This window comes from Musa acuminata, chromosome BXJ3-9 (genome assembly GCF_036884655.1).
Source record: "Musa acuminata AAA Group cultivar baxijiao chromosome BXJ3-9, Cavendish_Baxijiao_AAA, whole genome shotgun sequence".
NCBI lineage: Eukaryota > Viridiplantae > Streptophyta > Magnoliopsida > Zingiberales > Musaceae > Musa > Musa acuminata.
The window spans coordinates 41,303,078-41,371,680 of NC_088357.1; the positions used below are offsets into that span (position 1 = coordinate 41,303,078).

Sequence of the window (68,603 nt, forward strand, 5' to 3'; positions counted from 1 at the left end):
GAACAAAACTACTTGAAGCTATATATGTACATATGTACATATATACATATGTACATATATACATATATATATATATGTATATATGTACATATATACATATATGTATATATATGTATATATATATATGTATATATATATATATATATGTATATATGTATATATGTATATACATATGTATATATATATGTATATATATATATATGTATATATGTATATATATATATATATATGTATATATATGTATATATATATATATGTATATATATGTATATATATATATGTATATATATGTATATATATATATATGTATATATATGTACATATATATATACATATATATATATATATATGTATATATATGTACATATATATATATACATATATATATATATATGTATGTATGTATGTATATATATATATATATAAATATGTATATATGTATACATATATATATATATATGTATATATGTATATATGTATATATGCATGATGTATACATATACATATATATATACATATACATATATATATATATACATATATACATACATGTATATATATATATTTATATATATGTATGTATATACATAAATGTATATATAGAACTTTAAGAACTTGACAAATTGTTAAAACGAAACGAAAAAAAATTCACACTGAACTTAAAAGGCAAAATTAAAATAAAATAATAAGACAATCTTGAATAAACATGAAAAAAAATCATAGAATATGAGCTCTTTGATTCGTACAATTAATGAACATTCTTCGGTACAATCACACCGATAAAGAAAAGGTCAACAGATATAGGGATACGCGTACACATCATTTAACGCCATCAGCGCAGTAAATATGGAAGGTCAACTAAAAGCTTGCGTCCTCGGTGGTAGGCCGCCTCAAGAAATAAAGCAAGCTATTAGAGAGAACCTACAGAGGACATGCACATCAATGCATCTGGTGGGGATACACTAAAATGACCCAACAAAATCAACAACCATGAAAAGTAAGCATAAACCGTGATTAGGCAGTCATTTGTCTGCAAGGTGTGTCTAGATAAATACATAATCAGAAAATTGTACCTGTTGCAAAGCCTTCATGATTGGTTCATTCCTATAGCTGACGTGGAATTTTGCTTTGGCCAACAGTCCCTGTATGCAGCCAGAGTTCAATTTGAGAGATCCATTACATGTAACGAACATGAACCCCACATGAACAGATTTTTTACCTCCGTGTCAAACTCTCGAGACTGAACTGTTATATTTATGTCAGTGATGATCTTAACAAGATCGACTAGCAATCCCGGGCGGTCTGCTGTTTCTACCACAAGTAAGCTGGAGAAAAGTTCATGTTGTGTAAGCTGAGAAGCAAGGAGTAGTCATGACTAAGAGGACAGAGTATTCATGGTACCATGGATTCACTGGTCTTTAGTATTCAGAGAACAATTTAGAGTCACGGAAAAGATAATAGTAATAGCATCTACAATAAACATGCTTTCTTTCTCATCCCCGTAACACGAGTCCGCACCTTTACTCTGGTGACGAAAAGTTTGAAATTAATCCTAACATACATACCTTCTGTCAGGTCCATCATCATAAATATTTATACGAGTTGCAATATCAATGTCAACCTGAAACATAGGAATGAGGATGACAATCATTTTCATCAGCTTCAACAACAAATTAAAGAGGTTGAGACAACCAAGAACAAATATCCATCCTCGTTTTATTTGTTTTACAAACATATACTATCCACAACATAGACCAGATAAATCTATCTTAACCTCTCTCTGAATGAATCGGCCACAATTATTGAACAATTGTTCATAGCTGATTGAGTTACACAGAGGGTCCATGTGCCCGTGCCATTGGATTTGGAATGGCTCAAACTGGACAAAAGTTTTTTAAGCAATCCTCGAGAAGGGAAGAAGGAAAAGAACTAGAGGCACAATTTGTAATATCAGGAGGCCCAAAACAGGACCAAAGCAGGATGATAAAATAGCAAGTACAACAACAAGCCATAATGATCAAATAGAAGTCCATGATGAAAACCAAGAATCAGTTGAATGGGGCAAACATTTTTTGAAATGAAGAGGTATAACCCAAGCAAGTATATCATTAGGGCTGCATTTTTTTAACGAAAGCTAGACATTCTCAGTAGGGCATTTCGCAATTTGGTCCTAACTATATTTCCGTACAAGTGGTAGGCACACCGCAGAATATATTGTCAGGTCATCTTTAAACCACATATGAGGTGCAATCAGGATAGATCTGATGACAGACTGCAGATTATGCATGTGCAGATAAAAGAAATTTTCCTTCAGATTATCTTTATGCAAGAATTAAGGATGGAATGAACCTAATATTGGTTTTAAAAAAATGGTAGAAGGACGAAACTCATATTCCCTGGTTCATGTGAAATTCCATTCTGTTAAAAGCACATAGATATTCTTGATGTTTCATAGGCCCTTCTCAGATGAAAAAATGACAAGACTGAAGTACCTTCTGCTCGGGTGGTTCCACTCCAAAAGTTGCTCCCATAGCCAATTGGCTGCTAGATTCCTGTCAGTGACTCAAAGTATCAACAACAGAATCAAATCGGAAAGTTCTTTTCAGCAAGTTTCACCAAAGTTATCCATGGGAGAAAAACACTCCACAAAACTCTAATCAGGATAATTAGAATTACCGGGTGATATTGGAGCATATTATTGATAATTGTCAAACGTATTGTTTCTAGCAATTCTGGGTCCTCAATTTTACGGCCAGTAGACCTACAAATAATTCCCCTAGCTATTGTCAGCATTTATTGTTCTACAAAAGATTCTGTGACAAGCAAATTTATCATTGATATGCAAGGAATAACAGTCAAACTTTATACACAAAGCTGCGGCAGTTTGATAAACTATTCTAATTTAAGCCCGACAGAAAAATCTTATAATACTAACCTTTTGGATAATAAGATAAGAGAGAGTTCACCTGTTAGTTATTGCAAACTTATTGTGCTTCCCAGAAGAATCCATGTACACATTAGCCTTGACAACATGTAGTCCTAGGTTCTTCAGGGAATTCATCTTCCAAATACAAAAATAGAAATTTGTCAGAAAAAAGCAATTATAATCCAGAAGACCAACAGATGTACCCCCAGCCCCAATACACACACACACACACACACACACACACGAGAGAGAGAGAGAGAGAGAGAGAGAGAGAGAGAGAGTTAACACTAGTCAATACAGTGTCAAGAAGAGCTCCAAGACGATCACCAAAGGTTATCTCAACAATAGTTGCATCTGGACTCGAGTCCTGGTCAATTATGACTTTGGGGGTAGGAATTGCATCAGTCTCATTAGAACTCCCATCCTGTCACAGCAAAGTACAGAAAATAAGGATGCATTTCCAGATAAATGCCCTGAACAGGTGATTCAATACCTCAACAGCAGTTGGGTATGCAGCTCTAGGGGTGCGTACGGCTACATAAGATGGCAGTCTGACAATATTCCACAATAAAAGATCAGAGGAAAACAATCACACGTGCAAGAACAAGTATTCAATTCAGAAGTTTAGCCTTCTTCTCCTTTTATGGCGTTTCTTATATCCTTCATGTGCACATACTCCAAACCGATCGTTATTGGGCTTATCGATTATCAAGTATAGAACAACAAATCAACATAACATTTCATTAGCATAAAAGCCCTCGACTGATCCATTCAAATCTCCCAGATCAACCCAAATCTTCCAAATCCACCGGTATTATTATGTGCCTCTTTTGCTGAGCATGTCATGGAGGTTAACTCAAACATCTCACCGGATCATCCAACAAGTTATGACGTAAGAAATATATATGGCACATATAATGAACAATGAATTACACACTAACCGCCCAAAAATACTCATTTTGACATCAAATTAGAAAACGAGGGGGTGAAGACTGCACAAATTGCAGCAAAGATTCAAAACAAAAGCTAAATATCGCATCATATTCCCAGAAATAATCCCCAAATCAAAACAGATACCATATGAAGCAAGAACCACAAGGGAAATAAGAGCAAAACCTGGCCTTTAAAGGTTTGGAAACCCCAGATCCGAGGCCACGAAGCGAGTAGCACCGCAGCGACGGCAAGCCGGACCCTCCCCGCTTCGCACCAGCGCTCGACCAGAGGCTCCCCGAAGCCGCTGCAAGCGCTTCCATGCTTCTTGCTTGGATGGAGAGGAAGAGATGGAGCAGGATGGAAGAAGAACCCTAGTTTTGGTCAAGTGATCGCCTCTTCCGGTCCTTACTAGGGCGGCGGCGGCAGCGAAAGCAGCATTTGTTGGTGGGGGGTGGGGGTGGGTGGGGGGTTTGAGGAGCCGTGCCTCGGCCTGTCATCCAATACAACCTGTCATTGTGTCTAAAATGATGAATACAAGCGGTACGCATTGAATTAAGTAAATAATTAAAATGAAAAATGACAAATGACAAATGAAATAAAAGGGTCTTTACCAATAAAACCAAACGAATTTCCCGAAAACCCTTTTTTTCAAAAGTATTTTTTTATATTTCCCAGCGAGGCTCGTATTTGACATAATTTCTGAAGTGTCCTCTTGACAGGATAGTTAAATGATACTTGGTTACACCCATATAATATTCGATGCATAAGGATTAGGATGAGTTTTCAGAAAAATACTATATTTTTTAGTATTTTCTAATTGATATCTTCTATTTTATTTTTTTTAACAGTGTACCTCTTAATTTCAAAAAAATAATCTAAATTATTCAAAGACTTCGTCTGTAATAATGTTTTGACCATCATAACAAAAAAATTATGAAGCCTATTTGAAAACATCATAAACCATCTAAATAAATTTTTTAACTTTAAACAACTAATTATAACCCTTAAAATATGATATTATAATGATATGTGTGAACAATGATAACAAAAAAAAAAGACATGATATGATAATATCGCTCATAGTATTTTTTAATAATGTTTATAATATTTTTAGTATATCAATAAAATACTATAAGCAAATGAAATAAAAATAATATAATAATTGAAACAAATAATAAATAAATAAATAATTTTAGAAAAAACTTTTAAGAGATATTTTAGATTTTTTAATTAAAATATTATTTGGAAATAACAGAAGATATTTTTTTGACAAATATTTAAAATATAAATATTTTCTAAGGAAATCGTCCTTAGATTTACACTATTACTTATAGCGCTTTTTATTATACTTATATAGTATTTTTGACGCCTTTAATAAAGTACTATAAGTCATTGAGATAAATAGACTTATAAAATTCATCTGATATATAAAAATATAATTTTAAATAATTATCTTTTTAGTTTAGGAGTATATAATTTAAAATAATTATATGGTTGTTTGGGAATATAACGTTGGGCTCACAGCCTAGCCCACTTTAGCCTTACCCATTTCTCATTTTAACCTAAAATTCTAATCCTTTTAACTAAGAGTTCGGGCAATTAAGGAAGAAAAAAAAGGAGGTATCATGGCTGTAATGGTTGTGAAAAAAAGAAAAGCAATAGTAGTAGGAAAGGATAAAAAAATAAGAGAAGGAAAGGAATGGAGATAGTGGCAACATAGAGAGATTGTTTCTAATCATCCATATAGTGTTCTCGTCTCAGGTTAGATCAAATCTACAGTAGATCTTATTGTGATTATTTAGGAAAATTTTAGATATTATGCACAGTGACATAACTCTTATATCTTAATTATTCTCTTATGATTTTTGCTTGGGTTTTGGGCAAGGAACTCTGAGATTTGTATATTCATTATTCTTACAGTGGATTTTCTCTAGTTTGTCCTATGGTTTTTACTCATCAAGTTGGAGGGATTTTTTACGTAAATCTTGATGTCCTATTTGATTATGATTTCTGTTTAATTTTGATGTATTATGGTCAGCTTGTATTTATTCATATACAACATCCTTTTGTTTATCTCATCGTATAAATAATTAAATATATAAATAGTATACAATATTCTATTGATCTAAATCGGTGGATCAATTCAAAATTATGTGTGAGTTGTTATTGTGTGTTGTTAAGGATATTATAGGAAATATGACTAAAAAAGTTTTTTCTAAGAAATTCACTATAAAATTTATATTTTATGTTTGGAAAATTTAGGGTTTTTATTTTCTATTCTTCCGTTGTGGATATGATGTCACCCCCAAACTTCCCTACAAAATTTAATTTTAATTGGAAGATTAGATGATAAAGACTATGATAGCATATTTCACAAAGGGTTATAGAAGCTCAATAAGGATTCTCTTATTATGGCTAGTGAGAAGAAATGTCATACTTTGTACAGGTTGTAAGCTAAAGCTTATGATGAATAGTTAAATGTTATAAAAAAAGACTTCAGCATAGAGTTATGATATAGGCGATTGAAACACATGAGCGAGAATGAGCTACAAGCTCTTTCCAAGAGAAAAGTATTACCGGACCTTAAAGGTACATGTTTGAACTCTTGTATTGATTATTTGGCTGGTAAATAACATAAAATTTTATTTGCTAGTATTGCTTTATCTATAAAAATATATGTCTTAAACCGTGTTTATATATATGTATGTAGTCATTTAAGGATAAAACTCTTGGTGGATCTATTAATGTTTCTAGTATCAGTTGTACACTTTATTTTATCACTTTTATATATGACTTTTCTATGAAAGTTTGGGCTTATGCTATGAAGACCAAAAATTATGTTATTAATATTTTCAAATAGTTCATGCTAGAGTTGAAAGAGAGACAAAAAGATAATTGAAATGCATAAGATCAGATAATGAAGATGAGTATATATAATTGTTTAATGATTATTATAAGATGACAGTTCTTGATACACCTCAGCATAATGCAATTACTGAGAGGATAAATCGCGCTATAATGAAAAATATAAGATGTATGCTTTCACAAGCTAAGCTACCCAAAAAGTTTTAGGATGAGGCTTTGAGGACTGCATTTGATGTGATCAACTTATCACCATGTACAACCCTAGATGGTGATATTGCAGAGCATGTATAGTAAACGAAAGATGTTTCCTATATGCATTTGAAAGTGTTTAATTGTTGTGCATTTGTACACGTTCCAAATACTGAGAGGTCCAAGTTCAATGATAAGACTAAAGAATTTATTTTTCTTAGCTACTCACATGATCAATTTGGTTATAGGCTTTGAGATCCAGAAAAGCATAAGGTGTTTAGAAACAAAGATGTGGTCTTCGAGGATCAAACCCTTGAGGATTTGAAGAAGGAGGCACCAACCAATACTTCTACAGAAAGATTAGTAGATTGTGACCCAATTACTCCTCTAATACATCATGGTGATAGGGGAAATGTATAGGAAGATGGTGTAGAGTCCGATGTTGATCTGCCTATAGGACATGTTGAGCATGAAGTTGGGGTGCAACTTCCCGCAGAACTTTAGTTAAGAAGATCTTTTAGATAACGTTAACCTTCTAGAAGATACTCTACATATGAGTATGTGATGTTGAAAGTGAGCAGAAAAAAAAGTGATTAGTTGCTATGTAGAAAGAGATGGATGCTCTACAAAAGAATAACACTTATGATTTGGTGCAACTATTAAAGGAAATGAAAGCCTTGAAGAACAAGTGGGTTTTCAGGTCGAAGACTCAAGAACATTGTTCTCAACCAAAGTATAAAGCTAGATTGGTTGTGAAAGACTTTGGTCAAAGGAAAGGTATTGATTTTGAAGAGATTTTTTCTCCTGTTGTTAAAATATCTTCTATTCATATTGCTCTTGGTATTGCTACTAGTCTAGACTGTTGAATCTCGTATTTTGATGATGAAACTACTTGATATATGTTTATGATTTAATCTGCATTTTGAGTGACACAGGATGCTTCGATCAGAATGAGACAATTAAAGTAGGAAAATCATGTTGTGCCGGAGGAACATGTCAGAAGATTGGACGTCGGGCCGGTGGATCGGTCGACATATCGATAGAAAGCTTCGGGCCATGGACTCGGGCATCGGGCCAAGAAGAGCGGGTATTGTGCCAAGGATATCGGAGTTGTGGAGTCAACTGGCCGATTGGGCAATAGGCTGCAGGAGAGGACGATGCGCCGAAGAATCGGACGAAGCGTCGAGGGACCAATGACATGCCGGACAACTTGGTTAATTGCTTAGGATTAATTGTCTCGATCGAAGTTTTGTTTTAAGTGTGCAGGATTAACTACGATGGAAGAAAGACATGCAGCAGGAGTTACGCCGGAGTTAAGACAATGATCACGTTGGGAGTTCGAGAGTTCGATGGAAGTTCGGACAGTCATCGGAGGTTCTGCGGGAACAAATCCGAGAAGTCCATGAGCTTGCCAAAGAAGCTCGTCGGAATTCGCCAAGTGGATCGTCGCAAGTCCAGGAGTTTGCCAGAAGTCCGCAGGAGCATCACCGAGGGTTCATCGGATGATCGACGGAAGTTCGCCGGAAGCTCGCTAGAAGAAGCGATTGACGCACCGGAGCAAGTTACAGTAAATGTCTTAGGAAAAATCGTAGTTAGCACAATGATTAAGTTGGAAATGGGAGGTGATCCCATTAACTTAATCTTGGGGCAATTGGGCCCTTGAAAAACCCAAATTGGGCCGAATGGATCAACCCATTCGGACCATGATTTCTGGCGGGAGGTGCAACCGCCCAAGCCAGGAGGTAGCACTGCCTGGGCTCAGTCTCCGAGCGAGACTGGGAGGTGCAACCGCTCCAGCCAGGCGGTGGCACCACCTGGGCTCAGTCTCTGAGCGAGACTGGGTGGTGCAACCTCCCCTGACAAGAGGTGGCACCGCCTGAGCTCGATCTTCGAGCTCTGCCAGGCGGTGCAACCGCCTCAGTCAGGAGGTGCAACCGCCTGAGCTCGGTCTTCGAGCTCTGGCAGGAGGTGCAACCGCCCCTGACAGGAGGTGGCACCACCCAGAGGCTCAGTCTTCGAGCTCTACCAGGCGGTACAACCGCTCCAGTCAGGAGGTACAACCGCCTGATCCCGGAATTTTGGGAATTAACAGTTTTGAGCTCCAAATTTAAACTGGGTTGGGGCCTATAAATACCCCACCCATTCAGCACTGAAAGGGCATGAACTTACACCGAAATCTTGATCTTTTTCTATGATTCTTAGAGCTCAAAATTGTTGTAAAGGCCAAAAGTTCTTCTCCCTCTTTTCTTCCAAGTTCTGAGTTGTAAAGAGAGGAGAGAAAATTCTGTAAGGGTTATCTCCTAAGCCCGTCAAAAGGAGTGAAAATGTAAAAGGGTGGTTGGCCTTCGCCTATTGAAGGAAGGCCTCTAGTTGACGTCGGTGACCTCATCGGTGGAGGAAGCCAAAAGTGGAGTAGGTCAAGATTGACCGAACCACTCTAAATCTCGGTTTGCATTTACTTTGAGCATATTATCTTTACTGCAAACCTCCTCTAAAGCTTACTGCTTTCTGCGCATATACGATCGGGTTTCAAGCTTTGCACTTTCCGAATCAGCGTTTAGACGTAAATATGTTTTTTCGTACGATATCATATTTCAATTTGCGTTTACATTTTGATTTCTATCTTAACTGCAAACTGCCTTTATATCCTTGCTTAAGCTGCATCTCGCCTAATCAAGTGATTTACGAATCAGCATTTAGACGTAAATCAGTTTCTTCGTACGAACGTCATATTTCAGTTTGCGCTTATATTCTGGTTTTCATCATAACTACAAACTGCCTTCATAGATTGACTTTAACGTCATCTCGCTTGATCTTAAGTTAAAGTAATCTTAGAATCGGCTTTCATACCGAAATCGTTTTTTATCGTTCGAACGTTTTTGTATCGTTGAAAGATTTCCGCTGCACTAATTCACCCCCCCCCCCCCCCCCCCCCCCCTCTTAGTGATCTTGATCCTAACATAGACTTGGAGGTTGACTAATTGGATGTGATGATAACTTTTCTTCATGGTAATTTGGAGAAGAAAATTTATATGGAGCAACTAGAAGGTTTCAAAGTCAAAGGTGAAGAAAATTTTGTCGGTAAGTTGAGGAAGAGCTTGTATGGGTTGAAGCAAGCTCCAAGACAATGGTATAGAAAGTTTAATTCATTTATGATCAAAAATAAATATAAAAGAATGGCTTCATTTCATTATGTATACATCAAATTATTTGGTAAGGATTTTATTATTCTCTTACTTTATGTTAATGACATGCTTATCCTTGAGAAAGATATGTCTATAATTCATAGATTGAAGAAAGAACTAAGTGAGTCTTTTGCGATAAAAGATATGGGACTAGCAAAGCAAATACTGGGCATGTAGATTTTCTATGATAGAAAAAATTAAAAAGATTTGGTTGTCACAAGAGAAATACATCAAGAAGGTATTGAAAAGGTTCAGTATGAGCAATGCAAAGCTAGTTAGTTCTCATCTTGTAGGTCACTTCAAGTTGAACTCAAAGCAAAGTCCATCAAATGATGGGGAGAAGGAGAAAATACAAAAGGTTTCTTATACTTCAGTTGTTGGAAGTTTAATATACATAATAATATGTATGAGGCTGGACATCACATATGTAATGGGTGTTATTAGCAGATTTCTTATAAATCCAAGCAAATAACACTAGGCAGCAATGAAGTGGATTCTTAGATATCTTAGAGGGATCTCTAAAGTTTGTCTAAGCTTTGAAGGTGGACCACCTATGTTGACATGTTATACAGATGCAAATATGACAAGAGATATAGATACAAGAAAATCTATATTAGGTTTTATACTTACTTTTGCAGGGGAGCTATGTCATGACAATCCAAATTGCAAAGGTGTATTTCTTTCCTTACCATAAAGGCAGAATATATTGCTATTATAGATGTTTACAAAGAAATATTATGGATGAAAGAATTTTTACAAGAATTGGGACTGAAACAAGAAAACTATATGGTGCATTGCGATAGCTAGAGTGTCATCCATTTATGTAAGAATCCAACTTTTTATTCCAAGTCAAAGCATATAGATGTCAGATACCACTGTATTTGAAATGCACTTGAAGAGAAGTAGTTGCAACTTTAAAAAATCCACACTAATGATAATAGAGTAGACATGTTGACAAAGATCTTATCGAAAGAAAGATAGGAGATATGCCGACAGTTGATCGACACAACTTAGGAGTTATGGGATAATTTCCTTTATCGATTGAAGAAGGAGGTTGTTGGGTTGACAGCCCATGACTTTAATTACTCATAACTCACTTTAACCTTAACCCTTTCTTATTTAATTTAAAATCCTACCCCTTTTAACTAAGAGTTATGGTGGCTAGGGAAGAAAAAAGTGGGTAGTGATGGTTGTGAAAAAGAAAGAAGTTGTAGTAGTTGGAAAGGGTAAAAAAATAAGAGTAAGAAAGGGAAGAAGCTAAGGATAATACAAAGAGACTGTTCTCGATCATCCATACAGTATTCTCGGTTAAATCAAATCTATAGTAGATTCTTGCTGTGATTACTTGGGAAGATTTTGGATATTATGCACAGTGATATAATCCAAATTATTCTCTTATGATTATTGCTTAGGTTTTGAGCAAGAGATTCTAAGATTTATATATTCATTATTCTTATAGTGGATTTTCTCTAGTTTGCCTCGTGAGTTTTACCCTTGGAGAGGTTTTCCACGTAAATATTGATGTTCTATATGATTGTGATTTCTGTTTAATTATGTTTTGTTACGATTTGCTTGTATTTATTCGTGTACAACGTTTTTCTATTTATCCTATCATATAAACAACCAAATATATAAACATTGTACAATATTTTATCGATCTAAATATGTAGACCAGTTAAATATTACGTGTGAGTTACTTTTGTGAATTGTTAAGGATATTATAGGAAATATGACAAAAAAAGGTTTTTCTAAGAAATTTACTATAAAATTTGTATTTTTATGTCAATAGTGATAATAAATTAAAGGAAGATAAGTTTAAGATGATTAAATTTATAGCTTTTATAATTTTAGACTTATCGTACTTTTTTTAATATAGTTTTGATAAATCATTCCTTCAAATATTAATATTCATCGCATATATTATATTCATTTATGTCCTACTCATTATCATTTATCCAAGAAAATTATTGGGTTTATATATATATATATATATATATATATATATATATATATATATATAATTAATGATCATTATAATAGGTTTTAAATGATATTACTATTATTATTTAAAATTAAAATTAATTATTTAATTAACAAAAAAATAATTATATATGCTAGATTTTGATTAGAGAGGTAAGTATGGAAAATTACTTATTTTCGAGGGGTATATGTCTGATTTTGCCTTGAATCTGTTATCGACTAGCATTAAAATTACTACATATGATATATCAATAATGTCCGAGTTTCAACCTCATGTTGAGCCACACGATGAAATGTTGACATGAGAAGAGTGTGAGCTGTGTTGCGATTAGGTCTGTGAATACACGCACAAAAAATATGGCATGTCCCAATGACACACGTTAATGCAATAAATATGCCCCATTAGTAAATTTAGTGTCGATGATATTTATAAGATTAAATTGCCTATAACAATAACCTAAATCAAACCCAGGGATGTTAGCTTAATTGATTATATAATATTGGAAAAAGTTAGGAATACAATCAATTCATTAAAGATGACTAATAATATGATGGTTAGCTTAGCTAATAAAATTATTCCTAATTTTATTATATATGTACGAAATAGAAGATGATCGAACTCTATATACATATAGTTCGATCATCTTCTATTTCGTACATAAATAATAAAATTATTCTTAGGTTTATCAACTAATAATATATATTCTTGTTGGTGGTTTCAGACCCGTAGATGTGGCTATGAAATGTGGATTCTCGTTCGTCCTTAAACATGGTGTTAGCCGTGATGATCGACCTATGATCGAATGAGCGGTCATGATTGGTTTTCGGAAGAAGCTGAATCGGTCACGTTCATCATGTGAGATGTGAGGCTCACGATCCGCCATCAGCGTTCGTTTATTGGACAGTCCAGATTGATCCCATGATTATGAATGATCGAGATCGACTTAAAAGATCATCGTTACCATCCCCGAGCCTGATAGGCGACGAAGACTGCATCAAAATTAGTGTTGATGGTCATGATCATGTCACACTTAGGAGCAGCGTACACATTCTCGGGCGTTTTTGATGGTCTTGTGTTCTCTGCCTAGGCGACCACCGACGTCGAGAGCTTAGGGCTTGAATTGGATCCCGTCATGGACGCAACCCAAGCGAAGCAGGTGAGGGATACAACTCAAATGCCAGATCTCTCTTCGCTCGCTCAATGTTCATTTTGTTAGTATGTTTCGTTCTTTTGGGGAGGAATCGTGATCGTTTTCTGGGGTTCTTCCAGATCATCGAGCAGCAAGTGTTGACGGTGGCGAAGGCCGTCGAGGACAAGCTCGATGACGAGATCGCGGCGATCGATCGACTTGACCTCGACGACCTCGAGGCCCTGCGGGAGCGCAGGTTGCAGCAGCTGAAGAAGATGGCCGAGAAGCGGAGCCGCTGGATCTCACTCGGCCACGGCGAATACTCTGAGATCCCCGAGAAGGAATTCTTCGCGGCCGTCAAAGCCAGCGATCGCGTCGTCTGCCATTTCTACCGCGAGAATTGGCCTTGCAAGGTATTTTGCTAGATCCCCACGATAATAGTTCATCAAAGTAGCCATTTTGTTTTGCTTTTCCTTCTTAAATTTGCAATGTGGGGAGCTGCTGGAAGAAAAGGTTGTGATTCACTGGGGAAGGCTGCCTGCGATGTTCATCATGGCTGTCAGTAGAACATTGCATTTGAAGAAATTAAATACTTTAGATCTGCTGCATTAACAGTTGCAAAAAAATCGGATCTAGAATTAAATGTTATTTGGCTCGGCTGCGTGGATCTTTTCCTTCCCTTAATCTCTGTGTAGAGGAACATTCAGATCTACTTTTCTTAATGCTAGTAAACATTTCTAAGGCCTCTCTCTACCTTTCTTTGCGCCATTATTCCTAATCGTCTCACCTGACTTTTATAGGTTCCTTTGAACATATCCATACCGTGTTAATTGATTAACACTCATTTAGTTGCCTATCTTGGCACGCCTAATTGGTCACAAATTAAACATTTCTATATTTTTTTGTTGTTAATTTGGGTAATTAGTAGATCAATGAAACCATTTGTGCTTTATAAGCTTGAGTGAGATGCCACAGATAATATATTTCTTCAATACTACAACAAATGTTTGATAGGGCATTGATTTTTCTTAAATGAACCAATGTCAAATGTGAGAAAAACATGTCTAATATCAACTGTGATACTTGAACTCTGTAGAATTTGCTCATGTTTTCTACAGGTATGGTCGTGGTAGAAAATACATGCTACTTTCTTTTTATGCATTGCTTACCACATAAGACTGTTAATGAGCAATTAAACTAGCGATGCCAGAAGTTTCTGGTTTATTGCTTAGTCCTTTCGGGTTTTCTCACTAAATGAGAAGGCAGACAACACGAGTCCATGCCCTTGTGGCTGAACAACTGACCTGTATGACTATGTTGCTTTTCATCCTATAATCCTGGTTGTTATTAGAATCTTGCATTTTGTTTTTGCCTTTGATCTTTGAAATTTTCAAAACATGATCTCTACTCTTTGGTTCCTCTGTGGAAGTATCATATGCAGCATAATTCCACTGCTCAAAATCAGTACTCGTCAATCAATTTTATAACCATTCGTGAAAATATAGCATCTTCTCTGTTATTGTTTCGAACCTAGCATCTTTGAATTCCTAGCATAAAGTTGTTTTCCTAGCATCTTTCTTCTATCCTTGGTGTTTCGACTTGATCAGCTGTCTTTCTAATAGATTTTTTCAGTATCATGCACCCGTTGACTTCTAGGACTGTAGTCCTCTATCCCCATGATCTTCCTATGCCCAGTCGCCTCGTTAACCATGGTTATATACTTTTACAGCCTTGTATTGCCTTTTTGTGGGATTTTTTTAGATGATATGATTCCCCACGATTTTGCTGATTATTTCATTGAAGAGTGTACTTCAGAAAAAAAATTGTGGTTTGAAATGGATGGATCTGAATTTTAAGGATTTAGATAGAGATGAAGTGGAGTATTGGGAAAAATTAGGCAGAATTCCTCTGGGGAGTGTATTTGTTTGTTGTTTTTAATTGATCATACGCATTGCAGTATGGCTTCCACTAGTATCAGTCATTTATCACAGATATAATTTGAACATCAGATAGTGGTAATTTAACAGGAGACATTGTTTTTCAAGATTGCCCAACTCATATCAATATCCTGACTATGATCTAGAGTGGGTTTAGATTTGCTTTTGCTTATGTAGAATTAATCAGACTAGTCTTTTATTCCTTGGCCACTATGTTGTACAATGATTTTGATGATCAACTACCTAAATTTTGTATTTTACGAAAATTTGCTACCGGTTTTGAAGACTGAAATAGATGGATCTTGGATTACATGGATAGAACTAAGGTTTAAGCTTGAAACATAGGGATAATTTAAGTGACTTCTTTTGGAGTGTGTATATTGTTTTGGTTTTCCATTAATGGATGAGATGGGAAGCAAGAAGTAAAGAGAATATGGAAGGGTGAGAGGGAGAGGTCTTGAGGTAAAAAGAAAATGAATGGCAAACAAACATATACAATAAGAGATGGGGGAAAAAGATGAAATGAGTGAATTTTTGTTTTTTGTTTTATTTTTTAGAAAAGGAAAGAAGAAAAGAGAATTCTCAAACACCAGGGGAAGAAGGATACCTATGAGAAGAAAGGGGCTTTTATTTGAGTTAAAACTTATTACATATTTATCACATTCAACTGGTTTTTTGTCTGACAAAACAAATATGATCTCAAGGCTTAAATACATCACATAATCAGAGTAGGCATTCTGGAACCAGGCATGATAAAAAAAAAGTTTTTTTTGCTTGTTAAGGAACAAACAGAATTTGAAACGATCATTCTATAATGCAACTAATATTTGGAAATTAGGAGAAGATATGGCAGGGCTTGATGCAACTTTTTTTTTTTTGTTGTTGCATGAATGTTCCCCAAGCTTAAAATTGATAATTGTCTTTTTCTTTGGTGCCATAAGTTGCTATATGAGTTTTATTGTTCTCATGATATGACATAGTATTAATTAGATTAGAATCTTTAAGTCCTACTTCTGCTTGGTTCACCTGGTGTGTTTGGTCACATGGAAGACGGACTTTGGGGGTGATAAGGGTGATAATTTATATATTTATAGAGTTCAGACATGAGATTTCCATCTAGTTTGTTGTCACTTCAAACTAGTGATACTCTTCTCTCTATGGAAATTATCTTCTTGAGTATAAAAAGAAGTTGGTCATTGTGTATGCTTGCAGGTGATGGACAAGCATCTGAGTGTTCTAGCAAAGCAACATATAGAGACACGTTTTCTGAAAATTCATGCAGAGAAAAGTCCCTTCTTGACCGAGAAGCTCAGGATTGCCGTATTACCGACTCTCGCTCTTGTAAAGAATGCCAAAGTCGAGGATTATGTGGTAAGCAGTGCTAAGTTTCACGATTTGATGAGTGAATATCAGCGAATGTGTGCACGTTTGACATGTAATCTTTCAAAATACACACTAGGTGGGTTTTGATGAGCTCGGAGGCACCGATGACTTCAGTACAGAAGAGCTGGAGGAGAGATTAGCCAGGTCACAAGTTATCCTCTTCGACGGTGAAGCATCATCCAATCCAGTCAAGTCCAGCAGAACTAAGAGAAGCGTCCGCCAATCTGAAACAGCTGACTCATCTGACTCAGAATAGTCGGATGCTTACCTCGGTGTGGATTGGGCTGAGAGGATCAGAAGGCTGTTGAGATTTGCATACCACTCCTACCGGAATAGCTAAATTCTCCTCCATATTCCTCTGATATGTGCATCTGCATTCATGACTTCTTGTTTGGCAATCTGAATGTATCTTAGTCCAAATCTGGAATTGGTTTTGGTGATGATTTATATTGTTTTCATGAATTTGAGAGATGGCTTTAGAGTTGAAACGAGCAATCCCAGTTGACAGAGTCACCCAGAAAATGTTTCTGAGATGGTGTTATGCCCAGTTGAGCCATGAGGACGGTAAATTCTTAGGTTTTGCTTGCCTCAAGATTTACTTGTGTTGATGTGATGTATAAAATTCAGGTATTGTGATCTCAATATTATTGAGAAGAATTTGTTCAGAGAGCCAAACATTTATTGGAAAAGCTTAATATAGGAGGAAGTGCTGCATATGATATGGCAGATGGAAAATGGCAAGTGTCTGAAGAAAAAGATATTAACATGATTAATATCGAGTAAGATTATGAAACCTCAAAGATGTGTTATGCTTCCAAATGTTATGCTTCCTACGCACATATTAAGAGAAACCATTACCTACCTCAAAGGTGTGTGTGTGACAAAAGCCCGTTTAATTATATATATTTGTCATAAACTTTTCCTCTGTCGCCTTTGCATATTTCTCCATGATGCTTGCATAAAAGAATTAAGAACATAGTTTCATGAGGTGGGAGTAAGATGGAGATGACTTCTACTGATGCGTTTAATCGATGCACGTCAAAGAATTAACATGCAGCTCGTATTCTATTGCTCATGATGACTTCACGCACGTATATGTAGTCCCAAAGATGTGATACTCTTGTTGATACCGGGAACTATGATATATATATGGCTGTCGACAGGTCGATACCTCATCTTTTATCCCACCAACACATCACCATTGGTTAGCTGAAGTCTTTTCAAGAAGCTAAACATGAAACATGCTTGGATGTAAACGTTCATCACAAGGTGAGTAGTGTTCTGCGTGTATTACTATTTCACACCTGTGAGAGAGAGAGTGTGTGTGTGTGTGCGCGTGTGTGTACGGTTCTATCTATTGTTTGTTCGTGTACAAAGCAGGAGAGAGAGAGAGAGAAAGTCTACCTATGTGGTTGGCCATATCACCATCGAGTCTCTAATAATCAATCTTCATATGTTTCAAAATAATTTAATTCAAATAATATTTCTCTTTTGTCATAAATAGAGAGAGACATCGAGATAGACATGCTTCTAATTTGAACTAATCGTCTTACTTACGCATTGGAACCACGATATACCCTCATCGACACTAGTTTTATAGATTACGTCCAAATTAAATTTTTGTCACCCAACTAACCGACATGACAGCCACCTATTTCAGTCTCAAATAAAATAAATTGTAGATTCAAGCTCAATCGCATCGACTTCGTCCGACAGCTGCGACGGCAACGGTTATAGAAGAGGAGAAAGCTACAGCAATGGAGAAAGCTATAGCAATACTGTAGCAAAGGAAGAAGCCGCAACAAAGGAGGAAGTTATAGTAGAGGAGAAAGTTGCAATAGAGGTGCAGCAGAAGGGAAAGCTGCAACATTGAAAATTATAAAATTTAACTTCAATTACAAGATGCATAAAATTTCATATTTGCTAATGTCAAAGATGCATAAAATTACATATTTGCTAATGTCAAATTTTGTCATCGATTCAATGCATCGGATTTGACTCGACTTTCGAATCATGAATAAAAAAAATTTATTTGTCTGAGTGTTTCCAACATGAATTGTGTAATCCATAAAAATCCTACGATGTATATTTATATAATATATCAATTCTAATTGAATTTGGTCAAAAAATAATATTCTTTATGTAATATATGGTTCTGACCCTCAAAATACTTCAATCTCTTCTCTCCTCCTCCCTGCTTTCACATGACCTCCTTCCCTCCTCCCTCCTCCCTCCTCCCTCATGGGGAGGTGGATGTGTGCCAAGCAGTTCAATGCCATCCACCCCGAAAGCTCAGACTGTGCTTAATGTGCCAAAAGGCAAAAAGGTCGCCAAAGTGTTCGACTCTTGTCCCCCTGCCATTTCCTTGCTTTGACTTCATCTCCTCACACAATTCCCTCCCGTCACTGCCTGCATCGCTTCGTCCAGGCAACTCCTCGTGCAGTTGGATCCAGGTCATGTGTTATTTCTTAGTTACGAGCACAAGAGCACCGGATTCACGGTTTAGAGTGATGTGTTCATGCTTCAGATGATAACCCAAACACAAGCAGAAGAACCAACACAAGTGTGTTCTTGATGAATGGAGGCAAAAGTATACAGTGTTAACTTATGTATGCAGTAAGGAGAGAACAAAAAGAAACTACAGTCTTTGATCATGTCCATGGCGTCTTCTGCAGCTCATCGACGGCGATCACCACCGTCGCCGGTAGCCAATCCTGGTCGCCGTTCGTCGCCGCTCCACCCCCTTTCACCACAGATAGCCGGACGACCGCCGCAACGTCATCTGCCCTCAACCTGCACTTCAACTGCCGCAAGCAAGGCGTCAGTACTCCCTCAGCCCACTCGTCGAATGCTGCTCTTCCTACCCAAATACCACCGACAACCCGGTCGATGACGTCGTCGTCGATCTTTAGTGAGCTTCCATAGCCCATTATGGCCGATATGGCTTTGTCCACCAATTCCATCAAGTCCGAGGCAGAGGGCGACATCGAACACCTGGCGGCAAGCCTTCCCTTGTGCTTGTGCTCCATGGTGAGGTCGCTCAAGCTCCTCGACCCCTCCCCGGCCTCGTCCTCCCTGCTCACTGCCAAGTTTAGGTCCAGCGACAAGCCTCCGCCGGATGATGACTGCCGTCTCAGCTTCACTGATCGATCACTGTCGCGAAGCCAATCGAAGCAGCGCGTTCCGGGGGTTCTCTGAGCTGACAGCTGCAGTCGCCACCTATGGCCGGCTGACTGCAGAATCTTCTCCTCGCATTGGATGAGGGAGTCGTGGGTTCTCTTGAGCTCTTTCGGTAGCCAGCTTGAGGTGAGGATGAAAAATACGCTTCCCAAGCCGACTTCCCAGCCGTAGGAGTCGACGAGCCGGCCCTGCTCCATCGCGCGCTTGATTCTTCCTCTCACGAGCCCATCTGCTTGATCTGCATCCTCGAGCACTATCATGGAGAACGGGTTCCGGCGTACGGCCTCCACCACCCGGTCCATCGAAGTCCTACCACGCGACTTGACGTTTTGCCCTCCATCGTCTCCGCCAGTACGTGAGGCGGCGCCACCGAAACAAACAGTGGTCGGTCCAGTTCCGAACACCAGCTCCGACAGCGCGTTTGCCATCTTCCACTTTCCGACCTTGCCAGGCCCGGTGAACAGGAGCCAGGAATCACCTCTAGCTCCGCTGCCTGCCCGCTTCCTGCTCTCGGACTTCAACTGCATCACAACAACAGCGATGGCAGAGGCTGCTTCCTGTTGCCGGCTGACCTTGTCGACGAGCCCCTTGAACAGCCTCTTCAAGGCGTTGACGTCGGAAATGGCGGCGGTTTTGGCCCTCTGATGGTTGGAGAGCTCATCCTACGTGCACTCTGTCCAGTCCTGGCGCGTCTTCTCCAACGGAGAGTTCGACTCTCGAGAGTTGCCGAGGACCAGATCGGTCGGTCATCACCGAGTTCCCGATTACTAAGTAAACTAACATAGTCTATCAAAATAGTTTTAGGTCGAAGTCGTTAATATGTTATATCATGAATAGGATTCTAGTAAGATTATTTATTTTTAAAACTCCTGATGAATTGTGGAATGATAAAAAAAAAACCTAATGTTTGGTACTTTAAAGTTTTCGGTTGTAAATATTTTATCTTGAATAAAAAAAATATCTTAGGAAAGTTTGATACAAAATCCCGATGAATGCATTTTTCTTGATTATTCTTCTATTTCAAAAGTCTTTTGTGTCTTTAATAAAAAAACATTGGTCATAGAAGAATTTATTCATGTTGTCTTTAATGAAGTCTTCGAATTTAAGAAAAATGAGTTTGATGATGATCTTAATTTTGATGATTTAAATTTAAATGAACCTCCTCCAACTAGCAACTTTGGATACATCTTCTTCGGAAACATCCTTACCCAAGGAATGAAAGTATATAGATGCTCAAGAACTAATCATATAAGACACATCAAAAGGGATTCAAACTCGTTCTTCTCTTAAAAATTTTTGTGACAATGTTGCTTTTCTTTCTCAAATTGAATCAAAATGCATTGATGAAGCCTTGAAAGATAATTCATCGGTTATTGCAATGCAGGAAGAGTTGAACCAATTTGAGAGAAATGAGATGTGGAAGCTTGTTCCGAGGCCAAATGACCATTTAGTTATTGGTACTAAATGAATCTTTAGGAACAAGCAAGATGAATTTAGTATCGTGATTAGAAACAAGACTAGATTAGTGGACAAGGATTTCAACCAAGAAAAAGGTATCGATTATGAAGAAACATTCGCTCTTGTGGCACGATTAGAAGCCATAAGGATACTCATTGCCTATGCTAGTAGTAATAATTTTAAGTTATTTCAAATAGATGTTAAAAGTGCTTTCTTAAATGACTTTATTTCCGAAGAAGTGTATGTTAAACAACCACTCAGATTTGAGAATTTTTTTTCGTAATCATGTGTTTAAGTTAACTAAAACTCTTTATGGATTAAAACAAGCCCCGAGAGTTTGGTATGAAAGACTTAGCTCCTTTGTTATCCAAAATAATTTCTCTAAAGGCAAGGTTGATACTACATTGTTTATTAAAAATTTTGAAAATAATTTTTTTGTTATTCAAATTTATGTTGATAATATTATTTTTTATTCTACAAATGAATCCTTATGCGAATCGTTTGCTAAGAGTATGAGTCAAGAATTTGAGATGAGTTTAATGGGTAAACTAACTTTCTTTTTAGGCTTACAAATCAAACAACTTAGTGATGGTATTTTTTTTAGTCAAAACCAAATATGCATTAGAATTGCTAAAATGGTTTAATATGTATGGTTCAAAAGCTATCAATACTCCTATGAGTACCTCCACTAAGTTAAACATGGACAAAAGTGGAGAAAGCTTTGATCAAAAAATTTATAGGGGTATAATAGGTAGTTTACTATACCTCACCGCAATTAGACCGGACATCATGTTTAGCGTAGGACTTTGTGCTAAATTTTAATCTAATCCTAAGCTATCTCATCTTAAAATAGTTAAAAAAATTTTAAATATATAAAAGAAACTCCTGATTTAGGATTATGGTATCCAAAATATGAAAACTTTGAATTAATTACTTATGTTGATATGAATTTTGCTGGATGTAGAGAAGATAGAAAAAACACATTCGGAACGTGTCAATTATTAGGTCATGCACTTGTTTTTTGGTCTTTTAAGAAACAAAACTCAATTGCATTATCTACAATTGAAACAGAATATATAACAGTTGGTGCATATTGTGCACAAGTTGTATGGATAAAAAATATATTAGAAGATTATAAGATTCACCTTAAGAATATTCTCATAAAATGTGATAACACAAGTACAATATGTTTAACAAAAAATCTTATTCAATATTCTAGAACTAAACATATTAACATTAGGCATCATTTCATAAGAGATCATGTTAATAACCATGACATATCTTTAGAGTTTATTGATACGAAATATCAATTAGTCGATATCTTTACAAAACCTTTAAATGAAGAACAATTTGATTTTATTAGAAAAGAGTTATGAATGTTAAATTATCTGAATGAATGAGTTTGTTGTATATCTTTTTTGGACTTTCTCGATTTTTTAAAATAAAATTTTCATGAAATTATTTCATTTCGTAAATAAGGCTTTCATGAAATTTGGAATATCAATTTACTTGGTATCAAATTTATTTCATACCCTCACTTAATGATTTTTTATACACTTAGTCCCTTCACTCATGGAATTCATTGACAAGTACATCTCTCACGAATTTCACTCTTGTGAATTTTTAATGAGAAACAAATTTGATTTATGAAGTTTTATCCGTGGATTTTTTTATCCTTCATATGATGCTCCTTTCCCATGAATTCCTCCTTACTCTTCTCATGAAAGAAGAATTTTATGAATATTTAGTATCTGATGATCACTTGCAAGAATGAAGATTTGATTTTGTATGAATATCTTAATCATTTTCATGAATCCCTTCTCCTTGTTGAACTAGAAGCTTAATTCAATGAAACTCATTTGGTTTTTGAATTTGGTTCTTGATGGATTCCTTCCTTACTCTTCTTCCTCTTCTTCTTATTTTTTTTTATGACAAAGGAAGAAAGAAACTTGCATAAGAAGAACCAAAAGCTTTTGTGCATCCAAAGTAAAAATGTTAACTTATCCAAAAGTAGTTATCATGCAAAGTTTTTGCTTCTCTTCTCATTTTTGCTAACTTAGATAAACTAGTGTGGAACTTGCTTGAAGTTTTTTACCACCACACTTGCATTGTTGAATAGTTCTCCTTTTTGTCGATGACAAAGGGGGAGAAATGTGACAAATTGATGACAAATTGGCATTATGAATGTTTGAGATAAATGTATAAAATGTATCTTGTCGTAAATATTATCGTAAATGCTTGAATATTTTGTGAATGCTTGAAATATAATTGAAATCGTCAAATACATCGCAACACATCGCAAATACTTGAAACATATCAAAATGTATTACATATGCATCATATGTAGATACTTGAAATGTTTCATGAATGCTTGATAAATATCTATCATTATGATAAGTAATCATGAGCTTAACTTGCTATGTACAATTGATATCATGCCTAGGAAAGATGAATTGTCATCTCATATTGAGAATTGTTATCTTGTTAAATTTCATATTTGAAATTCATATCATACTTAAAAATAATGATTTTCTATCATCTCATTATATTGGATTTGAAAATGGATGTCATACCTTGACATTATTTTTATTGATAAATACGTGGTATCGTATTTTGAATTGGTAAATCATGATAAGTATCATGATGTGCATGTTGATAAGTTTAAATGAATATAACTTATCGGATTGATGCTTAAATTCAAATGCCTTAAATTCAAGAGTGTCTTCTCTCAAGTATGACATATAGATAGGGGGAGTTAAAGTTAACTTCGTCATCAATTAATTGTCATCATCAAAAAGGGGGAGATTGTTGAATCTCGAATTTTGATTATGAAATCAATTAGTAAATTATTTGATCAAATCTATATATTGAGAAACGTGTGCAGGATTAACTACGATAGTAATCAAGTCATAAAGCAAAACGAAGTGTCAGAGTCAAGATCAAGATTTCATTGTGAGTTCAAGAGTTCGTCGGAAGTTCGGACGTTCGTCGGAAGTTCTACCGGAATTGATCGAGAAGTCTAGGAGCTTGCTAAAGAAGCTCGTCGGAACTTGCCAAGAAGATCATCGTAAAGTCCAGGAGCTTGCCGGGAGTTCGGTGGAACATTACCGAGAGATTGTTAGAAGTTCGCCAAAAGCTTGCCGAAAGAAACCTAGACTAACTAGACTTAATTTGCTTAGAGTATGCCTTAAGAATTGTAGTTAACACGTAAGTAAGGTTAGTTTGAGAGGTAATCTCATTAACTCAGTTAGGGGCCAACTGGGCCCGTAATTAAACTGGTTTGGGTCGGATTCAAGGCCCAACCAAGTTGCAGGACCCTGTTTGGCGATGGCACCGCCAAACTGGGGCGGTGGAACCGCCTAGGGAACAGTCTCCCAAGTGGTCTGGGCGATAGTACCACCCAGATTGAGTGGTGGTACCGCCGACAGTTATTACCTGTCAGGTGGTGGTATCGCCAGACTGGGCAGTGGTACCATCTAGTGTCAAGCAGTGGTACCGATAATACCCCGAAAATCTGGGATGAGATACTTTTTGGCTCCAATTTTGAAGCCATTGGGGCCTATAAATACCCCACCCTTTTTTGCATGAAAGAGTAACAAAAGTATAATCAAAGTGTGAAAAAACTCTAAGTGCTGGGGTGTTAAAAGTGTTGTAAAAGTGAAAAGAGTCCTCCTCCTCCCTCTCTTTAGCTTTGTAATCATCCAAGAACAGGTATGAGGCTTGTAAGAATTATCTCCTAAACCCATGAAAAGAAGAAAGTGATGTAAAGAGGAGGTTGGTCTTCGCTTATTGAAGGAAGACCATTAGTGGACACCGGTGACCTCGACGGAGGAGGAATCGGAAGTGGATATAGGTCACAATGATCGAACCACTATAAATTCCGATGTGTTCATTCTTTACTGCTTAATCTATTTACTACATTCAACTTTACTTCATTACAAATTATCCAATCCCCCTTCTCTACTTATTCAAGAAAAATGAAATGGTTTTCGTCGGAATCGAATTTTATCATACGAAGATTTTCAAATCGACGTAATTTTTTCGTTGCACTAATTCAACCCCCATCCCCCCCCCCCCTCAAAGCCCCCGCTCTTAGTGCCGCTCTTGATCCTAACATATTTATGCTAGATACTACTTCACACATTATGAATGTAAGTGTATCTAAGAGAAAATAAGATGAAGTGAACAATGTATACTTGTAGGCTAGGTCATATCCATGAAAGAATGATTCAAAAATTGCAAAAGAATGGATACTTATATCCATTCGACTACGAGTCATATATAACTTGCGAACCTTGTCTTCGTGAAAAACTAACCAACTCTCAATTTAGTGGAACTGGAGAGAGAGCCACTAAGTTACTGGAACTCATATATAGCGATGTATATGGTTCCATGTCAACCCAAACCATAGGTGGTCACTCCTACTTCATTACTTTCATTGACAATTTTTCTACATATGGTCACGTATACTTGATGAAGTATAAGTCCAAAGCCTTCGAGAAATTTTAGGGAGTATAAGAATGAAGTAGAGGACCAGACTAAAAAGAGTATCAAGACTCTTCGATCAAATTGAGAATGTGAGTATTTGAGTATAGAGTTCACCTAATTCCTCGAGAATTATGGTATTCTATCCCAATGGATACCTTCTTATATACCTCAGCTCAATGTTGTATCAGAAAGAAGGAATTGCACACTATTAGATATGGTACGATCCATGATGAGCTTCGTTGACCTACCCATCTCATTTTGGGAATACGTCCTAGAGTCCACAACTTACCTTTTAAACAAAGTTCCAACTAAGTCGGTAGTGTCTACACCATATGAAATATGAAAAGGAAAAAAGCGTAATATTAAGATTGTTAAGATTTGGGGCTGCTCTACCTATGTTAAGAGACACAACCCCAATAAGTTGGAACCCAAGACGGAGCGATGCATATTCGTGGGATACCCCATGGAAACTTGTGAGTATTATTTCTATCACCCCGAGGACCAAAAGGTCTTTATAACCAAGAGGGTAGTGTTCCTTGAGAAGGAATACATTCTTGGTGGAGATAGTGAGAGCATGATAGAGTTGAGCGAGGTTGGAGAACCTAACTCAAGCATCATTCCACAGCCCGAGTCTATTCAGGTACTAGCACACAAGTTCTAACTTTAGCCATTTGTAAGGCCGTGAAAGGCATGGACTTTCCCCTGCACAAGTCCAACGTCGACCTTGTCATGCTCCCCTTCTTTCCTGAGCCTAGCCTGGAGCTTCGGCCTTTTAGGGGTACTAGCGCTGTACGGAAGCTCAGTTTCCTAAACCGGACCTTTGGGCGTAATGTCCCTTTGAGGGCGTATAATCCTCTTCACTAGGACCTCGTGCTTTTTCTTCGATCGGTCATTACTATCATGATGGTCAGACCGAAACGGGACCAACTCCTCTAATGATGGCTTGCGAGTGGCCGTCAAGACCAATCGAGGCTCTACAGCCTTTAATGAAGAACTGAGCTCCTTCCTTTTTAGGGCATATAGTTTCATGCTTGTAAGAAAGGTCTAAATCACAAGATTGAAGATTAAAATGAAAGACCAAGCAAAGCAAGATGAGGTTCGAGTCCCCTTAGGAGTCGGGCTAAGGCTCACGTTGATCAACCACTCCTTATCCATCTTTTGGACTATCTCAGAGGAAAAAAATGTCTCCTAGATAAAACACTTGACCCGCCTCCTAGTCCAATAAGAAGAGAGGGGTGTTATCAATACAACGTGACGACTAGGTAAGGTTAAAACCTTAGTCAAGACTTGAACTCACATAAAAGAAGCTCTCTCTCCAACCCTTATTATTAGAAAAGGCATAGCTAACCTTGAAACCTCCATGAGTGGCTAAGTAGTAGCCACTACCCCTCTTACACAATCGGAAACAAGCAGTAAAGAGGGTGTGGGTCAGGACAGTATCGGCATACCGGCATTTCTCGATGAATAATATCATATAGTGCCACGAGTTGAGCGTCATTTAGGAAGGTGATATTCCCACCATTGAAGGTATGATACTATCACCGGATAGAAAGGAAGTCAGAGGCCCACCTTGAGAGCATACAAGACAAGCAAATAGACCTAGGAATAAAATCAAACGGATGCTAACCAAGTCGAGAAATTGCAAGACAAATTTAGACAAGATGAAATATTTAGTTCTCAAGCGATCCAAAGTAGGTGCACTCACCACCGTATAACAATCATGAACACTTCTTATAAACTCTAAATCCTGAAAAGCCCTCAAGTCAACCGAAGAAACCCCTTCTGATGGAGAGGACTCAACTACCTCTACCCTCGGACTACCTGAAGGGGGAGCACGAACCTCGACCGATTGACGACTAGAAGAACGAGAAGAACTTGTATGAGAAAGGAGAAACATCCCAACCTGAAACAGAAGAGCAGAATCGACGTCAAAATGAAGGACTCGAAGACTTACCCACTTTATCAAGAACTGAAGGGGAGAGGCTCCTAAACATTAGGGGCGAGGCCGAAAGCTCCCGAGATTCTGAACTCTGAACTTCGAGGGCTCGAATAAAGATATGAGTTCCACCCTATGAGGACGAGATTTATAAGGAAGAGACTATTTCCTCTCCTCCCACAATTAAAACCAATGTCCCTTCAAGAACACATCCCAAGAAAGAAAATTGTGAGATATGCCACGATATAGAGAAGGTATAAAACCCACCATCATAGTGGGAAGACCCGAAATCCATCACGACGGAAAGGGGTCTTGAAATCCACCACGACGCAAAGGCAAATTCAAAACCCACCATGGCGGGAAAGTCTGAATACCGCTATGGCGAAGAGAGGACTTAGCAATCCATCATGGGCAGAGAGAAGGTGTGAAACCCACTACAATGAAAGGGAGATTTGAAGTCCGCTAAGGCAAGAAGACCTGAAATCTGCCACGATGGAGAGAATAAATAAATTTGCTATAGCAGAGGTGCAAGGTCGAATGCGCCCAAGACATGTGAGTCAGAAAAACTTGATCGACATTGAAATAAATTCACTACGGTAGAGGCGTAAGGCCGAATGTGCCCAAGATGTGTGAGTCGGAAAAACTCAATCGACACCGAAACAAATTTGCTATGGTAGAGGCATAGGGTCGAATGCGCCTAAGATATGAGTTAGGAAAATTCAATCGACAATGAAATAAATTTGCTATGACAAATGCGCAATGCCAAATGTGCTCGAGACATACGAGTTGAAAAAACCTGATCAATACCAAAATAAATTCACTATGGTAGAGGCACAAGATCGAATGTGCTCGAGACATGTGAGTTGAGTAAACACAATCAACATTGAAAAAAATTTGTTACGACAAAGGTGCAAGGCTGAATGCGCCCGAGATGTGTGAGTTCGAAAAAACCAAATGACACCAAAATTAATTCGCCATAGTAGAGGCGCAAAGTCGAATGTGCTTGAGACGTGTAAGTCGAGAAAACCTCAATCGGCATCGAAATAAATCTGCTACAGTAGAGACATAAGTCAAATATGCTCGAGATGTATGAATCAAGAAATCCGACCAGCGTCAAAGAAAAACTGCTACAATGGAGGCACGAGCCCAACATATCCAAGACACTTGAATCAGGAAACCTTGACTAGCAAAATAAGGTCCCAAACACTCCCTTGATGGAAAAACCAAATAATATGCTTCAAATCCCTCTTGTAAGAGCCATAAATCATGCATTGGGGCGGCGGGAGGATAAATGATATGGAATTTATCAACAGTTGACACGTGATCACCACGCAAGACACATGTCATCCGCCTACATGTATAGAAGGTTATAATAGAAAAACACAAACTTCCTTATTCACTATGACGAGGAAGAGAAATGCAAACTCTCATCTCTCCCTTTATGACAAGAAGGGTAATCCTAGACCCTCTTCTCATGATAAAGAAGACAATTATAAACTTACTTCCCCTCCTTCAAAGGTATAAAAACGTATCCAAAATAAAAAAAATAGATAACTCCTTGAGAAGAATTACTGATTTACTAACTTTAGTATCGGAGGAATTGAGTTGAAATCCTCACCGTCTTCGTGCCAGCAACATTTTAAAAATGTAATACTTCCATCTTGGAACCACCTCGGAGCACAATATTTTCACATCAAAAACACCTTAAACATTCCTATACACATGAGTCTGGATCACGTCAAGTTGATCAAGATGTCAATGATATTTTCTCTTAATAATTACCAATATTATTATCCACTATAACCAACCTCATTATCTTTGCCATGACCAACATCATTACCAATATAATTATCAACATCATTATAAATAATATTAATATTCTCATTGCTCTTCTCAATATTTTTATCAATATTAATATCATTATCATTGCCAATATCAAAATCATTACTATTATCAATACCATTATCATTGCTAAAACAATATCATCATCATCATCGCCATCACCACCACCATCTTATAATTATCACTATCATTATCGTTATGAATACCATTATCATGATCATTTCTAATAAAATCACAAATATCATTACCCAAAACATTATAGGCAAAAATCAATTATAGATGGCTTTTCTAAACAAATAATCCATAAAAAAATTGCAATATCATAATAAAGAGTTTTATAGAACCATATAACTTCCAACTTTAATTTGTTGCATTGAGGCTTTGTCCCATAGAACAATAAATACTTATGTATGCTGATGGCCTAGCAAATGATGCATTATTAGATAGTTCTCTTTGGTGACTAGCGAGCTAGGGTTACAAAACCTAACAAGAAAAGTGGCTTCATACAACTGCAAAATAAATCATCAGAATGGTTTTCTCACTGAAGCTATAAGAAGATCTAAAGATATCAAGACGGCAAAAAGTCAAACTTGAGACGTTCATGTAGAAGAAACACTTTATCATGTATACTCGTAACTTTCATGATTGCCCATTTGTCAAATTGGGCTCCAGAGGGATACACGTCCTCGGAATCTACTCTGCTCTCGATGCCCTGCCCAATATATGGAAGTGTTTAGGTTGGCAGAACGTTAGATTCTTCAACTAGAACAATGGCTTCTTTATAGTAACAGCTTTACCTTCCATGCCGATCCAGTTGGGACTAAATCCCATAAGAAAAAAAAAAAAAAAAAAGAGAAAAAAATGACTGTGTATTAACATTCAAAATGACACAGTGGACAATGAGTTGCCTCTGAAAAAGAGGCAACAGAATGAACAAACAAGATAATAAAAGGCAAGAACATTGTTGAAAGAACTTGAAACAAGGTGAGGAATTATAAATCACTTCTGTAAAGCAGAAACTTGTCTTGCACCATAACTTCAAGTGCATTTCCCACTCAAACTTCAGTGAAACTATTTAATGCATGAGAGCAACGAATATTGCAACAGCCAATAATTTTAAACAAGTTAGATCACAAAAATTGCCCAGAATCAATTAGATGTGTTACCCCATGATATTATAAACTAGAACTTTGACCTAGACAGAATAACATCAGTGTCTTGTCAGATTCTGTCAGGAATGATTAGAAAATGTGAATCTTAGGTGCCAATTTATCTTGGTTGTAACTTTCAAGACCTACAGTTGACCTGTCAGACCAAGATCCACATGTCTCTTGCATGCATGAATCAACTGATTCTGACTCTAAACCATGTTTACCGAGGAAAGATCAACGTAAAATGATTACCTCAAGCAATATCCTGAATGTTGGTCTACACTTTTAGATCAGCATTTAGGCACTCCTTAAGAACTTGCAAGTGAATCAAGATGTAAGTAGTCATTTCTCATCGAGTCAGGGTGAAATATATTACAGAAGTAATCTATTATTACGGAAGGCGTTTTAAAGAAAAAGGCCTCTCCCTCATGATCAAACTATGTTGTGCCTTATCCAACATTGGATGATGATGAAGAAGAGAGACAAAAGGAGAGTGGCACTAGGGTGGATCAAATTAAACATAGGGAAAAAAATCACTAAGATGTTAGATCAAATTAAGCATATTTTAGATAAGTACAACAAATGAGAAAAAATTGCTGGAAGAGAGAATCAGTAATAAAAAACAGGACTAAAATATCATGGCATGACTATTTGAGTTATACTCAGATTTCACTTGGATATTTGTTACTTTGTATGTGCTTAGTGTTATGGGCATGGGTTATGTTTATCTATTTTGTTACTCAACTATATGTATGCTCTGATTGTTACTCAACAATCAGAGCAAAATATTCTATAATCTAAGTTTAACAATTCTAGTAAAAAAAACTTGGTATTACACACTAAACTCATGATGCTTTACCTTGTTATATTCTACCTTTCAAATATCAAACACAAAACTTTACAAGACTAAACCAGCACAAACTACTTTCATGTAAAACCAACCAAAATATGCAGAGTATCAATATTCCACTGTATAAAATATTCATGTCCACTTATTAGAAAGGATCCAACCAGGTGTATGTCTAACTTGCCATAACAAAAATGACTACAAAATAGTAGCAAGATTTTAATGGAAACTAAGAAGAAATAGTGCTTCTATTGTCAACTAGTTTCCATCAAATATCAGCAAATCACCAAGTGAGATTGCAGAATATGTCATGTTCCTTACCTTGATGAGGTTGCTGACCTAAAAACATATATAGTTGTTGTGTCAAGGGGTAAAAGAAACTCCGGTTGATTGTAAACAAAATTTCAGCCATTGTCTGATCCATCTTCATCATCTGAATCATCCAACTCATAGCATTCGTCATCATCATTGTCACTGGCATCAACATCATCATCATCAAAACCAACATCTTCACCGTAAACACCATCCTGCTCCTCATTGTCAATGGCAATCTGTTCCTTTTGTTCCTCCCTGCAATTGCCTTCGCCGAATAAGTCATCCTCCTCAAGAACTAGCTTTGTCATGCCCTTGCCCCGATACAGCAACCCTGTTCTCATGACGTAAAAGAACTTGTCTCGAACAAGTGAGAGGGGGTGCGGATCCACCAGCTTACCGCTCTGGTAGCCCTCCCGAAGGACCACCGTGGTGGTCTTGCACTTTAGGGACAGATAGAAGATCCCCGGGTAGCGGGTGAACACGCGAGTGAACCTGTGGGGGAGGCCGAGCTCCTCTCGGAGGCTGCGAATGTAGTTCCGCTTGGTCTTCTTGTGGATCGTGAGGCTGAGGAGCTCGTGCAGGACCCCAACGACGTGCTTCTCCATGAGATCGCTGTCGGGGTCGATACCGGACGCGTCCTCGTAGGGAGATACGTAGGGGAGGTGGTGGAAGTCTTCCATCCAGGCCTTGACCTTCTTCATGGAGCCGTAGCCTCTGGGGAAGCGCATGGGGAAAGCAAGGGGGGCGGCAGAGGATACGGATGGCTTCTTGAAGTCGCGGTAGGAGGGCTGTGCTAGGGCATCTCTGTGGCGGAGCTGGAGGGCGGAGAAGGCGAGGTGATCGGGCCAGGAGGAGAGGGAAAGGATGAAGGCGCCGTCAGTGGGGCGTCGGGAGAGGCGGAAGAGGTCCGAGCGGGTAGCGGCAAGGGCGGAGGGAAAGTCCGGGGGAAGGCCAAGATCGTAGCGGAGTGGAAAGATGGCGGAGAGGGGGAGAGCGCGGGAGCGAGCCATCATCAGGAGGCGAGCAAGGCGGTGGGCGGCGTCCTCCGGGAGGGCGGCTTGGAAAGTTTCGCTTTCGCGGCGGTGGAGGAGGAGGGCAGCGGGGGCGAGAGAGAAAGCCGGGAGGGAAGGGAAACGGGGGTGAGGGAGCTCGCGGAAGAGGGTGGGGTAGCGGCGGAGGAAGCGGAGGACGGGGACAGTGAGGCCGAGGTTTTTCTGGAACCGGGCGAGAGAGCGGGCGGGGAGGAGGCCGGAAGGGGCGGCGGCGATGGCGTCCTTGAGGAGGCAGGCGGCCTTGATGTCGGTGTCGCGGTCGATGATGTGGTCGAGACCACGGTTCTTGACCCACTTGAGCCGAACCTTCACCAGCCACCGCCGCGACCACCACCCCCATTGTCCGCACTGCAGCTGCAGATGATGACGGTGGAGGGCGACGAGGGTTTTACTGCCCCGGCTCAACATCATCGCGATCATCAGCAAGTTGTCTTCGGTTGAGGCTCAAGCAAGCAAAGGCTTAATACTTGCTACTATCTGGGGACATGCACGAATCTTAAAGAAATGGAAGGATTGCGGATGTTGAGCACGAGAGCAACACAGAAAGCCTCACCACACCACAGCAGTTACATCTGCTCTTCGCTGAGGAATTTTCGACAAGGAAATAAAACCAGTGCAATTCTGAAGCAAAACGAATCATACAATTCATGGATATCAAGACAATTTACCTTCGTCGAGTATAACCGTCGAAATTTTCAGCCAAAACCAACGAGTACAAGTTTACCCTCATCTTCATCACCATGAAGGATGAGAACTGTCCTGTAGCATGAACTTTGAAGCTTGTCATGTGAAAGGAAAACAAAACAGGAACAGAAGAAGTTTATCTACTACATTGACATGGAGAAACCATATCTCATAATGTCTGGTCTCAAGGCCCGCATGACTACACATATATGTTCCTTTTGCACCGAAATTGAGATCTGCTTCCTTGTTGAATCAAGCTATATAACTGTTAATCCCTGCACGGGCGGGGGTTGCCATGCTTCTTAATCACGAGATGAGCATCTAAGACAGCCGCACTGGAAACCGAATCCTTCAGCAAGAATTTTCTGTCGAGCCTCAAATTCCACGCTGGCATCAATATAGCAAATGCGAAGCTCCTCACCTAGTAACAAAAGAAATCGAATCAACTATCAAGAAATAGCTTCCTATTTTTAGATTCACTGAGTTTCCAAGTAGTGGACTGTTCAAAAAAATATTTAATCTTTAAGATATGGTAATAAACCTGCTTCGATGTTACAAAGGGCCTTCAACTTTGCATTTGCATTATCTAACCAGATGATATGTGCATTTGGATCTACGAAAATTAACATGTTCAGGTTAGCTTCTTCTGTCAAACATGAAAATGAGAGGCACGTAGAGAAATACATATTGTATAACATACACCCAATAGACACAGAGCATGGACTGTATCACACCATCAAGAATGACGTTATCATCAACAATGACATAATGGCACAAATTAAATCCCTTATTTGGTTTCATTAATCCTACTGAACGCAGCTAAATGTCAGTTGCAACAGATGTACCTTCCATCAAATGCTAAAGAAAATAACAAATTTGATACCTCAGAATATCAGCAATAACTAGTCATTGTTCTGCAAAAGTGTGTCCACTAACAGCAGATTTTTGAGATCCAAATGAAATCTACACAGAGTTGAACCATAAGGATAGATGATTGTTTGCTCTTAAGTCTAAACAGGATATTATCAAGGACATAAAAGAAGTAGAACAAGAATGCTTTTGTACGTAAAGTATGCTCCATGGAACTGACAGTTTCCAGCATCGTGTATTCTGATGAGGGAATCAAACAGCATGACAGTCAGCAGCATAGATCTAAAACATCACAGATGAAAAAGAATAAACCAGGTTTTGCCCTGGACAAAGCCACTAGCACTACACTTTAATTCCTTCATCCATTTCTATCTACAAATTTTTAAAAAATAATCAGGTATATTATATAACTAATTAAATTATATACCTTCATCCATTTCTACCACTACACTTTCTGTTGTATATATTATATATTATATATATAACTTACAAGGTTTTTCTTGTCACTATATAACTGTAATGTTACTGTTTTTATTTTTTCCTTTTTTTAAGCCAAACCAGAAGAAAATAGCAATGGAGACAACCTCTTTAACATACATGAACCGCATATCATCCTTGGAGGGAAGTTTAAATCCAGTAGCAGATACGGCAATCTCTAGGGATGGCATAACATATAGACTTTTAGCCACCAGCTGGTACCCCCCGTGTCAATGGAATGGAATTTTTATCCTTAAGATGAACCATTTAAAAATTCCACAACAGAAAGGTATTCACTTTTTGCTTCAGTAAACATTTCCTAAGGAAATTCAAAAGAGGTCCATGAGATAGATGTAAGAAAATCAATAAAGAAAATGGATAATGAGAGCTTACCACAATCATGATTGTAGAATGATGGAAGCATATAAATAGCATTCCCAACAGCAGCATCAGCTGCAATGAAGGCAGCCGCTGATGTAAGCATTTCTTCATAAGTTTTTGCAACCAACTCAATGCGAAAAGAATTTATACGAATCCTTGCAAGCACATTGATGTACCACTCCTTGGTTAAAACTAGTTTATGAAGGAAAAATGTTTCTACTCAATTATCAGCGCATCTATAGATAATCAAGGTAGGCAATAAAAGCAAGTAAGAAGATCAATATTAAGGATACATGTCATTGAGTCATTTTTAAACTGCCCCTTCGTAAAAGTGTCCTTCAACAATTGAAACTCATCCTCCATCTTTCAATGGATAAAGAGAAAAAGATAAAAGAAGTGAGGCAATAGCATAAATATCTTGTAAGTTGTAGCCACATAAAGTGAAAAAGAAATAAGAATGTTGTTTGTGCCGTAGCTGGATAGTGTGATCCCCACCTCCAGAAGTGTCTCAGGATGTAAACTGGCTGGTTGGAGTATGTCAAGGCAATCTACAGATGCTGCTCCTGATAAAATCATACAAGCCAGCCGCTTCACCATCAAAGGATATTTCAATCTCCTCATACTACAGTAAATATAAAGAGAGACAAATAACTCATTTACATAATTGCACATAATTACATTGCACAATCACAGTCTATAAAATATTCTCGACACCAATCTGATATTTTAAAGTGACTCAAGTCAAGATTAGTTAGAAATATGCCCATAAGACATTTCAATCTTGTTTAGCTACACAATATTATTGCAAATTGTTTCTGCTTATGTTAAACTAGTAGACATGCCTATGGCAAACAACTATTGTAGGATGCGTGTCCAAAACTTGGAAGAAACAACAAACAAGTGAGAGATCTATGCTAGCCCATCGGCCCATTATGGAAGTGGTGGGTGGAGTCATTTTTAGCAAACATTCACAGCAGTACACTTCCCATGTCACATTCCACAAAGAAGCATTATGGGAAATGCAGTAACAAACAAACCAAATGCACATAATTTGTGGTTTGCCTACTCCAATTGAGATACCTCAAGAGCCTCAGAAAAGTAAAACTTATTAGTATTATATTTAAAATGAAAATGTCGCTCCATATGCAAGATAGATGATGTAAAGTCAAGAACAGATTCAAAGACAACAACAAACAAAATGAATATCATTATCATGGATGATTGATTGACGACTTTATGCAACTAGTGGAGAAAATTTCCTCAAGAACAAATAAGTTTTAGGAAATAATGACCACAAGAATTAAGTTCTCCTGCAAACCTGCAATGGTCATCAAACAAAGTCCAATCTAGTCCCTTCTCGACCTCATAGAAACCCTGAAAGAAAGCGCAATATTCACAAGAGCATATTAGTAGACATGTCGACACTGGTTCAAAACAAAGAAAGTGTAAGAATAAATGGCCAAATAAAGAACTTATTGCAAAACTAGATATTTCAGAAGACGCTTGATGGTTATGGAGAAACCCCAAGGCATAGGAGTAAATGAGTTTTGCTTGTATCCTTAGAAGTTTTTGTTACAAAAAAGTATGTCAAACGTAGTATCATAACACAATACCATAAGGAAAATATAAAACATTTACAGTGTAGGATATATGCGAACAATGCAGCAAAAGCATAGTAGGAGATGTGTAAACCCAATAGAAGCTAAAACGAAAAGAAGACCAGACCAGACCTTAGATTGTTCTCTGCAACTCTCGCTGCAGAAATAGCAAGTGGTAGTCTTCGAGTTCTCGTTCTCTCCCGGTATAGAGGTACCGATCGGAGATGCCTCCTTTTGCAACCGCCTCAGACAGTAATAGCAGACCTAGGTTTTCATATCCGAAATCACAAATCAGAGAAAGAGGGGGATCGGAGGGATTCGGAAATGAGGAGAAAGAGAGAGCACTTTGTCAAGGAGAGACGGCGAGGGGTGGGCGACGAGAGGCTGGGCGGAGTGGATGAGTTCGCCGGCGGCGATTCCTCGGGTAGCGAACACGCCTCGGCCGGCTGACTCGGTGAGCGAGACGCGAATCGGCGGTGGGCCGATGCCCTCTGCCGCCACCGCGACGGTGGAGAGGGAGGGAGGCTGTGGTGGGGCGACAGAAGTGGTCCGGCGCAATTGGCGAAGCAGTTCCAACGAGGCCCGGCGTCGAGAGAGGGCAGCGCCGGCTGCAAACATCGGTGCCTCGCCGTCGACTCGGTGCTGTCAGAAGCTTCTTTTCCTCTACAACGGTTGGCTACTAGTAAAGGCCTTCTGGGCCTAACTGGGCGACTTGAGTTGGACAGCTGATCCTTCCTCGGATCTGGACCGTCTACCATGTGATTGCACGAATCAGAATGCGGTTGTGTCTGACGCTCGGAGCTTGTACGTGGCCGTCGTGTCGGACCCAGATTGTTATCGGGTACTTTTTATGTCAAGAGCTATACTGGATTCCGGCTTGACCAGGACAATCCGTTACGAGTTGGAATTGGATCCTACAAATTCTTCGGATGATGCCTTCATTTTTTTTTCTAATATCCTAATGTCTGTCGCTTCCATTTTCTAAAGAAGACACCAAATCTTCTTCTTCTTTTTTTTGTTGAGAGAAGTGTCTATTTTTTTAATCTTTTTGTTTCGTACAGTGGAATAAAAATTATGTAAATATTTTTCGGTTTCAGAAACAATACACAGATGAACGGTGAATTTGATATAGTTTTGTCTTAATTTGTGCTGTCCAACCAAGTAAGATCTTAACGGTTCGTATCCCTCAGCTTATTCATGCATATCACATGTATGTTATGTCCTTTCATGGTTGGTATAGGCATCAATGAACAATGAATCATAAATTTAAGGTTCAAAATAAGTATTTTAATTCCCCATGAAAGTCACTCAGAAAACTTTTCCAGTTGTATAGTTCTAAGCAAATGAAAATATATACAAGAAATAGAGAAAAAAAGAGTGTCCTTTGGGTATTTTCCCCAATCTACTACTACTACACAGTGGAGTACGCATCTTGACCACAGAACATTAGAGAGCAAGACTGAGATCCAAACCGCACTCTTCTTTCCCCGCCTCCTTCTTCCCCTCCTCGTTCATTCTCTTCTCCTCCTTCGGCGGCTCCACCAATGCCGCCGCCGAGCTCTCGGCTTCGTCGCGATGCCGGAAGTCCTCCAACTTGAACGCGGGCTTCCAAAGCGGCGTCGCTGCGTTGGCCAACCTCGTACCTGCGTTGGACTTGAGCATGTCCCTCATTTCTCTGATCCTTCCCACCAAAGCGTAGAACTCCTCCATCTCTTCTTCCTCCTCGTCTTCTTCACGAGTCGGAGACGGCCCTGCGGGTGCAGTTGACGGCTTTGGACATGGCCTTTTCTTCCCTCGTCGCCCAGAGTCCATGGTCTCACGTAAGAACAGGGTGGAAACCTATCAGAACTGAGGCGGAGATGTAACGTGTCTGACGCCGCATGAGAGCTTAAATAGTCGGCGGAAGGCAGAAGGACGTCCGTGTTGAATCCGAGTTCCTCCCATTTAATGATATTTCCGTGTCTTGTTAAAAAGCAAGTCTTTATGGTTTTGTTTCCCAAAGCTTGACGGATCAAAATACAAATATAAATAGACGAAGAAAGAAGGAGCGCCGAAGGGATTAAATCGGATTAGAATGCCACGATGGCATGCAACTTTACGAAAATACCCCTCGATCGCCGATGGTATACGATAGGGACAGTTCTTTGATAAGAGAGAATCTGGGTGAGTTGAATGTCTTTTTGGGCGCTTACGTAAGCGAATGCGTAGCGCAGACAAAAAGGCGCGGGTTTACATGTTGCAGGAATACCTTCACGTGTATTATGTTATTCTTCCGACTGGGGAAGGAAGACCAAGGCCGGCGGTGGGTTCTCCCTCGTGATTCATCGGTGACGTGAGGCCGGTGAGGTGAGCGCTGTCGCAGCGGGTCGAAGAAGGCGTGACGTCACACAATGACGGCGTCCGTTGCCCGTGGAATGGGCTCGTGTTGATCGGCGTTGTTCCCGGTTTCGATGTCGACGTGAGAAACCCAAGCAGGAGGCTGCTTTACGCTCCCATTCTGTGGCTTCCATTGTATTTGCACACAGAAAATTAATATTTTTTGAAATTATTGGACTCGGATAGAATCTAATTCCAATGGATCAGTGAAGAAGTCAGCAACACGAGAAATTCTATAACAAGATATCATCGTCAATTAGGTTCCACTCTGTTTCCCGTGCTTGCTTTGCTTTAAATGGGCCTATTTAGGCCACTTGATATCGGTCCGGACTTGTCGGACTTGGGCTGGAACTGTGTCTATTTGTCGGTACATTTTCCACCACCAAATCCCGCAGTATTATTCCCTTCCTACTTTTCTTCCTCTGCATCGTTTCACAGATGATATACGAAAAATGATAGAGTTGGGTTTTGATTGCCACAGTGGTTGAATGACTAGATTACCTTTGTGATGTGTTCATAAACAGGGTACTTTGAGATGAGCTCAGTAACCCTTTCACGACAAATAGGCAATTCCTTTCCTTTTCAGTGATTTGGTGGTCGGGGGGGGGGGGGGGGGGATGTGGCTGACGCAGAAGAAGCTGATGGTTCTTCCAAGATGTGCTTTGGTCTTGTTCTTGTCACACTGTTGATCAAAAGGAAGTTTCTGCCGGTGGTTGTCTTTTTGATTTGTCGAGCAAACATGGTCGGATACAAAGACACAGATTGCGCGGTGAAGTGAGACAGTGCCAGAAAAAGAATACATATCATACGGAACTACTATTCCGATATAGAGAAATCTACACCTTAAAACATCATTCTTTGCTTCACGATGGTGAATGCCTCTCACATCAAATCTTGAACGGAAGAAACCAAATGGACCATCTTACCCACACCAAAAGCCGTCAAAGAAATTACCAAGAATGGGTCTGCGGCCGAACTCGTCTTCAGCCACATTGAAGTGAATCGCCATCAATGTCAACACGATTCTTGAGACGTGTGTCCTCATGAACATACCATCATCGGGGTAGAGTCGTAGGCAGCAGTAGTAATGTGGCAGCCCCCGACGCATTATCCTAATGAATGCAACACCAAGTGAAGTAGTGGCGCTGGGTCGCAGAGATTCCCATCCAAGCGACTACCCGACAACCCCCACCTGCCTCCGTCGCCTCCCCGCCCACCGCACGCGCCATGCTCCGCGGACGAGCCCTCCACCGTCCGATCAGGCGATGCGAGTGATGAACGGACGGATTCTGAGTCCGTACGTCGCGGCGCATGCGGGAATCAGGGTGGGTTCGTCGTTCTTCGGAGACCTGCATTCGCGTCGGAAGATTTACAATAGAAGGATGAAAATGCTTCTATGGTCTCGAGTATTTTGCTGTAGTTCGATAAGATGAACTTTAGGAGGAAGATGATGATCGCAAACGTTGATACCGAAGAGAAGACCTGGAGAAGGAACGACGACGCTCTCAAGTTGACTCCGAGAGCCTCAACCTCAGCAGCAAGAGAGAGAGAGAGAGAGATGGCATCCTCGTGGAGATTCATGTGTTCTTGGACCAACAAATCGGATAAAAGAAGTCTTTTTTTACACGTTTGTTGTCTTTACTGATCAGTGGAATCTCCTACTGCCTCTGTTTGACCCTCCAATCGTCTGTCTTTCCTGTGGGTAAGCAGCGCTACTACAGATTTAGATTTCAGATCTCTGTTTGGCTTGGTCTTAACACCCAGAAGTAATAGACTAAATTACTGCAGGACTCTCTGCTCAAGGTGGGTTCATGAAAGCAGGTTCTCTACTCTTTGATTTCGAGGAAGCTTAATCTGCTGCCATTAAAAATGTCTGATGCCATGACAAGCTCATGCTGTTTACAGGAATTCAAGAGCACCAGCAGAATGATTTGACTGACGAGAATTCAAACAAATAGGAAAGATAATGTTTTATTTCTTGCCCTTGCTATTTCTGAACATGGAGCCAAGCTCTGTATGCTAAGAATCTCCCTCAATTTCGTTCCTAATCCCAAAGATTTATCAACATATCATTCAGTGTAGGAGATTCTCCCAATACAAAGCCTTTCTCTTCTTCTCTTCACTCCATTACCTATACACCAAACTGATATATAAAATAAGATGTAAAAAAGACAGCTTCGGAGACACCACCCCTTTGTGTTTCTTCCCACAAACCCATGGTAGCGCAGGTCATTTAAGCTACCTGTTGTGGAGCGGATCCGGGCAGCTCGGCACCCGCCGCTTACTTTCTTCCATACCACCCCCCTCCGCCGTTGCCGGAAGCGGAGGAGGGCCGATAGGGACGGGTCTCCTCCCTATAACTGGCGTCCTCTCTCTTCCGTAAGCATTGGAGTCGGCCGGGAATGTCCGAATTGCCACCTTCCTACAGTCGAAGCACAGCCAGAAGCTCATCAGAAGAACGAGACACAGCACCACACCTGATCCCTCCCTCCTCCCGGCCATCGACGTCGCCCGGGCTCTTGGCGTCACCCCGCCGGGGCTCTTCCCATCGCCGCCGCTAAACCCCGTCGGAATCCGAGCTCCACCGGATAGAAGACGAGAGAGGTGGGGCGTTGATGGCCGTCTTGGTTTGAAGGGAGTTCCTGCCTGCGTTGTATAAGAGAGCCAGTGCTGGAACAAATGCCCATGATATAACGCTTAATGCCAGGAATGCCACTGGTACGATAGCGTGGATGGCGGGCGTTGTCTTCTTGGTTTTGCGTTCAAAACATGGCCAATTTAGCTTCACTCTCTGTTCTTGTCAGCTTAAGCTGGCACCACTTGAAGGAAATGCTGGCACAAACAGATGCCTAATAAGACCTTGTTCTCATAAATCAAACAGCTGGAAAGGTGTACAAATAAGCTATTGACAGTACGAGCGGAGTATATATCATTAAATCTTCACTGCTGCCCACCATCAAGCTATCCCCTGCTACCTTCGTCCACCAGAGTATCCATCAAAAGACTGTTGCAACGGGGTGGGGAGGCTCTGAGGCTTGGTCATTCCAGTTGCACAGCAGCATGGATCTCTGGTGCGACAGTACTGCACATACCATATTCACTTGTCCTGTGAACAGATCAACTTAAATTTGAATGTTCTGTAGCCACTTAAAACCATTTACGGATTCTTCACAGTTAGCTGCGCTAGAGGCAACTTAGCTCCACGAGAGCTGGTCAGATGTTTAACAAGGTCAGCAAAAGAAGGATGAGCAAGTCAACTCTGTGCGAGTCAGGGCGGATATGGCCAACTCTGCCAATTGAACCACGATTTGTCACGGTATATATACACTAATCAGTGTCATGGAACTCTTTGAGCTCCTTTTCATCCGCATTCCCAACGACTGTGATGGGTGAAAAGGCCAAGAGGACTTGGAGAGGAAAAGCCAGTGTTTTGTGCATAAAAAGCGGGTTTTGTCCTTGCAAACCACCGAGCCAGCTTTCCCAGTTGGGGGTCATAAAGGGGCGACCGAGAGCTTCCTCCTTGGCTTTTGTTCTCGCCTTGGCTGCTTGCGTTCGTCCGCTTCCTCACTGGTTTTGTCTTCGGCATTAATGCACCCACGCGAAACCCATGGCTTTGACATGCAGCAACCCACCTCTCAATTTCTGTGTCATCATCATCGTCGTAATTTGGAGTTAAGGAATGGCAACGTCTCTACAATAATAATCGACCCGTTTCCAGCTATGCCGATGAGTGAGTGCCAATGAATGAGCCAACCACCACAGTATCCGCTGTTCGACAGCGCCATCATCTGTGCGTCGATATGGGCAGGAATGATTTCGAATACTGAGATACGGCTTCGAACAATACAATCAAGTGCTTCGCACGTCAAGAACAGCGAGGTGAGTAGAGACTAACAGAGACCGAACCAATCAATGCGGCGTCTGCTCTACATAAAGAGCTTGGCACACGGACGCGCTCCACCGGCGACAGCGGTCGGACCGGGATTGAACGCGACGGGCATGGGCAGAGTCCCTGGGCAGGCACGGCAGGCCCTGCGCAGGCCAGGGGTCGGGTCCGATCCGAGCCTCTTAACTCAGCTATTGGAATGTCGGGCTCGATGCATCGGTAAATAGCATCAGATTCTGTCTTGGGCGCAGGTCGAGGAGAGACAGATCCTGGTTGCACCAGATTTATGGGAACGGGCCCCACTGAACTGGTGTTCTCAGCTTTAGCTATACTATGAATGCGTCAACCACCCGTGGAGCATGGTGGGGGCGGGGTTAGGTGGATAGACCTTAAATGAGCCATGCAGGTTGGTTGCAGCTGGCATTGGAGTCATAAACTTGTGGTTAGCCAGTGGTGCATTATAACACAGGATGAAGGCCTCTATTTGAGTTGTCTCGGGCTGCATTGCCCCTAATTTGTTGCTAAATTGACTTAGCATTTACACACTTCGACTCCGCCTGATCCAATCAATTCACCACTATACAAGCCCACGTGAAATTTCAGTTAGACGATCGATCACACGTCTCTTCGTATATTTATATATATTACTTTGAATCTGAATTCTATGATTTTAATGGTCGTGATAGAAATTTTAGCATGATGAATCTTAACATATGTTATGTCAAACATTGATTCGATCAAAAAACTTAAGCTTTTATGAAAGATATGAATATATTCAATATTTTAATATTATAATTGATATTAAAAATAAAAAAAAAAATAATTATCTATTATATATTATATAGAAATCGTTCGAAGCTTCTATCGACGGCACTGCGTTCGTTTGAAAAGGACCGCTTTGCCTTGGGAGTTTAGTTTCGAGTTCGAAACTTTGCAAGGATTCAGTTCTCTATTTTATACCCATACTTGCAATTTTAATATCCAAGTCTACCCAGTCACGTTGCTCCACGCTCGTAGACCAATGATGATTTGCCACATCCTCGAAACTTAGCGTGGAATAGGCGGTGGATTTTTATGCCTTTGATTTAAAGGATCTAAAAAATAAAACCAAACTCAGATGATAATTATTAGAACTTTTATATGAATTAAACCCATTTTACAAAGTGAACCGTAGAAAACCGAACCGAGAATAACCAGACGGAGCGCACGAGATTGATTTGGTTTAGCGAACGGACAGGGTCTGTCTACACACTGGCCACCTCTCGTTTCGTAGAGATCATCATCTTGCCGGTCCTATCCTGCGGATCCACGTTGTTCAACCAATTACCACCTTCCACATCGACAAATGACAGACATTCTTTTTACAATAACTCCAAACTTCGCAATGGTCATATAAAATAATGTTACGTGTCCCATTATCTAAAGAACCTATAAAACTGTACATTGCGTCGGCCTCTCAAGTTCCACCAACGTCGACGAACACTAGGAAGACGAACCCAACCCAAGTAGTACCTTCGACGAGCCCAACTGGGGGGATACGACCGCCCTTGTCGTCTCGTCTCGTCGCCGCCTTTGTTTTCTTTCTCGTCGAGGAGGAGATGTTCTTGGTGGACTGGTTGTATGGGATCCTCTGGATGCTTGGACTGGGGGCCAAGGAGGCCAAGATCCTGTTCTTGGGCCTCGACAACGCCGGGAAGACCACCCTGCTCCACATGCTCAAAGATGAGGTGCCGAACCCAGCTTCTTTTGTTGCTTCTTCTTTATTGTTCATGCTCTGTTCTCATTCTTTTGGGATGGTGGTGGTGGTAACGAGCAGAGGTTGGGGCAGCACCAGCCGACGCAGCACCCGACGTCGGAGGAGCTGATGATTGGGAAGATCAGGTTCACTGCCTTCGACTTAGGTGGTCACCGGATGGCTCGCAGGCTGTGGAAGGACTACTACACAAAGGTACCTCGCATGGTACTTCGGATGTATTGACGTTATGCTCTTCTGTGGCAATATTCATGGCGCTTAAGATTGTTGGAATATATACATGAAATCGAGTTGTTCTCACCGTTCATCAGGTTGTTCTCATTATTTTCTGCAAGCAACACTTCATCAGATATGCATATGGTAGCCGAGCAATTTCACAAACAGATTCTGTGCTCCAGATTTTGAACCTCTACATTGCTCTCGTCGCTCCATGGTTGTAACGATGGTTGAATCCTGCAGATGGATGCGGTTGCCTACATCGTTGACGCAGCCGACAGGGACCGGTTCTTGGAGTCCAAGAAGGAGCTGGATGCGCTGCTTTCCGACGAGGCTCTCGTTAACGTTCCCTTCCTGGTGCTCGGGAACAAGATCGACATTCCCTACGCGGCTTCCGAGGACGAGCTCCGTTACCATCTAGGCCTCGCGGGCTGCACCACTGGCAAGGGCAGGGTGAGTTACACCGGCAGCAGCATTCGCCCTGTCGAGCTCTTCATGTGCAGCGTAGTTCGCAAGATGGGGTACGCTGATGGCTTCAGGTGGCTGTCGCAGTACATCAAGTAATGGAGGTTTCGGCTGTCGCAGTTGTTCGCTACTTGTACAGTGTGTTTCGGTGTGCTCTTCATGCTGCATCTTTTTGTGTCGTGTAAAACACTCTCTGATAAACTTGAAGCTGTTAGGAAAACAATGATGTGTAAGATGAAGTGTGAAAATAAGATTAATAATTAAAATAATGGATTATTGAATTTCATTCAAAATTTATCTATTTAAACTTTCGAATGAGTAATTTTAATTAAAACTATGACCCACAACAAATGTCAATTATAATTTATAATTCTATGAAGGTTAACTACTTGTTCTTAATATCTAAGTAAAGTTGAGTTCACATAATCAAATAGCAGCGACCAACTTGGCTGAGGGTGGTATACCAATGCACGAAGATGATTAGTTTAATCGATAAAGATTTTGATTATTAATGATAAAATTTTAAAATCGAATATTATTTTATAAAAATAAAAAGAAGAAGAAATGTAAAGAAAAAAATTTTAAGTGATATATATAGACAATTAATTTAAACATATACAAAAGTTTGGCATAAAATATCTTTCAACTCTTACCACCAAAACAATAAATGAAATCAATATAAAACGAATTTAAAAATATTAAATTATTTTTAATCGCCAAACTTATTATATTATAATTAGGAGAAGCAAAATTGAACTGTTCCTCTGTCAATTTCTAGCAGTGTAGTATATTCTCATCTACCCCACATTAGTTGAACTTGCTGTGGGCGCCCAGAAATGGATTCGGAACAGGAATGTCCGTCTCAGAAACTGATGGCCAAACACAAACCTTAAATTCCTCGGTACATGCACTCCCCCTGATTTATTCTGTATCATCATCCACGGCACCAGGAAACAGATCATGATAACACCTCCTGTTATCATCATCAACCTAAAACCTGGACCATGCAATCAACTGCACCAGGAAACAGTACTGTGAACAATCATCCATCGTGAGTTTTGATTCAGGAAAATCTTTCCTGGATGAGCACAAACGCACATCAAAGTCAGAGACAGCATTCAATGGCTCCTTCTGCCTGTCCCTTATCCTTCACTTGAATCGTCACTCTATCTTATCCTGAAAGATAGCAGGAGATCACTAGAGCCATATTCTCTCTCTTCGTCACCTCGATGTCTGCCACAGGTGGCTTTCTGCAAAGCCGTAACTAGAAAATACAAGAGTCTTCTCAAGACTCCACCTCGTTGGCGATAGCCTCTCTCTCTCCTCAGGGCATGATGCATGCAAAAGGTTCCAAGCGCTTCCAAACCAGTGGTGACTTGACGTCTCCAGTACCATTAGACGTTCACCGCGCCCTCGCTACTTCGGTCTGGTCCAATTCATCGTCAACCTGTCTCTGGTTGCAAAGAAAACCTGACTACCTCGCAGAAAACTTAAGCAGAGTAAAAGGAGGTGTTGTGGTAAACAACCTTGAGTCGTAGCCTCGGGTTCGACGCGACTTGGTTCAGGTCCAGCTGATGGGGATCTTCACGAGACGGCTTTCGAGCCTGTCGAGACGGTCGACGCTGAGGTCGGGACGGTGTCGTCGTGCCCTCCGTGCAAGAACTCATCGCCTTTATGCCTCGCGGGGACCTTCGGCTTCGCCCCTGCACAAAGGTCGGGTCGAGGTGCTCGACCCGACCCCTCCGACGATCAAGTTAATCAATGACAAAGGGGATTCAGACGAGGAAGTTCCTTTTTCTCCTCCCTCTCTCCGTTCAGAATGCGAGGGTACTTATAGGGAAGCTCATTGTTTCCTGATGTGCCCGCTTGCAGGGGGCAGGCTGGTAGCGTCTGACATTGGTGTTGGTGTGGCGTGAGGAACCGAGCCTGAGCAAGTCATTAATGCGCCTTGGCCGGTGTTCTGGTTCGTTTGACCAGGTGCTGTTGTGTCTATCGAGACGTCATCTGACGTCAGCCGAGTCTTATCATAATTACTATCCTCATCATATTCCCCTTCGGAAAGAAGCTATGCGTTAGTCGTTGTAACGGGAGTCTGAGGCATGGCTTCAGCTTTCAAGCGGGCTGGCCGTGCAGGCATGGCCTCGGGGAGCATGGAGCCGAGGAGCACAACGCAAGCGGGCTGGCCGCGCAGGAGTGTCTCGAGGAGCATGGAGCCGAGGAGCACTACACAGGCGGGCTGGCCGCGCAGGTGTGTCTCGGTCAGTCAACAGCCGAGGCAAACGCTCAGGCATGTAGGCTGCGCAGAGGCGTACTCAGGCAGTCGGCATGTCTCGGGGAGCATGGAGCCGAGGAGCACGACGCAGGCGAGCTGACCGCGCAGGTATGTCTCTGTGAGCATAAAGCCGAGGAGCACTACGCAAGCGGGCTGGCCGCAGGAGTGTCTCAAGGAGCATGGAGCCGAGGAGCACTACATAGGCGGGATGGTTGCGCAGATGTGTCTCGAGGAGCATGGAGCCGAGGAGCACTATGCAGGCGGGCTGGCCGCCCAAGTGTGTCTCGGTCAGTCGACAAGCGAGGCATACGCTCTGGCAGGCGGGCTGCACAGAGGCATACTCGAGCAGTCAGCAACCGAGCGGGTACTTGTGTTGCTGTCCCTTCATACCAACTTACCTGTGGTGGGGGGCTGGGGACTCCTTTGCCTCATGAGTCCTTGGGAGCCAGCTCTTTGCGCTGCAGCATGCTTACAGGCACCGGGTTCGATGCACTGGGGCTCTGCCGTTTGCTTGGCTTGCCTCTGGGTTGCCGCATTAGGCCTTCATTTATGGCGGGACGTCCTTTGGCCTTCCTGAAGTGACATGGTGGGCAGGCGAGTACATGAGTGGGCTGTCGCCCGCTTCCGGGATGCGAAAAGACGCTGGTTTCGGCGGGATCTCTCCTTTAAATAAGGCGCGTTTGGCTTCGTTCCCATCTCTCGCCGCTGAGTCTTTTTCTTCGGATCTTGATGTCCCCTTCCCAACCGTTCTCCTTGCTTCCAGCGTCGCCTCTCTTCCCCAAGTAGCCCCTTCTTGTTTCCTGTTAAGGTCCGTAAGAATGACCTCCTCTTCCTCTTCCTCCTCTTCATCTTCCAATAGAGCTAGGGGGAGACCCCTTCCGTCGTCCCCCGTCCAGTCTTCCGATGGGGAAGCGGCGCGGGCTCTTGAGGCCTTAATGTGGCCGCATGACCTCGACTCTACCATGAGCGGGTCATCACTGAGGAGACTCTGGGAATGCTATGGCGTCCCGGAGGATTATATCCTCAGCGCCCCCGAACCGGAGCAGCGGGCTTACGACCCGATCCCTAAGGGTTTTGCGCTAACCCTAGATGCCCTAGAGGTGGGGCTGTGCCTTCCCCTTCACCCCGTCATCGTCTCTTGTATCTTCTTGTGGCGAATTTTATCATCTCAGGTGGCGCCAAACTCTTGGCGCTACCTAGTGGCATTCCTAGGGGAATGCCACTACGCCAACATCACCCCCACCCACAACCTTTTCCTTTCTTGCTTTCGTCTTTCCAAAGGGTCGGGGGTTACTTTCTATCAGCCCGAGTGGGCTTTCGAGTCAGGGGGGCACCTTCCAGTAATAAAGGGTGGAAGGGGAGGTTTTCTATGTCAGCTGTGCGAGAGACTGGGGTTTTGGGGTTCGGTGGTCCGCGAGAGCGATTGACAACACCGCCCCGAGCCTGAGCGACGAGGAGCGCAGGGATCTGAGGAGGCTCAAGGAGATTCTCCCCAGCTCCCATGCCATCCGGAACATGACCGAGCGGTGGTTGGTCGAGGTGGGTCTTAGTTCGACGCCTCAGGGTACGTTAATAGTGTCCGGTCCGGGTATTTCGCGGCTCGCCCTAAGTTCTAACTCTAGTTCGACTTTTTGCAGAAATGGTGAACCTCCTATCCCTTCTAGGTAGTTGGGCGTCGCCGGGTTCCTCTCCACGCCCATCGGCCGCCCCGAAGCCTGGCTCGAAGGATGCCCCGTTGGAGATTGCGGTCGGACATCCTCGGAAGAAGGCAAAGATCATTGCCTCCAAGGGAGCTGAGGCGGCCCCGGGACGGGGGGACCGAGTAGAGGTGGGCCCACTTCGAGGCATGGCGGGACCCAGCTGGGAGGCGACAGGGAAAGGCCCGTGCCCTCCCTCCGTGCGCGATCTGTGCAGACTACCCGTGTGCGACGACGAGCCGTTTCTATCGCGGGTGGTGGGTGAGATCCCGGCGGGGGAGGCTAACGACCCCTTGGTCGCCCGCTGGGGGGGCCTGTCCTGGGGGGACAGAGTGTGGGCTGGAGGGGATTCCTCCGCCACATTCCTCCAGGGTGCGCTTCATCCCGACATGGCTCGGGATATATACACCTTGCCCTCGGAGGCTCTGCTTGGCAAATCGGCCAAGTCCCTGACCATGATAAGTATTGCGCCTGCTATTTCTATTTATACATTCGACGGTGCTCCTCCTGACCTCTCCTCTTTCTTATAGGGCTTACACTAAGCGACGACCCTGATGGATCAGGTGCGGGACGCTGGCCAGGTCATCGGGGGCCTTAGCGGGCGCAATGCCGAGTTACGCCGCCAAGTGGAGGAGATCCGAGCCGGGGCAGGCCCGGAGGCCGTGGCAGTTGCCGAGAAACGTGCGGCGGACTCGGAGGCGGAGGTGGCTCGCTTAGATCGAAGCTCCAAATGTTAGAAAGTTCGAATAAGGAGCTCCAGAAGACTTTACGGGTGGAGCGGACCGAGCTCCGTTTGTCGAAGATGGAGGCGTGCACCCTCAGCAAAAAGTTGGGGGAGGCAAAGGCCAAGGCGAGAGCAGCTTCTGAGGCACTCGCCGAGGAGGCGTGCCTCCGACCAGACAAAGACAAGGAACTGCTCGAGACTTACAAGAAGTTCGAAGGGTTCGAACTCGGGCTGACGCGGACGGGGCAGGTCTCCTTCGCATATGGATACCGGATCGCCTTGGGCCGATTCCGTGCGCGCCACCCCGGCCTCGAGGTAGAGGAGGACCCCTTTGCTTCCCATCCTGAAGATCTGGAGGTAGACATGCCCGAGGATGTCCCCTTCGACGATCGTGTGGAGGTCCCGAAGGAATAAAAGGGTCCTGTAATTCTGTAGTTTTTTAGGGGGTCGGTCAATCTGTAAGTCATGGTCGAGTCCTGTAGTCCTAGTTTTTTATAAATGAAAGAAACTTTTCTTTTTTTGCTATTTGTCAGCTTTTGCCTTCTCACGCAAAAAACTTCCTAAGGTTTTGGACGTTCCACATCCTTGGCAAAGAACAGCCAAACATTGTTGCGAGCCGGTACATGCCCGGTCGGACAATCCCGACGACCCGATAAGGTCCTTCCCATTTGAGAGCGAGTTTACCGTGCGCTCGGGTCGGGTTACCTACCTCGGTCCTGTGTTGCACTAGGTCATCCAGCTTGATAGGTCTGGGACGAACCCTTCTGTTGTAAATCCTAGCGACGGCTCTCTTGTAGGAGAGGTCCTTCAGATGTGCGTTGGCTCGCTTTTCCTCGAGCAAATCTAGTCCGGCCCGGAGCCCTTCAGCTGATGTCTCCTCGCCATAAGATTCCGTGCGTGGTGTGGTAATTTCTACTTCAGCGGGTAGGACGGCCTCGGCGCCGAAGGCCAAACTGTAAGGGGATTCCCCTGTCGCGGTTTTAGGCGTAGTCCGCAATGACCATAGGATGCTCGGGAGCTCGTCAACCCAAGTGGATTGGGCCGTGAGCGTCCTTCTCCTGAGTCCGCCTATGATGGCTCGGTTGGTCACCTCGGCCAGCCCGTTCGTCTAGGGGTGTGCGACCGAGCTGAACCTCAGCTGTATCCCATAGGTCGCGCAGAAATCCTTGAACCGAGCACTGGCGAACTGCATTCCATTGTCGGTGATGATGACTCTTGGTAGACCGAACCGGGTAACAATGTTCTGTTAGGATCGAGAGCACTAAGAGGGGGGGGGGGGGGGTGAATTAGTGCAGCGGAAATCTTTCTTCGATTAAAACCGAAAGCTGCGTACTTTTGATAAAAATGATTTCGATGTAAAAGCCGATTTTAAGATTAGACACAGTTTACGTTTAAACGCTGTTTACGTCTAAACATAGTTTGCGTCTAAGCGCAGTTTACGCAGTTTGCGTCTAAGCGCATTTTACGTCTAAATGCAGTTTGCATCTAAATGCAGATTGCGTCTAAATGCAGATTGCGTCTAAGTTCAGATTGCGTCTAAGCGCAGTTTGCGACTAGGCACAGTTTTACGTCTAAACGCAGATTGCGTCTAAGTTCAGATTGCGTCTAAGCGCAGTTTGCGACTAAGCGCAGTTTTACGTCTAAACGCAGATTGCGTCTAAATGCAGTTTTACGTCTGAAAGTAGTTTACGTCTAAAACACAGTTTTACGTCTAAACACAGTTTGTGCAGTTTACGTCAAAAACACAGTTTTACGTTTAAACACAGTTTGTGCAGTTTACGTCTAAACACAGTTTTTACGTCTAGACGCAGTTTACGCTTAAACGTAGATTTATGTCTAAACGCAGTTTCAAAGGGATCTGAACTTGGAAACTTGTTCGTAAAAGCGCAGAAGACAGTTTTGCAGAATCGAAACGTAAACGTAAACTATAATGTAAATATCGTACGAAAACACCGATTTACGTCTGAATGCGGATTCGGAAAGATCAGCGCTTAGAAACTTGTTCGTAAAGGCGCAGAGAGCAGAAGCAATGTAGGAGGTTTGCAGTAATGATAAAGTGCTCAAAATAAACGCAAACCAGAGATTTAGAGTGGTTCGGTCAGTCTTGACCTACTCCACTTTTGGCTTCCTCCACCGACGAGGTTACCGACGTCAACTAGGGGCCTTCCTTCAATAGGCGAAGGCCAACTGCCCTTTTATAGTTTCTCTCCTTTTGACAGGCTCAGGAGACAACCTTCACAGATCCTTTCTCTCCTCTCTTTACAACTCAGAATTTGAAGAACAGAAAGAGGAGAACTTTAGGACTTTACACAAATTTGAGCTCTTAGAATCACAGAAAAGATCAGAAATTCAGTGTGGATCTGTATCTTTTCAGTGCTGAATGGGTGGGGTATTTATAGGCCCCAACCCAATTCAAATTTGGAGCTCAAAACGATCAAATCCCGGAATTCCGGGATCAGGTGGTTGCACCTCCTGACTGGAGAGGTTGCACCGCCTGGCAGAGCTCGAAGACTGAGCCCAGGCGGTTGCACCTCTCTGACAGGGAGGTTCCACCGCCTGAGTCTGGCTCGGAGACTGAGCCCCAGGCGGTGCCACCTCTTGACTGAGGCGGTTGCACCTCTCTGCCAGAGCTCGAAGACTGAGCTCAGGCGGTGCCACCTCCTGGTTGGAGCGGTTGCACCGCCCAGTCTCGCTGAAAAACTCAGCCCAGGCGGTGCCACCTCCTGGCCTAGGCGGTTGCACCTCCTGGTGCAATCAGGGTCCGAATGGTTAGCTCCATTCGGCCCAATTTCGATTTTTCAAGGGCCCAATTGCCCCAAGATTAAGCTAATGGGATCACCTCCCATTTTCTAGCTTAACCAATGTGCTAACTACGATTAAATCTAAGACAATTCCTGCAGCTTGCTTCGGTGCGTCAATCGCTTCTTCCGGCGAGTTTCCGGCGAACTTCCGTCGATCATCCGATGAACCCTCGGTGATGCTCCTGCGGACTTCCGGCAAACTCCTGGACTTTGCGACGATTCACTTGGCGAGTTCCGACGAGCTTCGCTTGGCAAGCTTTTGGACTTCTCGGATCTGTTCCCGTAGAACCTCCGACGACCGTCCGAACTTCCGTCGAACTCTCGAACTCCCAACGTGATCATGAACTTGACTCCGGCGCAACTCCTGCTGCTTGTCTAACTTTCATCATAGTTAATCCTGCACACTTATCTCAACACATAGATTAGACAACAAATGACAATTGACTTCATCATCAAAATCCGAGATTCAACAATCTCCCCCTTTTTGATGATGACAATCAATTGATAATGGAGTTATCCTTAACTCCCCTTGTCTATATGCCATAGTTGAGATAAGTCAACCTTGAATTCAAGACCTAAGAATTCAAGTGACATATTGATAAGTTAGATCAGTTAAACTTATCAACACTCCCATCATGATACTCGTCATGATGTATCTCTTCAAAGATGATGTCAAGACTTGACATACATCATCAAGTTTGTATGAATGTGTTTGTAACTATTCATCATGTAGCTTGAACATTATCATATAAAGCTATGAAGTACTATTACATGATGCACACATTTGTAATATTCTAGCAAGTTTTGCATTTTCTTCACATGATATGATATCAACTCAGAGCATAATGAAAACTTTAGCACATGTTCATATATCTCTTGGTGATGCAAGGATGGCATAATCATAGCAGTGTTTATAGCATCACTCATAGACAAAGTATGACACAGACATAATAATCATGGCAATGTTTATCAATTCATTTAATTCATTTATTTCTCCCCCTTTGTCATCAACAAAAAGCATAGTAATTATGATATCAGGAAACATAATAATGTTGCTTTGAATGCTTCTTCCCCTTTTTGTTATAATCCATTGTATACGTAAAGATTTTGCAGAATGGAATATACACATGAATCACTTCATCAAATCTATTTCAGAAACTTATTTTTCATGAAAGTGTACGAGAAAATCTGTTTCATAGCATTCGAATAATGAGATGTATTCGGACAAGATATGAAGACAAAGCATTTCAATACATGTTGATCATTTAATAAAGTCCGGAAAATAATTTTAACAAGTTTATTTATTCGGACACATCATCATTCCTAATTCTCTTCGAATGAAATCAAATTGTTCTTCACTTAGAGGTTTTGTAAAAATGTCAGCTAGTTGATGTTTAGTATCAATGAACTCTATGGTTATGTCATGATTAGTGACATGATCTCGTATAAATTGATATCTAATATCAATATGTTTTGTTCTTGAGTGTTGTATAGGATTCTTAGTTAAGCATATGGCACTCGTATTATCACATTTAATGAGAATATCTTTAAGACTAACTTTGTAATCTTCTAAAGTGTTTTTCATCCATACAACTTGTGCACAGCATGCACTTGCTGCAATATATTCAGCTTCGGTTGTTGATAGAGCAACTGAGCTTTATTTCTTAGATGACCAGGAAACAAGGGTATGTCCTAAAAATTGACATGATCCTGATGTGCTTTTTCTATCTAGTCTACACCCAGCGAAGTCCGCATCAGCATAAGCTGTTAACTCAAAATTTTCTGATTTTGGGTACCATAATCCTAGATTTGTGGTTCCATTAAGATATCTAAGTATTCTTTTAACTGCTTTGAGATGAGATATCTTAGGGTTTGATTGAAATCTAGCACAAAGTCCTACACTGAACATGATGTCTGGTCTGGTGGCAGTGAGGTAAAGCAAACTTCCTATCATACCCCTATAAGTTTTTTGATCAAAACTTTCTCCATTTTCATCAATTTCTAACTTAGTGGAGGTGCTCATAGGAGTGTTACTAGCCTTTGAGTTGTTCATATTAAACCTTTTTAATAAATTCATGGCATATTTAGTTTGACTAACAAAGATGCCATTGCTTAGTTGTTTGATTTGTAAACCTAAGAAGAATGTTAATTCTCCCATTAAGCTTATTTCGAATTCAAGACTCATAGTTTTAGCAAAAGATTCACAAAGAGATTCATTTGTTGAGCCAAAGATAATATCATCAACATAAATCTGAACAATGAGAGAATTATTTTCAAAATTCTTGATGAATAATGTAGTATCAACCTTGCCTTTTGTAAAATTATTTTTGATAAGAAAAGAACTAAGTCTCTCATACCAAGCCCTTGGGGCTTGTTTTAAACCATAGAGAGCTTTAGTTAATCTAAACACATGATTAGGGAGGCTATTATTTTCAAATCCAGGAGGTTGTTCAACATAAACTTCTTCGGAGATAAAGCCATTTAGAAAAGCGCTTTTAACATCCATTTGAAATAACTTAAAATTATTGCTACTAGCATAGGCAAGGAGCATCCTTATGGCTTCCAATCGAGCCACAGGTGCGAAGGTTTCTTCGTAATCGATACCTTCTTCTTGGTTGAAACCTTTGGCCACTAATCTAGCCTTGTTTCTAACCACGATACCATTTTCATCTTGCTTGTTTCTAAAAACCCATTTAGTACCAATAACTAAATGGTCATTTGGCCTAGGAACAAGCTTCCACACCTCATTTCTCTCAAATTGATTCAGTTCATCTTGCATTACGATAATCCATGAATCATCTTTCATGGCTTCGTCAACGCTTTTGGGTTCAATTTGGGAGAGAAAGGCGGCGTTTGCACAAAAAAGTTTTAAGAGAAGATCGTGTTTGAACCCCCTTTGACGTGTCTCCTAAGATTAGCTCCTTGGGATGAGCATCTACATACTTCCAATCCTTGGGTAAGGATATTTCGGGAGTGGATGTATCCAAGTTGCTAGTTGGAGAAGGGTTTTCATTTAAATTCAAGGAATCAAAATTAACATCTTCGTCAAGATCATTTTTCGTGATTTCGGAAATCTCATTGAAAACAACATGAATGGATTCTTCGATAATCAAAGTTCTTTTATTGAAGATACGAAAGGCTTTAGAAACAGTAGAATAACCAAGAAAGATTCCTTCATCGGATTTAGCATCAAATTTTCCTAAGTTGTCCTTTTCATTTAGGATAAAACACTTACACCCAAAGACTTTAAAATATGAAACATTGGGTTTTTTATTGTTCCATAACTCATAGGGAGTTTTGGTTAGTAGAGGTCTTACTAGAACTCTATTTAAAATGTAGCATGCAGTATTTACGGCTTCGGCCCAAAAGTATTTCGGTAGGTTGTGTTCATTCAACATGGTTCTTGCCATTTCTTGTAAATTTTGATTTTTTCTTTCTACAACTCCATTTTGTTGAGGATTTCTAGGAGTAGAGAAATTATGGTTGTAACCATTGAGTTCACAAAATTCCTGGAAATCATGGTTTTGAAATTCACCACCATGATCACTTCTAATTGATGAGATCGTAGACCCTTTCTCATTCTGAACAAGTTTACAAAACTTGGTAAAGGATCTAAGGCATTCACTTTTCTGTTTTAGGAAGTAAGTCTATGTGTATCTGCTATAGTCATCCACGATGACGAAGGCGTATTTGCTACCTCCTAGGCTTGATGTGGAGATTGGTCCGAACAAGTCCATATGGATCAATTGTAAGGGCCTAGATGTGCTTATTTGATTTTTAGATTTGAAGCTACTCTTAATTTGTTTACCTAATTGGCAAGCATCACATACATTGTCTTTGATGAACTTGATATGAGGAATTCCTCTTACAAGTTCTTTGGATGATATTTGAGTGATTAGTTTCATGCTAGCATGACCTAATCTTCTATGCCATATCCAAGCATCCTCATTCAAAGCAGAAAAACACATTTCATTACACAAATCATTGATGTCAATAGTGTATATGTTATTTTGTTTCAATGCAATCATAGATATGTTTTTGTGTGGTTTTTCAATGATGCAAGCATTAGATTCAAATCTGATAATATATCCTTTATCACATAATTGACTAATGCTCAAGAGGTTATGTTTTAAACCATCAACTAGTAAAACATCTTCAATAGAGAAGTTGGATTTGTTACCTATGGTTCCTTTGCCAATGATTTTACCCTTGTTGTTGTCTCCGAAGGTGACATATCCTTCGTCTATGCTAGTGAGCTTAGAGAATTGAGATGGATCTCCGGTCATATGCCTTGAGCATCCACTATCAAGGTACCATCTCTTGCTCCTAGCTTGCGATGGTTTAGTTTTCTACAAGAAAGGATGATGTTTAGGTACCCATTTGCTTTTGGGTGCCTCATAAATAGATCTACATTTTTTATCATGTTGCATAGAATTTGTCATGGTTCCTTTAGGAACCCAGATTAATTTGTTTGGACTTATTTTCTTGAATGGACAATAATGCGTCCTGTGTCCAAATTTGCAACAGAAGTTACATTTGTCTTGATGTTGAATATGTAAGATGGAGCCTTTTATGAAGGTGGTTGGATTTTGGTGAGGACTTCTCACGAATCCAATTACACTTCTTTTTGGCACGTGACCCTTGTTCGTAAGGATCATGTTCAATGACTTGCTACCAACCTCGAATTTCTTCAAGGTGTCCTTAAGTAGCAAGTTTTCCTTTTGGAAGTTTTCTAGATCATGGCATTTTATGCATGAGTTTAAACTATCATGATGTTCAGCATTTAACTTATCGAAATTACAAATAAGACTATCATGCTCCTTTTTTAGCAATTTGTATTTACTACTGATAGTCTTGCACTCATCAAACAATTCATGAAAAGCATTTAATAATTCATCGAATGATAAATCTGCATCTATTGAATTTGTTACCTCATCTTCGATAGCCATTAAGGCGTAATGAGCAACTTGCTCGGTGTTGGACTCCTCTTCTTCGGATGCGCTCGAGTCATCCCATGTTGCTTGAAGCGCCTTCTTCTTGGATGTTCTCCTTTTGACTTGGGGACAATCACTCTTGTAGTGTCTAGGCTTTTTGCATTCATAGCAGATTACTTGGTCCTTCTTGGGTTCAAGTTTATTTTTTCATCATTTTTAAACTTGTTTCTTTTAAAGAACTTTTTAAACTTTCTTGTTAGAAGTGCCAAATCATCATCACAGTCCTCATCACTTGAGTTTTCTCTCAAGTGGCATTCAGAAGTTTTAAGTGCCATATCCTTCCTGTTCTTTGGAAGGATGTCTTCTTGCTCTTCATGAGCTTTATAAGTCATCTCATAGGTCATTAATGACCCGATTAGTTCTTCAAGAGGAAAATTTCGTAGATCTTTTGCTTCTTGAATAGCAGTTACTTTTGGATCCCAACTCTTAGGAAGGGATCTTAGTATCTTATTAACAAGCTCAAAATCCGAAAAGCTTTTTCCGAGTCCTTTTAGACCATTGACGACGTCCATGAAACGGGTAAACATGTCGCCAATGGTTTCACTCGGTTTCATCCGGAAAAGTTCGAAAGAATGTAACAGCAAATTGATTTTTGACTCTTTTACTCTACTTGTGCCTTCGTGGGTCACTTCGAGTGTGTGCCAAATATCAAATGCAGTTTCACAAGTTGAAACACGGTTAAACTCGTTTTTATCAAGTGCACAAAATAAGACATTCATAGCCTTTGCATTAAGAGCGAAAGCCTTCTTCTCCAAATCATTCCAATCGATCATTGGAAGAGAAGACTTCGAAAATCCGTTTTCGACAAGATTCCACAGTTCAAAGTCCATAGAAATAAGGAAGATCCTCATTCGGGTCTTCCAGTAGGTGTAGTCCGTCCCACTGAACATGGGTGGACGCGTAATAGAATGCCCCTCTTGGTTTCCGGCGTATGCCATCTCTCTTGGGTTTTAATCCGTTAGAGAGTTAACCTGCTCTGATACCAATTGTTAGGATCGAGAGCACTAAGAGGGGGGAGGGGGGGGTGAATTAGTGCAGCGGAAATCTTTCTTCGATTAAAACCGAAAGCTGCGTACTTTTGATAAAAATGATTTCGATGTAAAAGCCGATTTTAAGATTAGACACAGTTTACGTTTAAACGCTGTTTACGTCTAAACACAGTTTGCATCTAAGCGTAGTTTACGCAGTTTGCGTCTAAGCGCAGTTTACGTCTAAATGCAGTTTGCGTCTAAATGCAGATTGCGTCTAAATGCAGATTGCGTCTAAGTTCAGATTGCGTCTAAGCGCAGTTTGCGACTAGGCGCAGTTTTACGTCTAAACGCAGATTGCGTCTAAGTTCAGATTGCATCTAAGCGTAGTTTGCGACTAAGCGCAGTTTTACGTCTAAACGCAGATTGCGTCTAAACGCAGTTTTACGTCTGAAAGTAGTTTACGTCTAAAACACAGTTTTACGTCTAAACACAGTTTGTGCAGTTTACGTCAAAAACACAGTTTTACGTTTAAACATAGTTTGTGCAGTTTACGTCTAAACGCAGTTTTTACGTCTAGACGCAGTTTACGCTTAAACGTAGATTTACGTCTAAACGTAGTTTCAAAGGGATCTGAACTTGGAAACTTGTTCGTAAAAGCGCAGAAGACAGTTTTGCAGAATCGAAACGTAAATGTAACTCCTGCAGCTTTTACGAACAAGTTTCCAAGACAGTTTTGCAGCTTCTGGACTTCTCGGATCTGTTCCCGCAGAACCTCCGACGACCGTCCGAACTTCCGTCGAACTCTCGAACTCCCAACGTGATCATGAACTTGACTCCGACGCAACTCCTGCTGCTTGTCTAACTTTCATCGTAGTTAATCCTGCACACTTATCTCAACACATAGATTAGACAACAAATGACAATTGACTTCATCATCAAAATCCGAGATTCAACATGTTCCTCCACACAAACCTCTCTACCTGACGCTCCGTTATCGATGCCAGCGGTTCGGCCTCGATCCATTTGGTGAAGTAGTCTACCCCGACGATGATATATCTCCGTTGCCCCGAAGCCGGGGGGAAGGGGCCGAGAAGGTCCATCCCCCACTACGCGAAAGGCCATGCGCAATCGATGGGCGTCAGCGGTACCGCCGGCTGCCGGGACATTGGTGCATGCTTCTGGCATGCATCGCACTTCTGCGCATACGATCTCGCATCACGGCATATGGTGGGCTAGTAGTAACCTTGATGAAGCGCCTTGAACGCCAGGGTACGCCCACCTATGTGCTCACCGCAAATGCCGTCGTGGATTTCAGCGAGAACCGATTGAGCCTCTTTGGGCTCCAGGCAGCGCAGGAGGGGGCGTGAATATGACCTAATGTATAACCATCTGCCAATTTCACAGTACCAGGCCTGGGTTCGGCGCAGACACCGAGTCGTGGGTTCGTCCTTGGGAAACGTCCCGTGACGTTTGAATCGTAGCATCTCCTGCACCCATATTGTTGGTGGGCTAGTGGTGGCCACCGCTACGACCGTAATGGATCAGGCGGGGAGTTCCTCCACGTCGGGCTCGCCCTTGGAACCAGAAGCCAGTTTTGCCAATGTATCCGCACGATCGTTCTGGCATCTTGGCACCCTGGATAATGTGAAGCGGGAAAAGCGGGTGACAAGGGCTCTTACCTCCACCATGTACTTCGACATGATTGGGTCCCGAGCCTCATACCCATCGGAGAGTTGCTTGGCTACCAGCTGCGAGTCGGAATGGACGTGTATGTTGCCAACTTGCATTTCTTCGGCCAGTCTGAGTCCCGCCAGCAGCGGTTCATACTCTGCCTCATTGTTGCTAGCCTTGAATCCAAAGCGAAGGGAGCGCTCGAACGAGCGCCCGTCGGGGGCCTCTAGCACCAACCCGGCCCTCGCGCCTTTACGACTGGACGATCCATCAACGCGGAGGAGTCACTCCATCTTCAGGCTTTCCGGCCCTTCGGCCTCGGGCTGAGTTAGTTCGGAGATGAAGTAGGCCACCACCTGCGATTTGACGGCGGTCCTAGGGATGTACTGAACATCGAACTCACCGAGCTCTATTGACCACTTGAGGAGGTGACCTGCGAGGTCAAATTTAGACAAAATCTATCGGAGCGGTTGGTCGGTGATTACCTCGATTGGATGAGCTTGGAAGTAGGGTTGTAGCTTCCGAGCGGTCAATACGAGCACCAGCGCCAGTTTCTCGATCAGAGGGTATCGCCCCTCGGGCCCATTAAGGACGTGGCTAGTGTAGTAAACCGGTAACTGCCATCTAGAAGTCTCTTTGACCAGGACAGAACTTACTGCGTGACGTGAGGCGGCCAGGTAAACACCCAGCTTTTCCCGAGGGGATACCAAAGCGAGGTGAGGGAGGGACACCAGATGCTCCTTCAGATGGGTGAAAGCCTCCTCGCACTCCGCCGTCCACTCGAAGTCCTTGGGGTCCTTCAGAGCCCGGAATAAGGGAAGGCACTGGTCGCCCGATCGGGACAAGAACCTTGACATGGCGATAAGCCTCCCGTTCAGGCGCTACAACTCCTTAATTGTCTGAGGGGCCTGCATGCCGACGATTGCCCGTACCTTTTCAGGGTTCACATTGATTCCCCTTTCATGTATGATAAACTTGAGGAATCTGCCCGAGTTAACATCGAAGGCGCACTTGGCGGGGTTAAGTCGTATGTTGTATCTTCATAGTGTGTCGAAAGTCTCCGCCAAGTCGAACAAATGAGTCGCTGTCGTGCGACTTTTCACGATCATATCGTCAACGTAGACCTACATGTTCCTCCCAATCTGGTGGGCGAACATTTTGTTCACGGTCCTTTGATACGTAGCCCCCGCGTTCTTCAATCTGAATGGCATAACCTTGTAGAAGTATACTCCTTGGTCGGTGAGAAATGCGGTGTGCTGCTGATCCTCAGGCGCCATCCTGATCTGGTTGTAGCCGGAGAAGGCATCCATGAAGGAAAGGCGGGCGTGGCCGACCATTGCGTTGACTAACTGGTTGATCCGCGAGAGGGGGTAGCAATCCTTTGGGCAAGCACGATTAAGATCGGTGTAGTCAACTCACATCCTCCAGCTCCCATTAGGTTTTTTTATGAGGACTACATTGGATAACCAACGGGGGTAGTTGGCCTCTTCAATGAAGCTTACCGCCAGAAGTCGCCCTACTTCTTCTCGGACGGCCCGCTGGCGTTCGGGGGCTAGTTGTCGAGGCTTCTGCTTCACCGGCTGCACATCGAGAGAGATGCACAGGCGGTGTTGAGATACCTCTGGGCTGACACCTGGCATGTCAGCTGGTGACCAAGCGAAGAGGTCCACATTCTCCTAGAGAAGATTGATGAGCTGGGCTCGCTCCTGATCGGGAAGCTCAGACCCGATCTTCACCATTCGATCTGGGCGTCCTTCTAGTATGGGCACATCTAATGTAGGCTCGGGATGCTGGGATGACTTTTTTGCTTCTCGGGGGTCTTCGAGGGGCGGTTCATCCTTCCTCCTCTTGTGTAGGGAGACCGCAGTCATGTAGCATCGTCTTGATTCGCGAGGGCTCCCGCCGACTTCTCCGACCCCTTCCCGGGTCAGGAACTTCACGGTTTGGTGGTAGGTGGAGATAACCGCTCTGAACTTATTGAGGGTGGGGCGTCCCAGAATCGCATTGTAGGCGGTAGAGAGGTCGACTACCAAGAAGGTTGCCATTACCGTCTTTGTCCTTGGTTCTTCTCCGAGGGTTAGGGGCAGGGTGATCGCGCCCAAAGGTGAAACTGACTCGCCGATGAACTCGGTGAGCGCTGAGCTCATGGGCTCCAGGGCATCGCTGAGGAGCCCGAGCTTTTGGAAAGCTTCCAGATAAAGGATATCGGCCGAGCTTCCAATGTCGACCATGATCCTTTTTACCCAAGCGTTGGCGATCCTGGCGGTCACCACCAACGCGTCATCGTGTTCGGGTTGCTCAGCTCTCTCGGCGGGAAATGTGACCTTGGGACCGGGTCTGATCCCATAGTCTTCGGTGGCGCGGGCATACACTTTCCGCCCCAACATACTGTTTCCCCCATACGTCGGGCCGCCCGTGATCACGTTGATCTGCCTTTCGATTGGGCCCTCGGGCCGCGGGGAAATTTCTTTATCTCGTCGTAGGTAGCGGCCGAGGTGCCCCATTCGAATCAGCTCCTCGATCTATCGCTTTAGCTCCCGGCACTATTCCATGTCGTGCCCATTTTGTCGGTGGAAACGGTAATACCGCATCTGGTCTACGAGATCCCGTGGGCTCCTCATCGGGCTGGGGGTCCGGAGCAGCCCTTTCTCTTTTATCTAGAGAAATATTTGCGTTCAGGAAGTTCCCAAGGCGGGGAGCGGCGACCTTAGCATGGGCAGGTCGGGCCGGCTCACCCTACGCCTCGACGGGCCGGGTAGCTGCTGCTAGTCATAGGTGCCCAACAAGCCAATCACGTGAGTGATGACACGTGTGACTTGATACAGAATCTTTTTGCTTATTATATTTTGGCATATATCACTTTATAACTATTGCATAAATGCATACATATATTGTGATGTCCTTGGATTTGTACAATGGGAATCGGATCGTGATGAGATCACGATAATGAGATCGATTCACCTTTAAACACATATCATAAATAATCCCGGTCATAGGTTACTCGAGAGGGACATCGTGATAACCGGATAGACTGGTGTGCTGTATACCCGTTCATATGATGGATGCAGCTGGTCTCATAGCTGCTCGTGTAGGGACACTAGGGATATAGTACAGGTGCTCATTGGAGAATGAGTTCACTGATTGATCCGCTTACGGAATGCTGGATGGTTGATGATGCCTTATTGTCAGACAGTGATTCCGTAGTCCTAGTGGTGTATCTGGTCCTTAGACTTGAGACACCAAGGATGTCCTGTATGAGTGCTCCACTCTTTGATACCAGACTTATAGGTTTGGCTGTCCCCAGATCTAGTACAACTGGTCATTGGGAGTGGTAGTCGACCTTACGAGGGCTATTGAGTGTCAATAGAGGATCATCCACTCTCGGCGTCATGAGAGGAATATCCTATGTGTTCTTGCTCAGACAAATCCCTGGCCAGGGTCATTCGGGTTGAGAGAGAAAGAGTTCTCCGGGAGAATCCGATTAGAGCGAGACTCGAGTAGAAACCGTATGGGTCTGACAGCACCATGCTTGATATACGGTCTCTGGGATATTAAATGGATGAGGGACTATAGGTACATGGTAACTGAGGACAGACAGGTCCAATGGATTGGATTCCCCTATATCGTCTGGGGACTACGGCGTAGTGGCCTAGTACGTCCGTAGTCGATGAGTCGAGTGAATTATTACAGAGATAATAATTCACTGAGTTAGAAGGAGTTCTGACAGGTATGACTCACGACCAGCTCGATATTGGGCCTAGAGGGTCACACACATATGGTAGGCATTGCGATGAGTAGAGGTTCGGATATGAGATATCCGACGGAGCCCTTGTCTTATTGGATGCAGATCCAATACCCACTAGGGAAGGACCTATTAGGGTTTGACACGGGATCTCTATAGATAGGAGGGATTCACAGCCTCATAGGCTAGAGTCTTTGCTTGCCTTTCCTATTCTCCTCTCCCTCTCCACCTCAGAGTAGGCCTGGAGTTTTGAGGAGCGTCGTCGCAACCATGCTGTGTGAATCTCCGCTAGAGAGGAGGACGCTTGACCTCCTTCACCCTCTCCTAAGGATCTGCAAGGAAACAGGGATATACGATCTCCCTAGGTAACACAATCAATATACGCAGTTTTATGTTTCGCGGATTTTTCGCACCAATCTTCGCACGACAATGAACATCTTTTTGGGAATCGGGGATTTTGTTTTCTTGTTCTTCCGCTGCGCATGTGATGTCGCCCCCATTGATTTCCCAACAGTGGTATCAGAGCCAGGTTGTTCGTGCGAATGATTGGTTTTGAACTGCGTGTGTTGTGTTTAGGAAGAATTTTGACGTCAAAATCGTTGACGCAAAAGCGAGGAAGGGCAGCAACTGTTGCTGCCCTCGATCTGCATGCCTGCAGCCAGCCGCAGCCACAGCCAGGCAGCACGGTGCCGGCGCATGCGCAAGCGCAGTGCCTGCAGCAGCCGGCCGGCGGTCTGCTTGCAGCAGGCTTGCGGCCGGCGGGGCTGGCAGCCCGCGCGGTAGAAACGCCTGCGGCCGCTGAGCCCGCGGGCAGAGGCGCTGTGGGGCAGCAGCGCGGGCTGAGGCACCGTAGGGCAGCGGCGCCTGTGGCCGCTGCTCCCACGGGCAAAAACCCCGGAGGGGCGGTCGCCAGCGAGGCAGCACCACCTGCGGGCGTGACTCGCGGGCAGAACCGCCCGCGGAGGCGGCGGCGCCCGCGGGGGCGCCCACCTGCAGCGGCAGCGCCCCCAGCGGGCGTGCCGCCTGCAGGCGAGGGCAGTGCCCTCGCCCTCGCCGCACAGGCCGCGCCAGTAGGGTGGCGGCGGCGGCGGCGCAGCAGCAAGGGGGAGAAGGGCATTAGGGTTTTCTGGGCAAAAAGATAGTTTTGCCCCTCGGAATTTGAGAAATTCCAGTTTCTGTCTTTTATCCAAATTACGAAAATACCCTTATGAATTCAGAAATTTCCTCTATGTCCCTGATTTCAGAAAATATTAATTAATTAAAAGGTTTAGTTGATTATTATTTTTATTATTATCTAGTAGTCCTACATGATGATGATTATTTATACATGTGATGTATGATGTGTGGACGGATGATCATGGACCGTGTGATGTGTGTACTTGTGATTATTATTATTGAGGTATGTGAACCTCCATTATATTTTTCGTTAGTTGTCGGGCCTGCGTGCCTATGATTAAGTTGTAATCACATAAGGAGGCACAGTGGGAGCGTGGATGCGATAGCGGGACCCATGAGACGGACGATCGTGATGCATGGAGATGCATCAAGATGTCAACGGAACCGACGAGGACGAGATGGACGATCACAGGGCATGGAGATGCACCGTTGCACACATAGATCTTGATGTGAGTGATTAGGCCTACTGGCTCGGGCCTAATCATATTAGGTTGTGGTCCATGATCATCTGGTGTTATTGCTTATACACATACTAGATATGTATATATATTTGCATGCGATGTAGATATATATTAAATATGTATATGTGTGATATGTCATATTAGGAGACCAAATCATAGAAACATCTCTCGATAATATTAAGTCGGTAAACGTGAGGCAATAAGATTGACCCACGTGCCCTTCCATCGTTATAAGTAAGAACCGATTCCCGGTGTAGGTTGAGTTGGTCGAGTCCCTCGAGACTCACCTATATCGCGATTCGCTATCTTGCTTACGACATAGAGATGTCACCGGTGACCTGAGGGCATGGTATGGTTGGTCGAGTCCTTCGAGGGTATATCATCAAATCAGACTCATCTTGTAACGAAGGTGTTGACTTAACCGAGCATCATGGTTGGTCGAGTCCCTCGAGGCCATGGTGATTCGGAGGCCGAACAGGACGGGAATCACAAGGCGTTGTGATCGGCAAGAGTTGCCTACCTTTTAGGCTTAGTGTGATTGGTCAAGTCCCTCGAGGTTACACTAAGACGCTGATTGGATCCTGATCCCCACTAGAAGTCTGCCGGAGACTTCCGTTTTACGTGCTAAGGGTGTCGCGTGACTCGATAGTAAAATAGTGGGAGCATATTAAGATAGAAGTCCATATCTTGATAGTTTATTTCTTGCAAAATCTGCATGTTATTCATTTCTGCTACATCTTTATTTTCAGAAAATGTCGCTTTCAAATCCCTTACGTGGCATACTTGATGTCAACCGCCTCACTGGTCCAAATTATACGGATTGGCTCCATAACTTGAGAATTGTTCTCACAGCGGAGAAAATCGTGTACGTCCTTGATACAGTGATGCCTACGCCCGAAGAAGGGGCAAACGAGGATGAGATCGCTCGCTACGTGAAGTACATTGATGACTCCACTCTTGCTCAGTGCTATATGTTGGGCTCTATGACTCCTGAGTTACAGAGACAACATGAAAAGATGGATGTCAGATCCATTCTCCTACATGTTCGTAAATTGTTTGAGGAACAGGGAAGGACTCAACGATATGAGATATCCAAGAGCCTTTTCCGTGCTAGGATGACTGAGGGGACACCGGTTCAGAACCATGTCCTAAAGATGATTGAGTGGATAGAGAAACTCACAGGTCTAGGAATGGTCCTAGAGGATAACTTGTGTGTGGACATTGTGCTTCAGTCCCTACCAGATTCCTTTTCACAGTTCATAATGAATTTTAATATGAACAAGCTTGAGGTGACTCTCCCAGAGCTCCTCAATATGTTGAGGGAGGCAGAGAGTACTATTAAGAAAGAGAAGCCAGTTCTCTACACTGGTGAGACCAGAAAGAAAAGGAAAGCAGAAAGGTCCCTTAAGAAGGGAAAGGGCAAGGGCAGACCAGGTAAAGCAAAAGTTGCTAAGAAAGACCCAGCAAAGGACAAAGGCCAGTGCTTCCATTGTGGTAAAGATGGGCACTGGAAGAGAAACTGCAAAGAGTACCTTGCAGAAAAGGCGAAACAAGAAGCTTGGTGAAGCTTCAGGTACATTCATGATCAATCTCCAATTGTTAGATTTTTGTGATAGTGCATTGGTATTGGATACCAATATTGCTTATCACATCTACAATTTATTGTAAATTCTAGCAAAGCTAAGGGGAGATTGACGAGAGGAATATTGCATAAAGGTTTGTTCATGCAAGACACTACTCTACATATCATGAATGTAAGTGTCTAAGAGGAAACGAGAGGAGGTGAACAGTGTATACCTATGGCATTGTAGACTAGGTCACATCCATGAAAGAAGGATTCAAAAGTTACTAAATGATGGATATCTAGATCCATTCGACTACGTGTCATATGCAACTTGTGAACCTTGCATTCATGGAAAATTGACCAACTCTCCATTTAGTGGAATTGGAGAGAGAGCCACTGAGTTGTTGGAACTCATACATAGTGATGTATGTGGACCCATGTCAACTCATGCCATTGGAGGTTACTCCTACTTCATTACATTTACTGATGATTTCTCAAAGTATGGATATGTGTACTTAATGAAGTACAAGTCCGAGGCCTTTGAGAAATTCAGAGAGTATAAGAATGAGGTGGAGAACCAGACTGGAAAGAGTATCAAAACTCTTCGATCAGATCGAGGAGGTGAGTACTTAAGTACAGAGTTTACTTAGTTCCTCAAGGACCATGGGATATTATCCCAATGGACACCTCCTTATACACCTCAGCTCAATGGTGTCTTTGGAAGGAGGAATCGTACGCTATTAGATATGGTACGGTCCATGATGAGTTTCGCTGACCTACCCATCTCATTCTAGGGATATGCCCTAGAGACCGCAGCTTACCTTCTGAACAGAGTTCCAACTAAGTCGGTAGTGTCTACACCATATGAGATATGGAAAGGGAAGAAGCCTGATCTTAAAGTTGTTAAGATTTGGGGCTGCCCAGCCCACGTTAAAAGACACAACCTCGATAAGTTAGAATCAAGGACAGAGCGATGCATATTTGTGGGATACCCCAAGGAAACTTGTGGGTATTATTTCTATCATCT

At 42.0% G+C, this 68,603-nt stretch overlaps 7 protein-coding genes and 1 long non-coding RNA gene across 15 annotated transcripts; 2 read left to right on the plus strand and 6 right to left on the minus strand.

The window, feature by feature from the left end:
* Positions 1–701: 701 nt before the first annotated feature.
* On the minus strand, positions 702–4,314 carry LOC135650147 (ACT domain-containing protein DS12, chloroplastic-like). 2 transcript variants are annotated; one of them, XM_065169321.1, is made up of 10 exons: positions 4,043–4,314; positions 3,420–3,477; positions 3,225–3,350; positions 2,967–3,061; positions 2,677–2,761; positions 2,493–2,552; positions 1,566–1,621; positions 1,220–1,325; positions 1,074–1,142; positions 702–921 (listed from the first exon to the last, which is right to left on the minus strand). In XM_065169321.1, exons 1-10 carry the CDS (start codon positions 4,177–4,179, stop codon positions 859–861), a joined length of 855 nt encoding a protein of 284 aa, XP_065025393.1. In that variant the 5' UTR covers positions 4,180–4,314; the 3' UTR covers positions 702–858. The 2 variants fall into 2 exon arrangements, with proteins under 2 accessions (XP_065025393.1, XP_065025395.1); XM_065169323.1 differs by lacking the exon at positions 3,420–3,477 and having other exon boundaries at positions 4,043–4,240.
* Positions 4,315–13,076: 8,762 nt separating this feature from the next.
* Positions 13,077–17,016, plus strand: LOC135649297 (thioredoxin domain-containing protein 9 homolog). The gene is made up of 4 exons (XM_065167510.1): positions 13,077–13,235; positions 13,349–13,621; positions 16,358–16,516; positions 16,605–17,016. The coding sequence occupies exons 1-4, from the start codon at positions 13,212–13,214 to the stop codon at positions 16,782–16,784; spliced, it is 636 nt and encodes a 211-aa protein (XP_065023582.1). The 5' UTR covers positions 13,077–13,211; the 3' UTR covers positions 16,785–17,016.
* Positions 17,017–19,179: 2,163 nt separating this feature from the next.
* LOC103998938 (protein SMAX1-like) lies at positions 19,180–27,152 on the minus strand. Its single transcript, XM_065167169.1, has 2 exons — positions 27,003–27,152; positions 19,180–20,349 (listed from the first exon to the last, which is right to left on the minus strand). Exons 1-2 carry the CDS (start codon positions 27,150–27,152, stop codon positions 19,180–19,182), a joined length of 1,320 nt encoding a protein of 439 aa, XP_065023241.1.
* A 2,600-nt stretch (positions 27,153–29,752) lies between these two features.
* Positions 29,753–33,788, minus strand: LOC135649628 (protein WHAT'S THIS FACTOR 9, mitochondrial-like). 3 transcript variants are annotated; one of them, XR_010501349.1, is made up of 4 exons: positions 33,466–33,788; positions 33,351–33,379; positions 31,752–33,274; positions 29,753–30,144 (listed from the first exon to the last, which is right to left on the minus strand). XR_010501349.1 is itself a non-coding variant. In XM_065168188.1 (2 exons), the coding sequence occupies exon 2, from the start codon at positions 33,215–33,217 to the stop codon at positions 31,835–31,837; it is 1,383 nt and encodes a 460-aa protein (XP_065024260.1). In that variant the 5' UTR covers positions 33,218–33,379; positions 33,466–33,788; the 3' UTR covers positions 31,516–31,834. The 3 variants fall into 3 exon arrangements, 1 of the variants encoding a protein (XP_065024260.1); XR_010501348.1 differs by having other exon boundaries at positions 31,752–33,379; XM_065168188.1 differs by lacking the exon at positions 29,753–30,144 and having other exon boundaries at positions 31,516–33,379.
* A 44-nt stretch (positions 33,789–33,832) lies between these two features.
* Positions 33,833–37,526, minus strand: LOC135649629 (histone-lysine N-methyltransferase ATXR4-like). Of its 4 annotated transcripts, none has more exons than XM_065168190.1 (9): positions 37,153–37,522; positions 36,940–37,071; positions 36,528–36,583; positions 35,705–35,831; positions 35,503–35,572; positions 35,222–35,401; positions 34,949–35,147; positions 34,023–34,094; positions 33,833–33,902 (listed from the first exon to the last, which is right to left on the minus strand). In XM_065168190.1, exons 1-7 carry the CDS (start codon positions 37,423–37,425, stop codon positions 35,134–35,136), a joined length of 852 nt encoding a protein of 283 aa, XP_065024262.1. In that variant the 5' UTR covers positions 37,426–37,522; the 3' UTR covers positions 33,833–33,902; positions 34,023–34,094; positions 34,949–35,133. The 4 variants fall into 4 exon arrangements, with proteins under 4 accessions (XP_065024262.1, XP_065024263.1, XP_065024261.1 ...); XM_065168191.1 differs by having other exon boundaries at positions 33,840–33,902; positions 34,936–35,147; positions 35,222–35,281; positions 37,153–37,523; XM_065168189.1 differs by having other exon boundaries at positions 33,840–33,902; positions 34,936–35,147.
* Positions 37,527–38,253: 727 nt separating this feature from the next.
* LOC135649069 (NRR repressor homolog 3-like) lies at positions 38,254–38,619 on the minus strand. The gene has a single exon (XM_065167170.1). The coding sequence runs from the start codon at positions 38,617–38,619 to the stop codon at positions 38,254–38,256; it is 366 nt and encodes a 121-aa protein (XP_065023242.1).
* Positions 38,620–41,128: 2,509 nt separating this feature from the next.
* On the minus strand, positions 41,129–41,971 carry LOC135648507 (uncharacterized). 2 transcript variants are annotated; one of them, XR_010500978.1, is made up of 2 exons: positions 41,426–41,971; positions 41,129–41,314 (listed from the first exon to the last, which is right to left on the minus strand). It is a non-coding gene; the product is annotated as an uncharacterized LOC135648507 (long non-coding RNA). The 2 variants fall into 2 exon arrangements; XR_010500977.1 differs by having other exon boundaries at positions 41,129–41,326.
* Positions 41,972–44,520: 2,549 nt separating this feature from the next.
* LOC135648372 (GTP-binding protein SAR1A-like) lies at positions 44,521–45,772 on the plus strand. Its single transcript, XM_065166020.1, has 3 exons — positions 44,521–44,796; positions 44,886–45,017; positions 45,282–45,772. Exons 1-3 carry the CDS (start codon positions 44,668–44,670, stop codon positions 45,600–45,602), a joined length of 582 nt encoding a protein of 193 aa, XP_065022092.1. The 5' UTR covers positions 44,521–44,667; the 3' UTR covers positions 45,603–45,772.
* Positions 45,773–68,603: the final 22,831 nt, after the last annotated feature.

Bases quoted from the DNA above. Each gene is read 5' to 3' on its own strand.
- LOC135650147 (XM_065169321.1), bottom strand. From the start codon at position 4,179: ATGGAAGCGCTTGCAGCGGCTTCGGGGAGCCTCTGGTCGAGCGCTGGT. The intron at 2,553-2,676 runs GTAATTCTAATT...AGTCACTGACAG, and splicing joins ATATGCTCCAATATCACCCG to GAATCTAGCAGCCAATTGGC. The intron at 1,622-2,492 runs GTACTTCAGTCT...CCTATGTTTCAG, and splicing joins TGGAACCACCCGAGCAGAAG to GTTGACATTGATATTGCAAC.
- LOC135649297 (XM_065167510.1), top strand. From the start codon at position 13,212: ATGGACGCAACCCAAGCGAAGCAG. The intron at 13,622-16,357 runs GTATTTTGCTAG...GTATGCTTGCAG, and splicing joins GCGAGAATTGGCCTTGCAAG to GTGATGGACAAGCATCTGAG. The intron at 16,517-16,604 runs GTAAGCAGTGCT...AATACACACTAG, and splicing joins CCAAAGTCGAGGATTATGTG to GTGGGTTTTGATGAGCTCGG.
- LOC103998938 (XM_065167169.1), bottom strand. From the start codon at position 27,152: ATGACGCTCAACTCGTGGCACTATATGATATTATTCATCGAGAAATGC. The intron at 20,350-27,002 runs GTTAGCTATGCC...TCCAACCATCAG, and splicing joins CCACTCATGGAGGTTTCAAG to AGGGCCAAAACCGCCGCCAT.
- LOC135649628 (XM_065168188.1), bottom strand. From the start codon at position 33,217: ATGATCGCGATGATGTTGAGCCGGGGCAGTAAAACCCTCGTCGCCCTC.
- LOC135649629 (XM_065168190.1), bottom strand. From the start codon at position 37,425: ATGTTTGCAGCCGGCGCTGCCCTCTCTCGACGCCGGGCCTCGTTGGAA. The intron at 37,072-37,152 runs GTGCTCTCTCTT...ATGAAAACCTAG, and splicing joins CGCCGTCTCTCCTTGACAAA to GTCTGCTATTACTGTCTGAG. The intron at 35,832-36,527 runs GTTTGCAGGAGA...TATTTACTGTAG, and splicing joins TTGTTTGATGACCATTGCAG to TATGAGGAGATTGAAATATC.
- LOC135649069 (XM_065167170.1), bottom strand. From the start codon at position 38,619: ATGGACTCTGGGCGACGAGGGAAGAAAAGGCCATGTCCAAAGCCGTCA.
- LOC135648372 (XM_065166020.1), top strand. From the start codon at position 44,668: ATGTTCTTGGTGGACTGGTTGTATGGGATCCTCTGGATGCTTGGACTG. The intron at 44,797-44,885 runs GTGCCGAACCCA...GGTAACGAGCAG, and splicing joins TCCACATGCTCAAAGATGAG to AGGTTGGGGCAGCACCAGCC. The intron at 45,018-45,281 runs GTACCTCGCATG...TGAATCCTGCAG, and splicing joins GGAAGGACTACTACACAAAG to ATGGATGCGGTTGCCTACAT.